Source organism: Triticum urartu, chromosome 1 (genome assembly GCF_003073215.2).
Source record: "Triticum urartu cultivar G1812 chromosome 1, Tu2.1, whole genome shotgun sequence".
NCBI lineage: Eukaryota > Viridiplantae > Streptophyta > Magnoliopsida > Poales > Poaceae > Triticum > Triticum urartu.
The window spans coordinates 541,860,627-541,932,715 of NC_053022.1; the positions used below are offsets into that span (position 1 = coordinate 541,860,627).

The 72,089-nt window shown below is 45.2% G+C and overlaps 3 protein-coding genes, 1 long non-coding RNA gene and 1 pseudogene across 6 annotated transcripts; 2 read left to right on the forward strand and 3 right to left on the reverse strand.

Moving 5' to 3' along the window:
• Positions 1–5,768: 5,768 nt before the first annotated feature.
• LOC125538410 (myb-related protein Zm38-like) lies at positions 5,769–7,272 on the reverse strand. The gene is made up of 2 exons (XM_048701671.1): positions 6,903–7,272; positions 5,769–6,813 (listed from the first exon to the last, which is right to left on the reverse strand). Exons 1-2 carry the CDS (start codon positions 7,036–7,038, stop codon positions 6,023–6,025), a joined length of 927 nt encoding a protein of 308 aa, XP_048557628.1. The 5' UTR covers positions 7,039–7,272; the 3' UTR covers positions 5,769–6,022.
• Positions 7,273–10,764: 3,492 nt separating this feature from the next.
• On the forward strand, positions 10,765–14,264 carry LOC125528099 (syntaxin-71). Its single transcript, XM_048692612.1, has 9 exons — positions 10,765–11,080; positions 11,179–11,307; positions 12,332–12,503; positions 13,065–13,150; positions 13,250–13,318; positions 13,389–13,433; positions 13,521–13,583; positions 13,679–13,755; positions 13,975–14,264. The coding sequence occupies exons 1-9, from the start codon at positions 10,925–10,927 to the stop codon at positions 13,988–13,990; spliced, it is 813 nt and encodes a 270-aa protein (XP_048548569.1). The 5' UTR covers positions 10,765–10,924; the 3' UTR covers positions 13,991–14,264.
• Positions 14,265–15,680: 1,416 nt separating this feature from the next.
• On the reverse strand, positions 15,681–20,006 carry LOC125528109. 3 transcript variants are annotated; one of them, XM_048692623.1, is made up of 9 exons: positions 19,916–20,006; positions 19,609–19,677; positions 19,326–19,437; positions 19,068–19,220; positions 18,097–18,216; positions 17,913–17,991; positions 17,094–17,180; positions 16,197–16,259; positions 15,681–16,044 (listed from the first exon to the last, which is right to left on the reverse strand). In XM_048692623.1, the coding sequence occupies exons 4-9, from the start codon at positions 19,121–19,123 to the stop codon at positions 15,967–15,969; spliced, it is 483 nt and encodes a 160-aa protein (XP_048548580.1). In that variant the 5' UTR covers positions 19,124–19,220; positions 19,326–19,437; positions 19,609–19,677; positions 19,916–20,006; the 3' UTR covers positions 15,681–15,966. The 3 variants fall into 3 exon arrangements, with proteins under 3 accessions (XP_048548580.1, XP_048548586.1, XP_048548592.1); XM_048692629.1 differs by lacking the exon at positions 19,326–19,437; XM_048692635.1 differs by lacking the exons at positions 19,326–19,437; positions 19,916–20,006 and having other exon boundaries at positions 19,609–19,909.
• Positions 20,007–25,393: 5,387 nt separating this feature from the next.
• On the forward strand, positions 25,394–31,941 carry LOC125528142. Its single transcript, XR_007292329.1, has 3 exons — positions 25,394–25,622; positions 25,773–25,862; positions 31,708–31,941. It is a non-coding gene; the product is annotated as an uncharacterized LOC125528142 (long non-coding RNA).
• Positions 26,570–30,922, reverse strand: LOC125528132 (annotated as a pseudogene).
• Positions 31,942–72,089: the final 40,148 nt, after the last annotated feature.

Here is a 72,089-nt window from a genome sequence, read left to right on the forward strand (position 1 = left end):
GGGAAGAGTGAGTGGAGTTTAATTACGCAATTGAGAATGAAGCTGCTACGAAAATTCTAGGCAAACTTGTCGCAGAAGAAGCCGATTAATCGACGAGTTATTCGAGTAGAGCAACAGCATGCAGTTTCTCCGTCGATGACATAACACTGGTCTGAGCCGGAGTTTTGAAACCAGTTAAGTCAGTTGTCCAAGTCGGCAATGACCTATGGGCGACCACCAACCAACATAACACATCTTCATCGATCTCTCTAATTTTATTTAGTCAAGTACATACCGTAACCAACTCTTTTTTTACCTATCGATGAATGATAATGCACATCCAGCGTATTCACACAAAAAACATATCGCTCACGACTCATGTACACATATATTTGCCTCAACTACGGCCCGACCACAGGCTGCCACCTACTGCCAGTGACACTCTGATAAAGTCCATGCATGCCATTTAGACATACGTATATATCTGAGCTCCAAAACAAGCGAAATGGTAGAAGTCAGCAACTCGTCGTTGATAGTGGTACAAAGGAAAACTTCGTTGATTACTATCTTGCTGAATAATCAGCCTACTCGATCGCTTTGTTAACTACCATTTGGCATGTTCCTGTTGGAGTTTCCCATGTTGACCACAGAGACCTGGACAAATATGTCTGGTGCACTGGTCCCCGTAAATGATATCTGGAAGTAACATATCACTCATGGTTTTACCTCGACTTTGGCAGACTTTTGGATTGAGCGAAACTGAAAGTATAAAATGTGAATGTGATGCATCTCTACTCCTTATTCTTTTTCGCTATTCTTTTTGATGAACTATGGGAAATGCCTATATGAGGGGCCCGACTGATGAAAAGTATCATACTAAAAACCTTTAAATATTAGGTTAATAAGAAAAATATATGTAAGAAAAATATGGATAATCTCTATTTTTCCGGGTGAATCAGTCTGTATTGACAAGTCATGCTAAGTCTGTAAAAGTATTCCATGACATGACATGCGACCACAATAATTCAATGGCATAACTCTCGAGCGATGCAACGACAAACAAAAAAAAATCCATAGGATGCCAGGAAATGCGTGATGCAACGAAAAACAAACTAAAAAGCTATAGAATGTAAGGAAATGTCCATGGATAACACGACACATGAACAAAAAAAAATATATTTTCTTACAAACAGTGCTGAAATGCCACCCACGGATTGCCCTTGATGTCATAACAAGTAGTGAAGGAAGCTTCCCCAAAACCGATGCTAGCTCTTAGTTTCCACACGGTCAATGTACGGCTCTGTAGTCAAAAGTCTTCAACTCCAATCACTTTACTACTGGAGATGACAATGGAGAATGGACACATGCATGCTTAACTAAATGGGCATGATTAGCACACTATCTGCTTGAAGATAGTATACAATGAGTAATCAAATCATAGGAGAGATTAGAGTGTTTACAAACCCTACAGAGAAGAGGATCTTGCAAAGGTTCCTTGCATCCACATGTACGCTAGTTCTCTCCCACAAGTCCTTGGAACGGGTAAACTAAGGAGATGGAAGCCTCTTGAGAGTGCACCGGTCCATATTCATGTCACTTGTGCGTATACATTGTGTATCGTAATGGCCGGCGTCACCAGACCGTATGCAGACATATATAGTCTGGTCGCTTTTGGTGCAGTATATGCATATTCTTGTCGAGGAGAACATATGAGGTTATCTGGTCATATCTACGAACTGCACATGCGCATAATGTTATTGTGTCGATCGATCAGCCAAATCAAACGGCAGCAACGGCGCTTGACTTGGCAGCCTCATGGTATCGTTGCGGTTTTATTGTTTTCTGAAGTAAAATTGAGCACATATATATAAATCCACACCTCAGTTGAGTATTCAAGTGTACATATATATGCTCGTACTCCCTACTATGACTAGTCTACTACTACTAGAGATGACAATGGACACATGCATGCTTAATTAACCGAATGTGATTAGCACACCATGTAATCCAAGATGGTACTGTGCACACCAATGATCAAAGGGACCAGGGATTTCAAATCATAATAGAAGAGATCAGAGTGTTACAAACATGACGGATGATAGGATCTTGCAAAGATTACTTGTGTCTACATGTAAACTAGCTAGTTCTCTCACGCGAGGCCTTGGAACGGGTCCAACTAAAGAGATACAGGCCTCTTGAGAGTGAACCAGTCCCAATGCATGTCGCTCGCTCGTGATGCGCATACATTACGCATCGTAATGGCTGGCGTCACCAGACCGTACATGGACATATATAGTCTCGTCGCTTTCGGTGTATATATGCATATTCTTATCGAGGATCAATATATGAGATGATCTGGTCATAACTAGGAAGGCGTAAACTGCACATGTAAATCATGTTATTGCCGGCAGTGATAGCCGTTCGACTTGGCCGTGTCATGGTATCATTGCGGTTTTATTATTTTCTGAAGTAAAATTAAGCACAGGTATATAAACTATACCTCAGTTTAGTATTCCTGCACATATACGTGTTCAGCACCTAAATTGAGTACATCTTTCTATCCATTCTATAATAACATAGTGATTCAGATGTGATCTCTCGATCTCTCATACACGCAAAGCAAACAACTTCAGAGAGCAAGTTCTGAATTACATGCACTACATACCGACGTGTTACATGGGAAAGAGAAAATCGTACTCCAGGTGAAACAAAATGAGTACTAGCAATTGCCACTGTATGGTCGGAACGACGCCCCTCAATTGTATGGTCGGATGGAGGCTAGATTGCAATGGGTGTCCGTCGGTCGACCGATGAGTGATTCTTCCTCAAAGAACTCGTGACGACACACGGCGGTGGCCACGTACCAAAACATGTACATGCAGGAGACCTTCGATCGGTGAATGGCACATCTACTATGGTAGATCCATCTCGTGGTCTCCGACCCAGCGAGTGATCCAAAGAGTAGTGCTGCTAGTAGCAAAATACGTTAGGCAGCGGAGGCTTTTGACTTTGTATGTGTTCCAAGGAGCTCGCTTTGAGGTTTGTTCGAGCGGTAGCTGGTTGTGGGACATCCCTTTGACCTGTATAAGTGTTGTCTGACAGTGACATTCTGTCTGAAACTATATAGGACTGGTCACGGTAGTTACCCTCATTGGCTGGACCGGTTAAGCAGACGGTTTCGGAAGCGGATTCTTCCTGTGGTGAGGAACCGAGACAGCAGGAAACGACAGCGCGTGGCACATGTGCTAGTTGCTTTCAATGTACTGTAGCATCTGATTGCGAAAGGTTACCATCCATTGCCGTTGTTAAGTACCAGTAGAGGCCTGGACAGTACTCCCTCCTTTTCCTTTTACTCTGCGTATAAGATTTGATCAAAATCTAACTTTGTTAAATTTGACTAAGTTTATAGAAAAAATTTATCAAGATTCACAGTATGAAATCAATATTGTTAGATGCATCATGAAATTGATGTCCACACTATATAGCTTTAGTATTATAGATGTTGATATTTTTTTTCTATAAAGTTGGTCAAACTTTATAAAGGATGACTTTGACCAAATCTTATATGCAGACTAAAAAAACGAAGGAAGTATCATCGTTGCTTGGGAAGCTAATGCTGCGTCCCATCAACTTCCTTTTAATTTCTGAGAGCGAAAAGGCACGGATTCTCAGCTCCAGACTCCAAAGTTGGTTTCCTTTAATTTTCCGACAGCTAAAGAACCAACATCGGGTAGTGCTGCGGCGACCTTTTGTTTGAACGGTCATTAACATGTAACAGTATATGAGGATCCAGAAAAAGATCATTAGCATGTAGTAACAGTATGTGATGATGCATCCCCGTACGTTATGTACACCAGCATTGATTCTTCGTCTTTGTAGGGAAAGAGAACCAACATTCCTCGTCTTTGTTGGGAAAGAGGACCAGCATTCTTCGTCTTCGTTAGGAAAGAGAGAGTGGTGTTTAATTGCGCAACTGATGATGAATCTGCTACGAAAACTCTAGGCAAAGGTGTCGCGGAAGGAGCTGAGATTATTTGAGGAGTTATTCGAGCAGAGCAACAACATACAGTTTTTCGGTGAGACGGAGTGTGCAACTTCTCGTTTTAAAACCAGTTAAATCAGTTGTCCAAGTCGGCAATGACCTATACATCTTTTTAATTTTATTCAGTCAAATATATACTATTGGCGATCAAACAAGTCCACTGTAACCAACTCTTTTTCTACATATCAATGCATGGTAAACATCCAGCGTATTCACACAAAAAAACATATCGCTCACGACTCATGTACACATATATTTGCCTCAACCACGGAACTACCCGACCACAAGCTGCCACCTACTGCTAGTGACGCTCTGATAAAGTCCATGCATGTCATGTAGACGTACGTACCCGAGCTCCAAAACAGGCAAAACGGTAGAAGTCAACAACTCGTCATTGATAGTGGTACAAAGGAAAGTTGCAACACTCAAGTTGCAAATCTACTTTCCCAAAAGAAAACTTCATTGATTACGATCTTGCTGAATTATCAGCTACTCGATCGCACAAGGAAACTTCATTGATCACTACCATTTGGCATGTTTTTGTTGGATTTACCCATGTTGACCAAAACGACCTGGACATCTATGTGTGGTGCACCGGTGCCAGTAATTCATAGTAAATCACCAACTAACTAGAAGTAACGTATAACTCATGGTTTTGCCTCGACTTCGACAGACTTTTGGATTGACTTGCGATACTGAAAGTATAAATGTGAATGGTGCATCTCTACTCCTTTTTTTCTTGTTGAGAAAAACGCATCGCTTTCTTTTTTTATGAACTATGGGAAATGCCTATATGAGGGGCCCTACTGGTGAAAAGTATCATACTGAAAACCTTTAAACGTTAGGTTAATATACCATATATAAGAAAAATACGGATAATCTCTATTTTTCCTTGTGAATCAGTCTGTATTGACAAGTCACACTAAGTCTGTAAAAGTATTCCATGACATGACATGCCACCACAATAATTCATTGGCATAACTCTCGATCGGGTGATACAACGACAAACAAATAAAAAAGCTATAGAATGCAAGGAAATGCATGAAGCAACGAAAAACATGCTAAAAAGGTATAGAATGCAAGGAAATGTCCACGGACAACACGACACATGAACCAAAAAAAATCCCTTTTCTTACCAACACTGCTGAAATGCCACCCACGGATTGCCCCCCATGATGTCATGACAAGTGTAGTAGTGAAGGAAGCTTCTCGGAAACCAATGCTAGCACTTAGTTTCCAGACGGTCAATGTACGGCTCTTTAGTCGCTGAGCTCAAAGTCTTCGACTCCAATCACTTTACTACTAGAGATGACAATGGAGACATACATGCTTAATAATTAAATTAGCATACTATGTGCTCCAAGATATAGTATACAATGAGTAATCAAATCACAAGAGAGATAAGAGTGTTTACAAACCCTACAGAGGAGAGGATCTTGCAAAGGTTCCTTGCATCCACATGTACGCTAGTTCTGAGGCCTTGGAAAGGGTCGACTAAGGAGATGCAGGTCTCATGTCACTCATGCGCATACATTGCGTATCATAATGCCGGCATCACCAGACCGTATGTAGACATATATAGTCTCGTCATTTTCGGTGTAGTATATGTGTATTCTTGTCGAGGAAACATACGAGGTGATTTGGTCATATCTAGGAAGGCGTAAACCGCACATGTACATCATGTTATTGTGTCGTCCGATCGGCCTAAGCAAACCGCATCCACTGCTGTTCGACTTGGCGGTCGATATATCTCATGGTATCATTGTGGTTTCATTATTTTCTGAAGTAAAATTGAGCACAGATATATAAATCCACACCTCAGTTGAGTACTCCAACAAGTACATGTATGTAATCCACACCTAAACTGAGTAAGTACATATTTCTATCTATTCTATAGCATAGTAATTCACATGTGATTGATCTCTCATGCACAACTCGGGGAGCAAGGTCTCAATTACGTGTGTGCTGACGAATCCAATGGAGCAAATCATGTCGTGAATCCTATGTGAACGTGTTGCAGAGGCCCTGCGGCGGCTTGGCGTGGGCGTGGGCGTGGTCGGCGGCCCACATCTCGGCCATGTTGGGGAAGTAGCACGCCCCGGGGAGCTCCATGGCGGCGGTGGCCTTGTTGTCCTGCAGCAGCTGTCCGCCGAACCCGCCGAGCAGCAGGTCGCCGTAGGCGCCGAGATCGGCGAGGAACGCGTCCTCCAGCGCCACGCCACCGACGTCACTCGCTGCAGGCATGGACGGCGCCCAGATGCCGGTGGCGGCGGGGACGTCTAGTGGCATGGGCGCGAGCACGGTCTGGGGCGACGAGTCTACGTGCACGAACCCCTGCATGGGGTGGTGCGGCTGGTACATGCCGGCGGGGGCGAAGCACATGTCGCCGCCTGATGAGGTGGTGTCGACGGAGGAGGAGCCGGACGCCGCCGGCGAGAGTGCGGCGGGCTGCAGGGTGGACGGCACGCATTGGCTCCAAGACCCGGCAGGACCTGACGGCGTCGCGGGCGCGGAGAAGGCCCCGAGGCCGGCGTGGTGGTGGTAGTGAGGGCCAGGCATGGGCATGGGCATGGGCATGACCTTCTTCTTGAGCTTGGTGTTCCAGTAGTTCTTGACGTCGTTGTCGGTGCGGCCGGGGAGCTTGGAGGCGATGATGGACCAGCGGCTGCCGATGGAGGCGTACAGGGAGCAGATGACGCGGTCCTCCTGCTCCGTGTAGCCGCCGTGCCGGATGTCCGGCCTCAGGTAGTTGAGCCACCGCAGGCGGCAGCTCTTGCCGCACCGGTTCAGCCCTGGAGCATCAAAGAAATCGATGAGCATGGGAACAGCGATCAGCCGCGTGCACCACCGTCGGCGTCCATACGAGCGTAGCACTACGTACCTGCTTTGTGCGGCAGGGCGATCCAGTTGCCGCCGACGCCATTAGCCCGGACGTAGCTCCGCAGCTGCTCGTCCTCCTCCGGCGACCACGGCCCCCGCTTCACTCTCGCCTTGTCGCAGCACGGCGCGCGCCCCATCTATCTACCTACTACACACGTCGCAGCACGGCGGCCGGAGAGAGTCGTCGATCGCCGTCCTCCAAGCTAGTTCCGACAGAGTCAATCAGCCAGTCTCGAACTCTCAATCACTCACACCACAGCGGCACAGCTAGCTAGCGACGGAACAGGCAGAATGTTTCCCTCATTAACTGGCAGACACTGTCTGCCTGTCTGTCTACCTCTGCCAATGCCAGCACAAGTAGAAACTGCAGCGACCGGGTGCAGATTCTTATAGCGGCCGCGCGGGGCCCGGCGGTACGGTACCGCGTCCTCCTCGCCGCCGTCGCCGTCGTATAGTTCAACGTCTCCAAGGTCGTCGTGTGATGGATGTTTTTCTAGCACCCCGTCGCCATCCGCGGCCCCTCTTGACCAAAAAGATCAACCTCGCCGTGGTTTCACACGACGGCTCACTCGGTCTCCAACCAACCGCGCGGTCAATAGTCAACACCTTTACTGCCTTTTATTACTTTTTTACCGCTAATTATTGCCGCTTGCCTTTGGAGCCAAGCACGTAGAAGAAGAAGCGCACAGCCTGACCGCGGGTAGGGTACGTAGGGCATTGCACTCCAAGTCTCCGATGACCCCTTTTCGGGGTTGATTCTTTCGTCGAGCGTGCGTCCAAACGCTAGCGATTCAGCGGAGACGAAGCCGGGCCTAAAGCGGCTCTCAAAGCAAGCTTTGCCAGGACGGAGACGACGACGACGGATCGGGCCAGGGCTGGCATGCCAACCGCTCGCGCACCCGGCCAGCTTTGCGCGCGCGCGCGTTCGTCAACCTCTCGACGTCGACGGCACGCCGCTTTGCCAGCGCGGCGCGCTCGTCGCGTTGCCGAGGTCGTATATTTCCGTAGGGGCATCGCGCGCGCACATGCATGATCGTGGTCACCACGGTTAGCTTGGCCGATGCATGCTTTCCGTTTCGTCATACGCACGGGTGGGTGGTGGGGTGGTCCTGCATGCCCAGGGCCAGCTCTTCTTCTCCTCATGCGAGAGCCGTGCATGCATGGATATGGATGGATGCATGGTGGGAACCGTGGAAGGGTCCGGTTGGTGCTCTGACTTCTGGCTCCAGTGTTTGGGACCTGATCGAATCCTGAGGTCGACTTGGCCAGCCTGGGGCAGAGCGGCGCCACTCCCATGTTCAGCAACCATGTTGACAACAAAGTTCAGAGTGTGGTGGTTAGGCATAGTATAAATACGGTTTCTCTTTCTCTGTGCTCTGAACATGGGTGCTCGTTATTCTTTGGAGATGACACTTGACGTGGAGTTTAGTTTTCTTGGCCGGTGGACGACGACAAGTCAAGTTTATTTTAGAGGGGACGACGACGAGTCAAGTTTTTCATACTGAGAAATCTCCAAAATCCAAGTGTATATAGAATCAACATTTTGACTTGGAAGGACAGTAAGTGAAGTTCTTTTTATTGGGAAGGGCGTGAAGTCAAGCTTTTCTTATTTGAAAACAGAGATGAAGTCAGGTGATCGATGGGGCAAGGTTCGTCGCACTAACAACTCACACGGAGGCACAGAAAACACATGGTTGCATATGACATCTTCAACCACACTGCGAACCTGTCTGGCATCAACCGCTAAACACCACTATCCAACCGAAGTAGCGGCGAAGCGAGCCTCAAGAATCTTAGGCTATTTTCCTCAACGGTTGTGGGGGCAGCTAACCCCACAGCCAACACATAGAATCGCCACTGAGCCGAAGAACTTCATGCCCATTCCTCCGCGGGGAATCGCATCATCAAAATATTGTCAAGGTCGATGACAATTAAGATGAAACCCCCCTCGTGGCCTTGTGCCATTCTTGGATCACCCATAGCAAACTGGGTTCTCGAAAGCACGTTGTGCTACCATAAGCAAGGTATTCAAATTAGATTTTCGAAAGGCTTTTGACTATGTGTCCTAGGAGGCCCTTGGTCATGAGCACGACACCAAAGGCTCCAAACGCATTGGCCCGGGTGGATTGTCAACCTAACACTTCGCCCTCTACGTTGTCCTCCTCCATGACCCCCCTTGAAGGTGGATCAGTTACGGGCTAAGGCAGGGGCTCCGCGCTACCTTATTTTCACCATGACGTCGAAGTCCTCCAACGCCTCATTATCATGATCAGTGCGTTGTGGCGTCTCGAGGATCTGTTGAACCCGCACATGTTGTACTTCGTCCTCCAATATATCGCCGACAAGTTGATAATCCTTCATGCTAACATTGCCTAGCCCGCCAAGTTAAAGGCCATCCTAGAGTCTTAAGCCACGAGCATTGACCTCACCTTAAAATTTGACAGCTGCACATGTCGTGCTTCGTCGTCCAATACACCATTGACATGTTGATAATCCTTCATGCTAACATTGCCTAGTTCATCAAGTTAAAGGCCTTCCTAGAGTCTTCCACTTCGAGCACTAGCCTCACCCTATATTTGGCAACTGCACATGTCGTGTTTCATCGTCCAATACACTACAGACATGTTGATAATCCTTCATGCTGATATTGCCTGGTTCACCAAGTTAAAGGCCCTCCTAGAGTGTTTCGCTGCGAGCACTGGCCTCACCCTAAAAATTGACAAATGTACATGTCGTGCTTTGTCGTCCAATACACGTTGACAAGTTGATAATCCTTCATGCTAACATTGCATAGTTCACCAAGTTAAAGGCCCTCCTAGGGTGTTTCGCTGCGAGCACTCACCTCACCTTAAAAATTGACAAGTGCACATGTCGTGCTTCGTCGTCCAATACACCGTTGACAAGTTGACAATCCTTCATGCTAATATTACCTGGTTCACCAAGTTAAAGGCCCTCCTAGAGTGTTTTCACTGCGAGCACTGGCCTCACCCTAAAAATTGACAAGTGCACATGTCGTGCTTCATTGTCCAATACACCGTTGACAAGTTGATAATCCTTCATGCTAATATTACCTGGTTCACCAAGTTAAAGGCCCTCCTAGAGTCTTTTGCTGGGAGCACTGGCCTCACCCTGAAATTTGACAGCTGTACATGTTGTGCTCCGTCCTTTGGTACACCGCCAACATGTTGATCATCCTGCATGCTAACATTGCCTAGATCACCAAGTTAAAGGCCCGCCTAGACTCTTTTGCCGCGAACACCAGCCCCGCCCTAAATTTTGACAACTACACATTCATCTCCATCAACACCGATGATGACAAAGCCCCGTTGTTAGCAGCTGAATTCAGCCGCCATATCACAACACGGTCTTTGTTTTCCTGTTACGTGAGTGAGTGGGCACCCCTTCATGCCTGCTCGCTCACTCCCTCCCATGATCAACAATCAAAACACGCAACTCAAAACATGCTCCTTACTCTCTGGAGATGAAACGTGAAATGGAATATGGTTTCCTTGGTAGGTAGTAGGTGACATGACATTAAATTTGCCTTAAGTAAAAAACAGAAGTCCCAGTTCTTATATAGAGAGAACACTCTGGCTTTCTTTTGATAGTGAGAACACTCTGACTTAGAAGGACACGAAGTAAACAATAAAAGAATTTAAATCGGGGAAAGACATGAAGTCAAGCCATGGCGGCTAACCCGTTCGTCACCGACTCACCGTGACAAACACAAAACTCGAAAGCAAAAAAAAAAAAAAGCCCAACACATGCTACCCACTCGGCCCAAACGGGCCGAGCCCAACCCAGACCGAGCCAGCCTAGCCTCCTAGGCCCGGCCGGCCACGGCCAGGCTGTGCGACCCACCCAGTCTCTGACCGACCACGGAAGGCTCCGTCTCCTCCCTTTCCCCGTCCAGTTCCGTCTTCCTCCCCAGCGGCCGGCAGCTAGGCGGTTGCTCTCCCCTCTCCCTTCCTCCGCAATCCTCCCCTCGATCTCGTCGGAGCGGGCGGAGATCGGGCCGCGGCGATGACGGTGATCGACATCCTCACGCGGGTGGACGCCATCTGCCAGAAGTACGACAAGTACGACGCCGAGAAGCTCAACGGCGCCAACGTCGCCGGCGAGGACCCCTTCGCCCGCCTCTACGGCTCCGTCGACGCCGAGATCTCCCAGTGCGTGGAGGTACCCCGCGCCTACTCTCGCTCCCCCCGCTCGTGCTCCACCGGGCGCGCGTTGCCCCGCGCGGCGATCTGAATCTGATAGGGTTGTTGCTGTTGCAGAAAGCGGAGGCGGCGAGGCAGGAGAAGAACCGGGCCACGGTCGTCGCGCTCAACGCCGAGATCCGCCGCGCCAAGGCCAAGCTCCTCGAGGAGGACCTGCCCAAGCTGCAGCGCCTCGCGCTCAAGAAGGTTCGTCCGATCATCTCTGCGCTGACCCGCTAGATCTGCTTCTTCTGTGGCCGCTAGGACTCGCTATCCATGTTGTTTACTGGCAGCAAAAGAGGCCAGCTTACCTTGAAGGAGACTGCCTAAATTTAGGGTGCGCGGTTGTTGAATGTCAACGGAAAAAATGAAGCAATTTCTGTGTCAGCGAGGTGATTTGCTGGATCACCTGGTGCAGTTTAGAACCGATGGGACTGGTATTTTTTGCAGAATTTGTGGGAAAGTATGTTTATGATTTTATAGGATTGGTAGGGTGTTGTTTATATGCTGATTATATAGATGGAATTCTAAGCATATGTTGGAGAAATTGAAGGTCTTGTATGTTGCAATGTACTTCCATTTAGTTGTTAGTATAGATGATGCCTAGACTTATTTACATCAATGCCCAGTTCTTTTGCATATGACCAGTATAAACAATATGGAGTCTCAACATTATCTTCTGCTGCTTGCCTTTTCTTTCAAATGCATAGCTATTTATTTGAACTAGACAAGCGTGCTATTGTTGATATCAAACAATTCTATCTATTGCTGCTGTTGTCTTGGGAGCTTAAGTACGCCTTACCTTGTCCCATCCTTTTTTTGTTCAACTTAGCATTTAAGTAACATTGAGTATTGACTTGATATGCATATTAGCTGCATATATTGAGTTTGGTAACATGCTTTCCTTGGTCATGCATATCTCTGCGCTAGTATATGAGAGGATATGCATGAGCAGTTGAGCACTGAGCAAACTATTTGGTCGTGGTTTTACTTTTACACTTGTTTTTTCTACTTTCAATTTCTTCTAGCACCTGCCTCCATATTATTCAATGTTTTGTTCTGCATAGTTTGGATAGCATGTACTTTGCCCATTTGATTTAATTAGTTTTTGATAAACAATCCATTTAGAATTTGGTAATATTAGTTCCGATGTTGTTCTGCATTGAGACGCAAAGTTTTTGTGTTTTCCTTAGAGAAAAAATCTGACTATTTTCTGCATTTGTTGTAACAGGTCAAAGGGCTCACAAAGGAGGAACTTGCTACCCGTAGTGATCTGGTTGCCGCCTTGCCTGATAGAATTCAATCAATACCGGATGGTAGTTCTAGTGCGACAAAGAAAAATGGAGGTTGGGGAGCCTCAGGATCCCGTCCTGGTGGAGGCGTCAAGTTCGACTCTACTTCTGGTTAGTGATAATTATTTATGGTATCACCTAAGTCATCGTTATGCATTGGCTTTGGAATGATCTGGCCAAGTTCCCTTTTCCCCTTGTGCATTGCATGTTCAGATCTACACTAAGCAGCTTCATTTTGCGTGCATTAGCTTAATTCATGATTTATCATGCTGCTGTAAAAAATAGTTCTCCTTTCTGAGGGATTCTAAAATTAAGCTTGTTGTTTTATATAAATGTTCATCTAGTTGCTGTGAGTGTATCCTCATCTTAAGGTTAACATTGTTCTGTGCCAAATTAGGCCAATTTCAATTTCCATGTGCACATGTTCCTTCATTGTTTTAGCACACAACTCTGCTTTCTATATTAGCATTAGATGGACAAAATATGTTGGCATTATAAATTTGAACTGAACATGCATTCCACCATGCATAAAGTTGGTTGAGCGATGTACATTGTGCCTGTTTCCTCATCATCTCTGGCATGGCCTGTTAGATGCCCTTCTTAAATTTACTCTTATCCTCCTGAGGGTCACGAGCTGAACCTTTTAGTTTTCTCTTGCCACGGCACACACAGATGGAAACTTTGATGATGAGTACTTTAAGGGGACTGAAGAATCAAATAAATTTCGTCAGGAATATGAGATGCGTAGAATGAAGCAGGTAAGGTTTTGATTCACCAATCTAATGTTTTTCTTCTGTTCGTTTTGTGCTTCCACTGGATACTAACCAGACCTTGTTTTTTGCAATGATATTCTGCAGGATGAAGGTTTGGATGTTATTGGTGAAGGGCTGGCAACTCTGAAGAACATGGCATCGGATATGAATGAGGTTGCGTCCTGTGCTTCTTTTCGAGTTATACGCTGATTATGTGTAACATACTAATTGTTGTGATCATCAGGAATTGGATAGGCAAGTTCCCTTGATGGATGAAATGGATGACAAGGTCAGTTCTTTGGCCGCTGTCATTTTTGATATTTCTTCTGACAGGCGTCTCGGCAATGCTTAATGTCTGATAAAACGATAAATGCAGGTGGATAGAGCCAATGCAGATCTGAAGAATACCAACGTGAGGCTAAAGCAGACCATTCTTCAGGTAAAAGTTCACTCTTCTCTCTGTACTTTCCTTGGCTGATGCTTTGGTAGATTGGTGAGCTCATGCATGCATGTTTCTCTTTGGATTGTTGTCAGATGAGATCCAGTCGCAACTTCTGCGTCGACATTATCCTGCTCTGTATCATACTTGGTATCGCTGCCTACCTTTACAAGTAAGTAACTTCCTTTGCCAAGCAACCACTCCAGTGGACATTCTCCTTCACTTTTTAACTAGCCTGAATTTGGACCAGCCGATGAATGAAAGATATAGTATTACCTCATATTTCTTTACTCGCTTGCTTGATGGTTACCACATCCATCTTGTTTAAATCACACTGCCCTGTTTGACCTTTCTAATGGTTTTGCTCCATGCTGTTTTTATTGTGTCGCAGTGTGCTTAAGAAGTGAGTGAGGTGCAACGGTGTGCTCATGTCGCGGTCGGTAGTGGTCTTGCATTGGATTCTCTACTTGTCATGTCCTGCTGTGATGGGTTTCAAACGTGTGCCACGAGTAATTCGGTTCGTCTCATCTGTGTAATATCATGGTGTTGTTAGATTATTATTATGCTTGTTGATGAAGCAGTGATGATTATATGTGTGTTGACCTGATGGATGTCTGATTGTATGTATATTCGGGAGTAAATTGCTTAGTGAGAGTACAAACGCCATTCTTTTGTTCTAAATCTGTCCATGTATATCTGTATTTCCTCAGGCCTTTCTTTGAGTGGCATAAATAACTCACGGGTCACAGTTAGCCCCTGCGTGTCGTGTTGGCTTGACCGGCATGGGTACAAATCCAAAGGCTAAACATGCATGCGTTTCTTCCAACATAAAAGTGTTACCTACATACGTGTGATTTTTGCATTATACTATGACAACAATGGCCTTGCGTTCTACGAGCAGAAGGCGAGGAATACAATGATCATGTTACACGAGTGCTGAAGTTCCTCTCTCTTTTTGTCGACCTTGTGATTCCCTAGCAGACTTAAGTTTTAATGATCAATTTTTTTTACGACCAATTCATCCAACACGGGCAGTTTTCCTTGAAAGTGGAGTTGTCAAAGATGATTTAAGCCTAAGATTAGAACTTAATTGCATTGGACAGAAAGGGTTTTAGGATTTTATGCTTAGTGGGAGCTGCCATTGCCAGAGTTGATGTGAGGTCTCACGCCTCGTTGATGTAGGCATGATGTAGCGTCAATGTAGATGCTCGGTGCGGGTAATACCCGCGTCCTTGAGAACACGGCCAATGTGGAAAATATTCTCCGACGTATGGTATATGATTTTAGGGTGAGTAACATATGGGACAGCTTCTTGTGCGACCCATATGTCACAAACCACAAATTCAGGTGATCAAGTCGAGGATCTCAACCTCACCAGCACTGCCCTGCCAAGTCACGGGCAACGAGACAGGAGATTATATTTCAATTCCCTATTTCTACAAGATTGAGCCAAATTTGTGTTAAGGCCTAAATATGTGAATTATTTTTTAAATAAAAGTGAATTATTTGGGGAGCAAAATTATTAATAAACCGTCCAGGATTAAGCAAAATTTCCTAAATGCACTTCCTCGTCTATCCATATCCATTCCGTATAGGAGGATTCACCACATCTTACACATCTCGCAGCTCAAACCGTTCACCCCTAATTACTCGCCGGTGTTCTCCGAGCTGCCCAAGATTACATGCAAGCGAAAAGAGTGACAAATAACCAATATAATATACCTATTTATTATAAAATTTGTTAAAGCTGGTGGATATTTCTAGGTCATTTAGAACAGAAATTGCTCTGCTCCTTGTTAATGGATATTATGCTAACATTGATCTGCTCGGATGGCACTTTTTTTTGAGGAACTGTTTGCTGTTCGGCTTGGATACAGATTGGTACAGTTACACACTAAGAAAGTGCAGCCTAATTTTACCAGGTTTTCTGATTCAAAGTTCGTTCGTCGTTCTTAATGCACAGTTTGCAAACTCCTCAGCAATGCTAATTAAGAAGCACATAGTTTGCTACTCTTGATCTAGATACATCCGTTGTTTGAGTGTCAACTAAGTCCGTCCGCACGGAGGGAGTAAGGAGAATTTCTGCGCATGAGATAGTGAGCCGCAGAATATATTTTATTAATAGCGAGTCTGAAAATGCAGTTCAGAGATTTGACAAAGAACAACATGCAACATCCAGAAATTCTACTACAATCTTGAGCATACTGGAAACCTAGCTAACAGCTTGGCCATTTTTCCAACCATTTGCCAAGGCAGAGCCAGCCCAGTATGCAGGGGGTGCTGATTCTTAAGAATGCAGTATCACTGTTAGTACAGGCTGAAAGTAAATTCAAACCAGTTGGAGTTGGACTGGCTGACTCTGCAGGGCTTCACCATGACAAACCTAGTTTGCTTCGGAATACTTGAACCCATACTTCTTAAAATACTCTCGAAATCCATACACGCTCTGGTCATAGTTGAACTGCATGCACACAAGGAAATAGCATCACATCAGCTCAACCTGGAAACTATGAACCGAACCTCTATACAGCATTAGACTTGACAAGCAAGTGACTAATGAATGAATTGCTCATGCATGAATATTTTCAAAGGATGCTTCAGGGCATTGCTTACAGGTAGGACTTTTGCGGAGTATTTCGTGATGCTCGGATCCACGATCTTACCTGGGTTAGCAGCCTGAAAAAATGCAGAGCATGCTATTACCAGGATAAAATTGACAATAAAAGCACATTCATGTGTAGGTGCAGATAACACGATGAGCAAGTAAATAAGGAAGAAAGAAAGAAAGGAATTGAAACCAAATTCATTCTGGGGAAACGGTGCAGATGCCTAGCCATGAAATAATAATGGGAACACATTAACCACGGCTACGCAAGTAATAACTAGAAACGGTACCGACGCCATTCACGCTCAACAAAGAACAAACCGACCATACTTGAGCAAGTTAGCAGAGCAGATCCTTCTCCAGTACGGAAATGAGATGCAAATGAGAACACTAATCCCTGGTCTGACAAAGAACACGACAAATCTCTAGATTTGAGCCACATAATACACACATTTCCTGAAAACCTAGTCTACTCTCCCCCAAAAGAAGATAAGTGCTTCTCTGGTATACCAGGAATTAAATTGCGCAAATATTGGAGCAGTATAGTGTTGTAATCGTGGATGCAAATCAGACCGCAATGCAATATGTGCTTCACTCTTCCACTCTTACGAGGACCATGAGGGCACATAATACAGAAACTGTTCTCGAAATTTCCCTCAAAGTAGGGCATATGACTTCCAATGCTAAAGGTAACATGCAGAAAGAAGTTGGACCCTTTAACGATTCTCCAGCCATTAGCACACCTAAGGATTAAGAAACTTATAATTCTTTAGCCACAAAGATTAAGAAAAGAAATATAAGATCAAGAATCAAGATTGTTGACAAAAATGTAAGTGGCACATAATTCAAAGTAAAGAAGTGGCAACATGTGTTAACCGATGTAAGGTAAAGTAAACAATCATAACCTGTTCTGGGTTGTAAAATACTTCAAGAAATGGATACTCAGTCTTTTGCCTCGTGAGGCAAAACCCAGGATACTTTGGGCATTCCACCTGACAACATAGAACAAAATAATAATTCCTATCAGTTCGAGACTAAAGGCAAACAGGATGGCAGCAGTCGCAATTTGTATAGATGGCAAGCAAGAAGCCACAAATTTGAAGCATAGTGTATCATGATATTACCCAAGTTAAAAGCATCCAAATGAGAAGGAAATCAAAAGTGACAAGTCTGATTTGACAGGCAGCCAAGTAAACTATCCTGTGACTAATTGATCGTATCTTTGTACTTCATAATATCTACAATTGACAAAATAATAAAAGTACAACTATTTTTTAGAAAAGACAAGTGCAACTATTCACACATCTAATCTTCCCATAGAGCTGCTTCTCTTGCAGGTGAAAGAAAAGGATAGAAAAGATCATCAAAGATGCATTCGCAAAACAAAGAGCTTCCACACATGTGCCTGAAGCTCAACAGAAGACTGAAATTGGTGAACTTCATAATGCATGCTGAATTAGATTAATCTTGCGATCATCGCCAAAGGTAGTATTATGTTAGGTGTCTACAAATTAAATCAGATAGGACTAACTTCAAGGTTTTGAATTTTAACATGCAGTTAAGACAGCAAACCAACCTTTACAATGTTCCATAATAGCAAGCCATGATAATTTGAACAGAAAAAGCAGAGTGCATTGAAGTTTTCAAAATAACTCATCATCTTATAAGTGACCCGAAAATACTTATGAGATATTTTTTGAGGCGTAATAAGAGTAGTGGCTTACCCGAACAAACTTTATATGAGGATAAAATGTAGCAGCAGCTTCCTCTAGTACTTTGTCAAGATGCTGTGTATAAGTGCACCTACAAAAGCAATTTCATTACTGTTGTAAGCATGTGCAAAGCTATTGACATAGGACAACTTAACTATTCTTGTGTTTCTGAACAAAAAACATGAGACTAACATACTTAATGGTAAAGGCCACAACTACAGGCCGTCCTTCATGTAATAGCTGCACAAACTGACGCTCTGATGTGAACGGTATGATTCTTGATGGCCCTAGATCCTTAGGATATCCAGTGTAGTACCTTCAACAACAAGATGATTCAAACATAATAAAATAGTGATACAGCCAAAAAACGGGAAATGAGTTAAATTCTACTATTTGTAAAGCTGGGAGAGCGAACAATGCCTGCCAGACAGTGTGCAAACAATGACTTCCGGAGTTAGTGCAATCAACAAGCTACAGGTTTTATAACCGTCTTTAGAGCAATGATATTCATAAACAAAAACTGCTTGCACGCACTGGTGAATAAAGTCTCAAGGGAAGGTTTAGTTCGTTCATGCTGAAGACAAAAACAGAATTAGAGAGATATACAAAGGATGTAATGAGTTTGTTGCACACATCGCACTACATACCCTACATATCCGAAGATATTCTATCCACATATGTTACATCTTTTCTATATCTCAGTAACAGGATTAATCCAAAGCTGTCTTGTCAATAATAAATTAATTATACACTAAGAGAATGCCTACAAGTGGCAATAGAATTCATCTTGCCTAATTGAAATAGTCACGAACCACCATCTAAGATTAAGATGACATGTTCAACTTCTTCAACAATCTAAATAGTGTAAATGCATGAGCACTAACATTTTACTATTAGTTTTGCACTCTTCAGCATACCATCTATCACCAGTTGTACTGGAATACTTGGCATGCTAAAGAGACCATGTATCACTTCCAAAATGGGATTAATGAGATGAATGACGCCACTTTCGCTGTACTCGGTCTATGCAAGCATGCTATTTTCCAAAATAAAAAGGGTCAAATCACCTGAAGTGGAATCTATATGTTCTGCTGAAAAACATACAGGCCAAGATGTATGGAAATAGAACTAAAAGGTAGGATTGAGGGATGTGGAGGTTTTCCTCACTTGGATGTCGACCGAAGCTGGGAAACCATCCGATCGAAAAATGACGCGCCGGCCATCTCCGAGGCACACACAGCGCGAGTGGGCGAGGCGTGGCTGGGAACGTAGGGGTCTCAGCAGTGGCGGAGCTACAAACAAATTGCTGGGCGGACCAAGCTAAAGAACAAAAAAAAAGATCAAATTTTGGATCATTGGCATTAATCAGTACACCCCGAAAAGAATTGTAAGTTTCTTAATCCTTATGTGTGACATATGTAATACGTGGTCTTCTCTTCCTTATTATAGCTCGAACAATGACTGCAATTGCAGCAAGTGTGACAAAAACAGCAGCTCCCCTAACCATCCTTTTTCTTTTGTTCATCTTCTTGACCATCTACAATTGATGCATGCTATCAAAATTATTACACATCACCACATATTGCAAAGATGTACTGGACAAGAGCAATTTGAACAAAAAGATGTACTAGACAGCAGCAATATGAGCCAAAAAAAAAGAAGTACTGGACAGCAGCATATACAAGGGGAGAGGAAGAGGGATTTGTACCTTGAAGAGAGATGGGTGTGCCGCCGCGCCGGAGTAGCACCTAGACCCCTGCCTTCTTCCCCTTGTATCCTGTAGATCGAGAGAGGATGAGATGAATAAGCCGTCCACGCAGATCCATGGAAGAGAGGGCTGGTGGCGCAGGAGAGGCAGCAAGAAAGGGAGGGAGGAAGAGGGCCGATGTGGAGCGAGGGAGAGGGTCGGCTGTGCAGCAGATGGAGCAAGGGAGGGGCCCGCGGCGCGCACGAGCTGAAGCTAGGGAGAGGGCCGGCGGCGCAGCAGAGAGGGAGGAAGAGGGCCGGCGGCGCACCTGAGTGGGAGGAAGGAGAAGATCCAGCGGCGCAGGAGAGGAGCAGCGATACGGGCGTGGGACCCGAAATAGGAGTATTCGTTTCAAAAATCACTCCCACCTTTATAGATGAGTAGTGCTACGCGAACGACGAAACAGTTATTGACTTTTCTTGCGAGTGAATATAGCTATTGACTAGTACAAACATCATTACTATACAAAAATAATTAGTACAAACATCATTCTTTTGTTCTATATCTCACATGTATATAAGTATTTAACAAAAAATTACCACAATTCGTGAAATTGTGTCTATAAACTACCACTTTACAAATTTGTACCGAAACTATCATTTTCTCACTAATCCTTGACTAAAAACTACCAAGTCTGAAAAGAGCCAATTCGACTCATTTAAATTTGATTATGACAGAGTTGGCCCACACGTCAGTGTCTATCTTCTTGCTCTTCCTATATCTCCCTAAAAAGGCAATCTAGTCCCTTTAAATTTCATAAAAAAAGCAATCGGATCCTTGTTAATTTCAAAAAAAAGCAATCGAGTCCCTTTACGTCGGTCGTGTTTGGAAGGGGCCATAGCACGCATCCGAGCTCATTCATGGCGCTCTCCGTGGTGGACATGGCCACCATCGTCGAGCAGCGCCTCGAGGCCCGTGCTCTAGCGCCGGCCGCGGCCAGCCACTGCTGATGTCCGCTCTTTCGCTGGCTGCGCTTTGCTCCTTGCTGCTGGTGCTCTCAGGCGGGCGACGACTGTTGCCTCCACTGTTGTGATAAATGACGTTGTCAGAGGTAGAATACAGCTATTGACTTTTCTTGCGAGTGAATATAGCTATTGACTAGTACAAACATCATTACCATGCAAAAACAATTAGTACAAACATCATTCTTTTGTTCTATACCTCACATGTATATGAGTATTTAACAAAAAATTACCACAAATTGTGAAACTGTGTCTATAAACTACCACTGTATAAATTTGTACCGAAAACTATCATTTTCTCAATAATCCTTGACTAAAAACTACCAGGTCTGAAAAGAGCCAATTCGACTCGTTTAAACTTGATTATGACAGAGTTGGCCCACACGTCAGTGTCTATCTTCTTGCTCCTCCTATATCTCCCTAAAAAGGCAATCTAGTCCCTTTAAATTTCATAAAAAAAGCAATTGGATCCTTGTTAATTTCAAAAAAAAGCAATCGAGTCCCTTTACGTCGGTCGTGTTTGGAAGCGGCCATGGCACGCATCCGAGCTCATTCATGGCGCTCTCCGTGGTGGACATGGCCACCGAGCAGCGCCTCGAGGCCCGTGCTCTAGTGCCGGCCGCGGCCAGCCACTGCTGATGTCCGCTCTTTCGTTGGCTGCGCTTTGCTCCTTGCTGCTGGTGCTCTCAGGCGGGCGACGACTGTTGCCTCCACTGTTGCGATAAATGACGTTGTCAGCGGTAGAATACAGCTATTGACTTTTCTTGCGAGTGAATATAGCTATTGACTAGTACAAACATCATTACCATGCAAAAACAATTAGTACAAACATCATTCTTTTGTTCTATACCTCACATGTATATGAGTATTTAACAAAAAATTACCACAATTCGTGAAATTGTGTCTATAAACTACCACTTTACAAATTTGTACCGAAAACTATCATTTTCTCACTAATCCTTGACTAAAAACTACCAAGTCTGAAAAGAGCCAATTCGACTCATTTAAACTTGATTATGACAGAGTTGGCCCACACGTCAGTGTCTATCTTCTTGGTCCTCCTATATCTCCCTAAAAAGGCAATCTAGTCCCTTTAAATTTCGTAAAAAAAGCAATCGGATCCTTGTTAATTTCAAAAAAAAGCAATCGAGTCCCTTTACGTCGGTCGTGTTTGGAAGCGGCCATAGCACGCATCCGAGCTCATTCATGGCGCTCTCCGTGGTGGACATGGCCACCATCGTCGAGTAGCGCCTCGAGGCCCGTGCTCTAGCGCCGGCCGTGGCCAGCCACTGCTGATGTCCGCTCTTTCGCTAGCTGCGCTTTGCTCCTTGCTGCTGGTGCTCTCAGGCGGGCGACGACTGTTGCCTCCACTGTTGCGATAAATGACGTTGTCAGAGGTAGAATACAGCTATTGACTTTTCTTGCGAGTGAATATAGCTATTAACTAGTACAAACATCATTACCATGCAAAAACAATTAGTACAAACATCATTCTTTTGTTCTATACCTCACATGTATATGAGTATTTAACAAAAAATTATCACAATTCGTGAAATTGTGTCTATAAACTACCACTTTACAAATTTGTACCGAAAACTATCATTTTCTCAATAATCCTTGACTAAAAACTACCAAGTCTGAAAAGAGCCAATTCGACTCGTTTAAACATGATTATGACAGAGTTGGCCCACACGTCAGTGTCTATCTTCTTGGTCCTCCTATATCTCCCTAAAAAGGCAATCTAGTCCCTTTAAATTTCGTAAAAAAAGCAATCAGATCCTTGTTAATTTCAAAAAAAAGCAATCGAGTCCCTTTACGTCGGTCGTGTTTGGAAGCGGCCATAGCACGCATCCGAGCTCATTCATGGCGCTCTCCGTGGTGGACATGGCCACCATCATCGAGCAGCGCCTCGAGGCCCGTGCTCTAGCGCCGGCCGCGGCCAGCCACTGCTGATGTCCGCTCTTTCGCTGGCTGCGCTTTGCTCCTTGCTGCTGGTGCTCTCAGGCTGGCGACGGCTGTTGCCTCCACTGTTGCGATAAATGACGTTGTCAGAGGTAGAATACAACTATTGACTTTTCTTGCGAGTGAATATAGCTATTGACTAGTACAAACATCATTACCATGCAAAAACAATTAGTACAAACATCATTCTTTTGTTCTATACCTCACATGTATATGAGTATTTAACAAAAAATTACCACAATTCGTGAAATTGTGTCTATAAACTACCACTTTACAAATTTGTACCGAAAACTATCATTTTCTCACTAATTCTTGACTAAAAACTACCAGGTCTGAAAAGAGCCAATTCGACTCGTTTAAACTTGATTATGACAGAGTTGGCCCACACGTCAGTGTCTATCTTCTTGGTCCTCCTATATCTCCCTAAAAAGGCAATCTAGTCCCTTTAAATTTCGTAAAAAAAGCAATCGGATCCTTGTTAATTTCAAAAAAAAAGCAATCGAGTCCCTTTACGTCGGTCGTGTTTGGAAGCGGCCATAGCACGCATCCGAGCTCATTCATGGCGCTCTCCGTGGTGGATATGGCCACCATCGTCGAGCAGCGCCTCGAGGCCCGTGCTCTAGCGCCGGCCGCGGCCAGCCACTGCTGATGTCCGCTCTTTCACTGGCTGCGCTTTGCTCCTTGCTGCTGGTGCTCTCAGGCGGGCGACGACTGTTGCCTCCACTGTTGCGATAAATGACGTTGTCAGAGGTAGAATACAGCTATTGACTTTTCTTGCGAGTGAATATAGCTATTGACTAGTACAAACATCATTACCATGCAAAAACAATTAGTACAAACATCATTCTTTTGTTCTATACCTCACATGTATATGAGTATTTAATAAACTACCACTTTACAAATTTGTACCGAAAACTATCATTTTCTCACTAATTCTTGACTAAAAACTACCAGGTCTGAAAAGAGCCAATTCGACTCGTTTAAACTTGATTATGACAGAGTTGGCCCACACGTCAGTGTCTATCTTCTTGGTCCTCCTACATCTCCTTAAAAAGGCAATCTAGTCCCTTTAAATTTCGTAAAAAAAGCAATCGGATCCTTGTTAATTTCAAAAAAAAAGCAATCGAGTCCCTTTACGTCAGTCGTGTTTGGAAGCGGCCATAGCACACATCCGAGCTCATTCATGGCGCTCTCCGTGGTGGATATGGCCACCATCGTCGAGCAGCGCCTCGAGGCCCGTGCTCTAGCGCCGGCCGCGGCCAGCCACTGCTGATGTCCGCTCTTTCACTGGCTGCGCTTTGCTCCTTGCTGCTGGTGCTCTCAGACGGGCGACGACTGTTGCCTCCACTGTTGCTCCTTGGGCGGGCGGAGCTAGCTAGCTTCCATGCACCGCGGGCAACTCATGGATGGACACAGCCAGAGCTAGCTAGCTCCTGTGCGTACCGCGGCTACCCGGAGCTAGTTAGCTCACGGACGCACCACGAGCTAAGCCACCGTCGATGCATGCCGCCGCTTGTTGTCGCTGCTACTTGCGGCCGCCGCTGTTATTTGCGTTCCTTGAGGCCTTTCTTTGATCGAGTGACATATAAAGAACTCATAGGACACAGTTATACCCCCTGCGTGTCGTGTTTGCTCGACCGGCATGGATACAGATCCAAAGACTAATCATGCGTTTCTTCCAACATAAAAGTGTTACCTACAACCGTGTCATTGTTGCATTATACTATGACTAGAACAATGCCTGTGCGTTGTGCGGGCAGAAGACGAGAAATTCCACGATCATGTTACATGAGCACTAATGTTCCTCTCATATCCCATCTTTTCATTGACCACTGTGCTTCATTCCATAGCAGACTTAAATTTAATGACCAAATGTTTTTCTATGACCAATTGATCCAACATGGGTAGTTTTGTTGCAAAGTAAAGTCATCGAAGATGATTTAAGCTTAAGATTAGAACTTAATTGCATTGGACAGAAAGGGTTTTAGGATCTTGTGCCCAGTGGGAGCTGCCATTGCCAATGCAACCTCCTCAATGTAGGCATGAAGTGGAGTCAAAAAAGATGCTCGATGCAGGTACTCGCGTCCTTCGGAACATGGCCGATGTGAAAAAATATTATCCGAGATAAGGTATATGATTTTGGGTGACTAACATGTGAGGCAGTTTGTTGTGCGGCACACATGTCACAAACCACAAATTCAGTTGATTAAGTTAGAGGATCTCAACCTCACCGGTACTGCCTGGAACCGGATCCTCTAACATTGAGAAGAAAAGTTAGAGAAGCTACAGTACCCTAACTTTCCTTCTTTCTATCCACATGATTAAGGTTAAAATGATTTAAATTAATTTCCAAATCGATGATCTACTGCGTATATTTATAGTAATTACATACAAACAAATTGATGGTGAAATAAAATTATTTTAAAATATTTATATCTACAGTAAATATCAACACTAAACAACCTCCTAACTATCTACTAACCGTCCCTAACTTTCCTTCTTCATTTTACACTAGACTAGCACTGTAGCACGGTGACTTTCCTTCGCTATGTTAGAGGATCCGGTTCCGTACTGCCTTGCCTAGTCACCGGCAGCTAGGTAGGAAATGGTTTTTCGAGGCCTATTTCTACTGGATTAAGCCAAAATTTTGTTATAAGAGCTAAATAGAAAATGTGAATTATTTCCTAAATATAAAAATTCATTTTTTTAGATAAGATAAAAATGAATTATTTGGGGAGCAAAGTTATGAATAAACCGCCCAATGGAGGAAAATGCACTTCCTCGTCTCATCCGTATGCACGCCGTGACGCCGCCACCGTCACACCACACACCATTCTCTCTCTCTTTCTCTTTCGGCCACGGGCGGCGGCTGCCGCCAGACGCGACTGCGCCGTCGCCGCGGCCTCCGGTTCCCCTTGCCATTGCTGGTTCTGCCCCTCCTTCGCGGCCCCAATCGAAATCGACAAGATCGCGCGGCACCAACGGAGAGGAAGGACAAGCCGCCGTCGGTGTCGTGTTTATCTGCTCGTCGTCGGCCACGGACTTTCCAAGGTAGGAGAAGATGGGGCACGTATTGTGCCTCCTCCAACTCCTTCCGATATGCTGATCTCAAGAGGAATAAGAGCACAGCAGGCATTACATTTTCCTGCTAATTTTTTTCCATGGGATATACGCCTAATATGTGTGCTTCTGTTTCTGCAGGTCTCGTGCCTCGATTTGATTTCCTACTACATGAGGAAGTGTACAGCCGTGATTGCTGCGTGTGTTTGCACATTTCCAATGGATTGATTGGTAGGTGCTAGTGCTCCTTTGCACATTACAATTTCTTTTTTCTGAACTGCTGTACTTCTGTTGTTAATTAGTTCCACGGTCAGGTTTTGATCTCAGGAATGAAAATTGGGTGACTGGATTTTATATGCACGTATCCTAACCTAGAAGCAGAGGAACTGAGGAACTTCTAGCACCTTAAACACCTTGCAGGTCACCCATGGAGGTGGCCAAATCACCAACTCCATTATTAACTTTCTGAACAATACTGGCTTTTCCACCAGCAAACAACACAAGCTACCAAATGCACGCCAACATACAGCTGAAACCAATTTCGATTCTTCCTGGGGTGCTAATGCCAACCCGGCAATCAGAAGATGCAGACAGATCGTGGATCGCACATGCTTAAATCTGCATAAACCTCTGCTTCAAGTACCTAAGGCAGGCATTAGTGCAACAGCTACTCAGCTGATCTGAAGCAACAGATGCCTGCATTACATTTACAGGTAACTGTATCTTCACACCCACCAATTCATCTTCGAGTTGCAGAACCCAATCAAAACATACTGAAATCACACTTTACATTAATAAGAAGTCAAATGTGTGCACAAACATTGCACTTATTACGTGAATACATATGATGTTCGATACAGAGGAAAGCCACACAAATTCAAATCCAAGCATAGATACGACCATGTATGCCCAGTCAGAGTCACAAGGCATCCATGTGGAGAAAGTAAACACACATACTTAGTTGTACAGCAGCAAGAAATTAACATACAAGCAGAACAGATTGCAATCCACACTAGCACATGCAAACCACACTATGGGATCAAAGGAGAAGAGGCCCTTCCAGCGTCGAACCTGTTTCTTTCCAGCAGAAAGAGAATCTTGCAGCATCATCATCGTCCTCTTGTTCATCTCCTTTTGCTCAGCCTTAAAGTTTCTGGCCCATAAATTTAAGGCTAAGCTTGTTTTTATGCTTTTTGATGCCCTCTCTCACCTCATCGGGGACTTGGCCACCGTTGAACTCAAGCTCCTTCAAACTGGGAAGTTTGTGGATACCAAAGAGGGACGTGAAAGATGACCAGACAATCTTCTCGAGCCTAGGAGCAGATCCACTGGTGAAGACGATCCTGGTGATGGCCGAGCAGTCAACAACAAGAAGGTTGAGCCATAAGAACTCATCTTTTAATGTAATCTCGTTCTGTATTCCACCAAAAGACTCGTTCAAGAGCACGAGACATCGTAGATTTGGTTTCTTGGCGAGTTTTTGTAGAGCGTCTTGCTCTAGCAATGTACCACGAAGAGTCAGCTTGGCTATTTGTGAGACATTGCCAAATGATGATAGTAGCCTTCCGCAGAAGCTGTCATTCAACTCAAGCTCTTTCAAGTTTGGAAGCCTGTCAACTCCAGAAATAGAACCTTTGCTGAAAGACAAAACCATCTTCTCGAGCTCACATGCTGCTCCATGCTCAAAAGTGATAGTCAAGTCTGAGTCCTCAACAAGAAGGTACTTGAGGCATCTGAATTCACCCTTCTTGAAGTTGAGCACGGGCTCGATGCATGTAATATGCTGGAGCCTGACACACCGTAACTTTGGCAGCTCAGCAAGGACTTTCAGATCATCTTGGCTCAGCAGGGTGCTCCTAAGAGTTACCTTGGCAAGTTTGTTGTTGTCACCTTTTATGAACAATGGATTTAGACTGATTCCCCTGATGCTTAGACTCTCAAGCATCTTGGGTTGGTTTTCTAAGAGAGAGCCAATGCCATTTGGTAACTCTGCACTGGAAGGAGTACCCTCGCATGGTGTGGCTACCAGCACACTAGCAGTGATTGTCAGAGAACGGAGGGACTCATGGAGGTCATGATTGTCTGAAGCAAATTCCTGAGGTGGCTATCCTTATCATCAATAACCACACCTAGCTTCCTCAGCTGCCATAGCTTTCCAATATCTTTTAAATCATGACTATGCTTGGCCTGGACATTAGATAGGACCTCCATGTTTACCATTTTGCCAATCCTACGAGGAACCCGACCACTAGAGCCAAACTTGCTTGCATTCAGATCAATGTGACCAGCAAGCAGACGCTTCAGCTTCAATAGCAGGATATTTGCTGTTGCATGTGGAGGCACATTGGTTTCTCGGATATCCAATACCTCTAGCTCACGGAGGTTGTTGATTTCACTAGGTAGCTCGGTAATATCTGTTCTCCTGAGGCTTAGATACTTGAGAAGTAACATCTTGTTGCAGATGTCCTTGAAGTACTGCCGGTTCTTCCCAAAGCACTGACAACCTTCTAGATCGAGCACCTTGAGCAGGGATACTCGAGATGATTCAGAGAGCCCCTGGAAGAATTTATCAATTCTATCAGAGCCACGGAGCTGGAGATCGTTGAAAATGGAGAAGTGGCGAGCCAAGTGATGTGACAGCCGTGTCTCCACGATGTGTTGTTTTCTGGCGATGGTGGTAATGAATCCATGAAAAAGATCACCTACGACACAGCTCTTGACATTTCCTGCAGCACCAATATCAGCAGGATCAATGAGGCACCGGTCAATGAGTGTGTCAAAACATCGGTTGGCCTGACGCACAGAACTGAGCCAATCTTCATTGGATGTCAGCCCTTCTGCAATCCACCGTCCAATCAAGGTTGACCGCCTGATCTTGTGTCCCATAGAGAAGATAGCTAGGTACAGTAGGCAGGACTTGTATTCTTTAGGCAGATCGTTGTAAGAGAACTTGAACATCACCTTAGTGATGCTGTTGAATGATTTTGGCAAAGCCTGCAAGGTGCTGTGCAGCTTGAGTAACTCCTCATTGCTCCTGTTGGGGTTAGCATACAAAGCATGAGTGAAGATCTTCATGCAGAATTCATGTGGCTCACACTCGGACAAGATATCATGAAAAATTTGGGGGTTGTAGTTGTCTTTATTCTTCTGCTGGCTAGTAAGCTGGAGCACTGTATCATGGTAGAGGCCAGCAAGAGAATAGTCTATAGCTATAGGTTCCCACCGTGGATAGCAATATTCTCTAGCCAGATGGACGTCATTTGTGGTGGTGACCATCATTAAATCGGCGCTGCAGTTTAGCAGGCTCAAAGCATTTCTGGTACCCTCCCATGTGGAAATATCCATCAGCTCATCAACTCTGAGGATAAACAGGGGACATTCATAACAATTCCTGTCCGAAATATATTCCAAGTTATGTTTAATCTCGTCCACGAGACCTTTGATCTTGAGCTGCTCTTTGAACTCCTGCTTTAATTTCTCCATCATCTGACCGAATTTTTCAGAAACAGTTTCTGGGTTTTGATCCGGAACACTACCAGATTCAGCTGTCCCTTCACTCTTGTCATACTCGCCTTTCTGCAGCTCCTGTAAGGTGCCTTCCTTTGCATTGTGGATCATTGTTTGATTTGATCCTCACCCAATTCAGCAGTTGTGGTCTTTGTAGCTTGCTTGTCCGCTGTTGTGGTCTTTGTAGCTTGCTTGTCCGACCATGTGTCTTGAGCCTGCAGGGGCTTGCTGCTGGAGCAGCCCTTGGAGAACAGCTTCCACAGGATGTGTGCATATTGTACCTCATCGAGGTGAATCCATGTCGTCTGCTGACTTCCCATTTCCCCTCCTCCTCCTCCGACCCCCTCCTCCATATGCTCCTTAAGCTTCTTGACGATGATGTTATTGTTGATGTTGTCCCAGTCTGGTAACATTTGCATGTCATTGTTCGTCCCTTGGTCTTGTTGAGAAGCAGCAACAGCTGCCTGGAGCAGCAGCTGAAGGAGTACGTCTAGGTGCAGCTGGTGAAACTCACCCTGCAGCTGTGGTAGTTTGTCGCCCCTCTGTAGTCGACCTTGAATATCACTTTTGATTTTGTCAAGCTTTTCATAAATCTTCATCTTTTTGATCTTCTCCTTGATTTTGAGAAGAGCAAGTGCCCTCTTCTTTTCACTGTGAATTTGATTGTAAATTTGGAATCTTCTTACATGAATATCCAAAGGGTCAAGATACTTCTTCCCCACTCTGCCTTTTGTGCTTTGCCTGAGCTCGTGCAGAATGTAGAAGAGAACTTCCTTGAGTTGTAGCCGCGTAAACTTTGGGTGCACGGCCGGGATGTCAACCAAGACAAAGCGATCGTAGCCGTTCTCCACCGGCAAAACCGAGGGATGAGAGTCAAGGTCTGAATCCGACGAAAAAACCAAATATTCTTGTATGAGAGCCAGAAGGTCCTGATAAGTGTTCGGTGCCACAAGGACGACGGACAAAGTCTCGCCGGCTTCTGTAGGAGTTTCATCTACCCAATCACGTAGCTTTGCCTTGACGTAGTCGTCCAATGTGCGAGGCTCAATGAAGGCTCTCCGACGGCTAGAATGATTGCCGGTCGTGAGTGCCCCCACGAGTTGATCGTCAACGTCTTCTTCACTGTCGTCGTCCCCAGCAGCATAGCCACCAGGTGCAGCAGTCCCCGTGGACAACGATGCCGCCGCCGCTAGCCCATCCGTCGGAGGTGATTGCCCCTCCCCTGACTTGGCTGGGACCTCCACGCCGTACCTCAACCGCCGCTCGCCAACGTCACGTGCCCGTTCCTTGAGCTGGCGCAGCTGCTCGGCCGCGCGGTGCCGTGCAGCCAGCTTGTGCAGTAACCAGGTTACCCACCAGAGGTAGCCTCGGAGGCCGCCTCTCGCACGGTGGATATCGGGGTTCCTCCGATACAGATAGAGGTCGATGCAGTTGTTGCAGTCTTGGGCGAGCAGCCGCACCTGGTTCATCCAGGTGCGCACCTGATCGTCATGCTCGCCACCGGAGGGGGCCGACCTGGCCAGGTGCGCCAGGAAGCTCTTCATGCTCTCCATCTCTTCCTTGATAAACTGCACGTCGTCCCGGACGCCACCCAGTAGCAGCGCCTCGCTGCGGATGACGACCAGAAGTGAGCTCACGGCGCCCGTCGCGAGCTCAGCCATGGCTCCGTCTCCTTACGCCGGCCGGGTGCCTGGCTGGTGGTTTGTATTCTGGTTGAATTGTTCTCGCCGGGGGAGTCTAGGGCTAGCTGAGCTGGGTGGTGACTATGACGCACACATGGGAGTACCTCTCCAGAATGTTTGATATTTTCTCATGGGAGAACCACAAAATATCTTGACTTGCCGAACGGCGTCGTCAAGGGCGTTCACATGCTGTGCACTCACACACTGGTTGGTTGCGTTTACTGCCTCAACTGTCCAAGGTACCCCATGCACTAGATGCCGGAAATGCTGTCGGTGGATAGAGAAATTGATGGGGTATGCAATGATCCGGGATCGGCTCATGATGATCAAAGCTGTATAGTTGAGTAGGGTCGGTAGATGGAGAAATAGATGGCGGTGTGCAATGATCTGGGATCCGGCTCATGACGATCAAATGCTAGTAGTACGGATGCCGGTGGATAGAGTGACTGATGAGTGTGCCACCACTACATGACCTTTGTTTAAACTTACTCCGTTCCAAAATACTACCTCCATATCAAAATATTAGATGTTTTTGTAGACTTTTTAGCCTACGAAAACGTCTTATATTTTGGTATAGAGGTAGTAGACGTTATGAGTTCAAATTTAAACTAAAACCACACCACTCATTTTGAAACGAAGGGTTTAATTACTCACTCTTTTCTTTTTATTCCGCATATCAAGTTTGTCTTAAGTCAAAATTTATAAACTTCAACCAGATTTATATTAAAAATATCAACATCTACATTATCAAATATATGGAATATGAAAATATATTCCATCATAAATCTATATTGATTTGGTATTGTGAATTTTGATATTTTTTCTATATAAACAAGTTTAACTTAAGACAAAGCTAATACCGTGTGGCGTGTTTTGTCTGTGACCAGGCAACCCACTCTTGAAGACAATTGCAATCAAGATCATCCGTGCGTGTGGCATGTTTTGTCTGAGACAAAGCCAATTCCGTTGGCGCTGTAGCACATGAAGGTTCGCCATGGCAACTGGTGTTGTTAAAAAATGTTCCGCCAGGGTAAGTGGCACCCCCCATTGCCGCGCCTATCATGTACTCTCTTCGTTCCTAAATATAAGTCTTTTTAGACATTTTAAATAGACTACAACATACGGATGTATGTAGACATATTTTAGAGTGTAGATTTATTCATTTTGCTTCGTATGTAGTCATTTGTTGGAATCTCTAAAAAGACTTATATTTGAAAACGGAGGGAGTACGTGTCATTGTGCTCTGCTGGCATATCACGTACATATGGCGATGCGTGGACCCGGTGAGATGTGCCAATGATATGGCGGCCTAATTGTCAGATGACACGCCGATCTTGACAGGCGGCATCTCCGGTTTATGCGCCGGTACGGTGGCTGGTGCCTGCTTTAGAACGCACCAAACTATGGGACTTGAAATTACTGCAGTTGGGAAATTTTCAAACGAATAATTTCAATGAAATCTTTCCTAACATGTACAGCTGAAACCAAAATCAAAATAAAATTTGACGTGTTTTCAGAACGAACAAGATACGGAAAAGAGAAGGGGAAGTTAGGGATTCTCGAGAAGGGAGGAGCTGTGGTGGCCCCCGTCCGGAGACAAAAGAGCTTGTAGCTTTGGTCATCTCTAATAGAACAGATCATGTATAATAGTGCTGCTGCCTAAAGATTATTTTTAGGGCATTTGGGCCTAAAAATGGTGCTTCAACAGCTGCCCTATCTCTATACTGTGCTGTAATTTTTTTGCGAACCCCAAATGTTCCCAATGTTTTTCCTCTTGTGCTGCAAATTTGCAGCGGTGTCGCAAAACAAATCCCGCAGCACGCGTAGCCCAATTGCCAGCCAGAAACTTCAGGCATGCGACCGCCGCCAGCTCAATCTCGGTTGCCAACATCACTGCCGCCGGTCTGCCCCTTACTCCGCCACTCGACCCCTCAGCTCCAGACCATGATGGCCGCAGGAGTGCTGCTACTGGCCGGTGAGGTCAGGTAGCAGCTGTCGTTGCTGACCACACAACCAAGCCAAGCCGCCGCTGCTTCGGGCGGCGTCAACGGAGCAGCATTGCCCTTTTTGCCGCAAGCTCGACCTTCATGGCGTCAACGAGGCCCTCCCAAGGCCATTTCGACCCGGCGTAGTGATCACCTCGGCTCCGACGAGCAGCCGACCGGTTTACTCCTCGCGCACTAGGTGTTTGAGGAATTGCCTATCACTTCTCGCTTTTTGTTGTGCACAAAGGAGTAGATTGTAATGGAAATTATTGTATTGTAGGTGAGTTCATTTGAATCCTCTTCATGGGATGATTCCTCGTTCGAAGAGAACTATGACATGAACAAACAAGAGGATATTGCTTTGATCTTAATACAACAACAAGAGGCTGAAGCATGGTGGTTTCATTCTTGGCCATGAGGAGGATGATGCAAGATGGTCACAATAGATTGATGCTCAACTATTTTGCTCCAAATTTGGTGTATCCACAGTGAGACTTTAGACGCCGGTTTAGGATGTCTTGGGATTTGTTCCTTCACATTGCCAACTTCTTCGAGTAGAGGAGGATTGCGCCAGAGATCTTGGACATAGCACTATCCAGATGGTGATTGCTGCATTACGCATGATGGCATATGGTATTCCGGCGTATTTTATTGATGATAAATTGGCAGTAGGAGAGAGCACTTCAATCTTGTTTGTCAAGAAATTTTTAAAGACGGTGGTTGAAGTGTTCAGGCCAGAGTGTTTGAGAGCACACAATCCTCAAGACACTCAGAGAGTTTTGGAGATGAACAAAGCTTGTTGGTTTCTAGGTATGCTTGGCTCAATTGATTGCATGCACTGGAGGTGGAAGAGCTGTCGTACAACATGGCATGGGCCATTCAAAGGATAGAAAGAAGGATGCCAACATCATTCTTGAAGTCGCGGTCGATCAGGTCTTGACACTTATGTCGTTCGGAGGGTGGTCGACGCTTAAGGCCTTCACGACTGGTTTCTTGGAGTCTGCAATCGCCCCGTCAGGAAGTTGAGGTGGGTCTCGACCTCCTCCGACCCTAGCTCGTCCCTGGACACCCGTGTCGGGTCTTCAGGCCCCATGTACTTGTACATCGGGGACGACCGGGCCTGAAGAGGAAGGGCCCCGTGCTCCACCCACGTCCTGATAATATGACCGCCCATCACGCCTCCTTTCTTCAGGCGGGCAGCGACCTCAGCTAGCATCTTGGCCTTCGGTGATAGCTTCGTCATTGGAGCCGCCTTTCTTCAGGCAGCCAGTGGCCTCAGCTAGCATCTTGCCCTTTGGTGATAGCTTGGTCACTGGAGCCTAGGACCGCAATGCAGGCAGGGCATTCACGAAGGCAGGTAGGGCGTTTTCGAGCCTGCTCACGTAAAAACCATGACTTGTGCCACTCCTGAACAAATTTCGGGAGGTCCGTGGCGAAGAACTTGGAGTTCGGGAGGAGTTGCAGGATGGCTTCCCCAAGGTCGCAGATGGCGCCCCCATTTATCTGGACGTAGACCAGAAAGAAATACCAGAACAACTCAAAATGAGGAGCTGTTCCGTGGAAGCCCTCGCAGAAGTGATGAAGTTGGTGATATGAAGAACTTCGTTGGGCGGAATGTGGTGCAGCTAGCAGCCATAGAAGCGCAACAACTCACGAACGAAGCAATGGAGGGGAAACCCGAGCCCCCTCCCAAAATACTCTAGGTAGAGGACGTGTTCACTAGACGGAGCCTCGCCATTTGAAAGGCGGTGCTTCAGATCCACTGGCATCAATCTCTCATCCACGAAGACTTGGAGCTCTTCGGACGAGTCCATGGAGGGGAACCACTTTCCCGTGGTCTTGGGGGCTTCCCGCGGCTGCTTCTCGCCACCTTTTGAGGTGGCCCTCTTCCACTTCCAGTTCGCCCCAGCGGTTCGTGGAACCTGGCTGGAGGCCCGAGCAATCTTCTCGCTCCTGGTCTTGGCCATGTCGACGACAAGGATGGAGTCGACAAGAGTTGTGTAGGTGAGCGGCAGGGGAGTTGCGACGGCGGCACATGCTTGAAGACTAAAGGTGGAGAGGCACAAGTGTTGGAAATATGCCCTAGAGGCAATAATAAATTAGTTATTATTATATTTCCTTGTTCATAATAATCGTTTATTATCCATGCTAGAATTGTATTGATAGGAAACTCAGATACATGTGTGGATACATAGACAACACCATGTCCCTAGTAAGCCTCTAGTTGACTAGCTCGTTGATCAATAGATGGTTACGATTTCCTAACCATGGACATTGGATGTCATTGATAACGGGATCACATCATTAGGAGAATGATGTGATGGACAAGACCCAATCCTAAGCCTAGCACAAGATCGTGTAGTTCGTATGCTAAAGCTTTTCTAATGTCAAGTATCATTTCCTTAGACCATGAGATTGTGCAGCTCCCGGATCGTAGGAATGCTTTGGGTGTACCAAACGTCACAACATAACTGGGTGGCTATAAAGGTGCACTGCGGGTATCTCCAAAAGTGTCTGTTGGGTTGGCACGAATCGAGACTGGGATTTGTCACTCCGTGTAAACGGAGAGGTATCTCTGGGCCCACTTGGTAGGACATCATCATAATATGCACAATGTGACCAAGGAGTTGATCACGGGATGATGTGTTACGGAACGAGTAAAGAGACTTGCCGGTAACGAGATTGAACAAGGTATCGGGATACCGACGATCGAATCTCGGGCAAGTATCATACCGATAGACAAAGGGAATTGTATACGGGATTGATTGAATCCTTGACATCATGGTTCATCCGATGAGATCATCGTGGAACATGTGGGAGCCAACATGGGTATCCAGATCCCGCTGTTGGTTATTGGCCGGAGAGTTGTCTCGGTCATGTCTACATGGTTCCCGAACCCGTAGGGTCTACACACTTAAGGTTCGATGACGCTAGGGTTATAGGGAAAGTATGTACGTGGTTACCGAATGTTGTTCGGAGTCCCGGATGAGATCCCGGACGTCACGAGGAGTTCTGGAATGGTTCGGAGGTAAAGATTTATATATGGGAAGTCCCGTTTCAGTCACCAGAAAAGTTTCGGGTGCTATCGGTAACGTACCGGGACCACCGGGAGGGTCCCGAGGGTCCACCAGGTGGGGCCACCAGCCCCAGAAGGCTGCGTGGGCCAAGTGTGGGAGGGGACCAGCCCCAGGTAGGCTGGTGCGCCTCCCCCACCAAGGCCCAAGGCGCGTGGAGAGTGGGAGGGGGCAAACCCTAGGTCCAGATGGGCCTTAAGGCCCACCCTAGGGCGCCCCCCTCTCTCCCCCCCTTGGCCGCAACCCTAGATGGGTTTTGGGGCTGCCGCCACCCCTAAGGAGGGAACCCTAGATGGGGGCGCAGCCCCTCCCCTTCCCCTATATATACTTGAGGTACTGGGGGTTGCCCAACATATGATTTGATCTCTCTCTTGGTGCAGCACTACCCCTCTCCCTCCTCGTCTCTCGTAGTGCTTGGCGAAGCCCTGCTGGAGTACCGCGCTCCTCCACCATCACCACGCCGTTGTGCTGCTACTGGACGGAGTCTTCCCCAACCTCTCTCTCTCTCCTTGCTGGATCAAGGCGCGGGAGACGTCACTGGGCTGTACATGTGTTGAAAGCGGAGGCGTCGTTGTTCGGTGCTTAGATCAGAATCGACCGTGATCTAAATCGCTGCGTGTACGACTCCACCAACCGCGTTCTTGCAACGCTTCCGCTTAGCGATCTACAAGGGTATGTAGATGCACTCCCCTTCCCCTCGTTGCTAGATTACTCCATAGATTGATCTTGGTGATGCGTAGAAAATTTTAAATTTCTGCTACGATCCCCAACAGTGGCATCATGAGCTAGGTCTATGCGTAGTTTCTATGCACGAGTAGAACACAAGTTGTTGTGGGCGTCGATTTTGTCAATTTACTTGCCGTTACTAGTCTTATCTTCATTCGACGGCATCATGGGATGAAGCGGCTCGGACCGACCTTACACGTACTCTTACGTGAGACAGGTTCCACCGACTGACATGCACTAGTTGCATAAGGTGGCTAGCGGGTGTCTGTCTCTCCCACTTTAGTCGGATCGGATTCGATGAAAAGGGTCCTTATGAAGGGTAAATAGAAATTGGCATATCACGTTGTGGTTTTGGCGTAGGTAAGAAACGTCCTTGCTAAGAAACCTATAGCAGCCACGTAAAAATTTGCAACAACAATTAGAAGATGTCTAACTTGTTTTTGCAGCATATGCCGTGTGATGTGATATGGCCAAAAGGATGTGATGAATGATATATGTGATGTATGAGATTGATCATGTTCTTGTAATAGGAATCATGACTTGCATGTCGATGAGTATGACAACCGGCAGGAGCCATAGGAGTTGTCTTAATTTATTTATGACCTGCGTGTCAACATAAACGTCATGTAATTACTTTACTTTATTGCTAAACCGTTAGCCATAGTAGTATAAGTAATAGATGAAGAGACAACTTCATGAAGACACGATGATGGAGATCATGATGATGGAGATCATGGTGTCATGCCGGTGACGATTATGATCATGGCGCCCCGAAGATGGAGATCAAAAGGAGCAAAATGATATTGGCCATATCATGTCACTATTTGATTACATGTGATGTTTATCATGTTTTACATCTTATTTGCTTAGAATGAAGATAGATTAAATAAGATGATCCCTCGCAATAATTTCAAGAAAGTGTTCCCCCTAACTGTGCACCGTTGCGAAGGTTCGTTGTTCCGAAGCACCACGTGATGATCGGGTGTGATAGGTTCTAACGTTCGCATACAATGGGTGTAAGCCAGATTTACACACGCAATACACTTAGGTTAACTTGACGAGCCTAGCATGTACAGACATGGCCTCGGAACACGGAAGACCGAAAGGTCGAACATGAGTCGTATAGTGGATACGATCAACATGAAGATGTTCATCGATGATGACTAGTCCGTCTCATGTGATGATCGGACACAGCTTAGTTGACTCGGATCATGTATCACTTAGATGACTAGAGGGATGTCTATCTAAGTGGAAGTTCATTGAATAATTTGATTAGATGAACTTAATTATCATGAACCTAGTCAAAAGGTCTTTGCAAATTATGTCGTAGCTCACGCTTTGGATCTACTGTTTTAGATATGTTCCTAGAGAAAATTTAGTTGAGAGTTGACAGTAGCAATTATGCGGACTGGGTCCGTGAACTGAGGATTGTCCTCATTGCTGCACAGAAGGGCTATGTCCTTAATGCACCGCTCAGTGTGTTGAACCTCGAGCATCGTCTGTAGATGTTGGGAAACATCTGACATACATGTTTTGATGACTACGTGATAGTTCAGTACATAATACTAACGGTTTAGAATTGTGGCACCAAAGACGTTTTTGAAACGTCGCAGAACATATGAGATGTTCCAAAGACTGAAATTGGAATTTCAGACTAGTGCCCACGTCAAGAGGTATGAGACCTCTGACAAGTTTCTTAAGCCTGCAAACTAAGGGAGAAAAGCTCAATCATTGAGCATGTGCTCAGATTGTCTGAGTACTACAATCGCTTGAATCGAGTGGGAGTTAATCTTCCAGATGAGATAGTGATAGTTCTCCATGGTCACTGCCACCAAGCTATTAGAGCTTAGTGATGAACTATAACATATCAGGGATAGACATGATGATCCTTGAGAAATTCGCAATGTTTGACACCATGAAAGTAGAAATCAAGTAGGAGCATCAATTGTTGATGGTTAGTAAAACCACTAGTTTCAAGAGGGGCAAGGTAAAGAAGGGATACTTCATGAGACGGCAAATCAGTTGCTGCTCTAGTAAAGAATCCCAAGGTTGAACCAAACCCAAGACTAAGTGCTTCTATAATGAGGGGAACGGTCACTGAAGCAGAACTACCCTAGATACTTGGTAGATGAGAAGGCTGGCAAGGTTGACAGAAGTATTTTGAATATACATTATTGTGTACTTTACTAGTACTCCTAGTAGCACCAAGGTAATAAATACCGGTTCGGTTGCTAAGTGTTAGTTGAAGGAAATATGCCCTAGAGGCAATAATAAAGTTATTATTTATTTCCTTATTTCATGATAAATGTTTATTATTCATGCTAGAATTGTATTAACCGGAAACATAATACATTAATACATGTGTGAATACATAGACAAACAAAGTGTCACTAGTATGCCTCTACTTGACTAGCTCGTAATCAAAGATGGTTATGTTCCTAACCATAGACAAAGAGTTTTATTTGATTAACGAGGTCACATCATTAGTGAATGATCTGATTTACATGACCCATTCCATTAGCTAGCACCCGATCGTTTAGTATGTTGCTATTGCTCTTCATGACTTATACATGTTCCTATGACTATGAGATTATGCAACTCCCGTTTGCCGGAGGAACACTTTGTACTTTGTGTGCAACCAAACGTCACAACGTAAATGGGTGATTATAAAGGTGCTCTACAGGTGTCTCCAAAGGTAGATGTTGGGTTGGCGTATTTCGAGATTAGGATTTGTCACTCCGATTGTCGGAGAGGTATCTCTGGGCCCTCTCGGTAATGCACATCACATAAGCCTTGCAAGCATTGCAACTAATGAGTTAGTTGCGAGATGATGTATTACGGAACGAGTAAAGAGACTTGCCGGTAACGAGATTGAACTAGGTATTGGATACCGACGATCGAATCTCGGGCAAGTAACATACCGATGACAAAGGGAACAACGTATGTTGTTATGCGGTCTGACCGATAAAGATCTTCGTAGAATATGTAGGAGCCAATATGGGCATCCAGGTCCCGCTATTGGTTATTGACCGGAGACGTGTCTCGGTCATGTCTACATTGTTCTCGAACCGTAGGGTCCGCACGCTTAAGGTTTCGATGATCGTTATATTATGAGTTTATGAGTTTTGATGTACCGAAGGAGTTCGGAGTCCCGGATGAGATCGGGAACATGACGAGGAGTCTCGAAATGGTCGAGACGTAAAAATCGATATATTGGACGACTATATTCGGACATCAAAAAGTTTCCGAGTGATCCGAGTATTTTTCGGAGTACCGGAGAGTTACGGGAATTCGCCGGGAAGTATATGGGCCTTATTGGGCTTTAGGGGAAAGAGATAGGAGAGGTTGGGCGCCCCCCCAAGGCCTAGTCCGAATTGGACTAGGGGGAAGGGCTGCGCCCCCTCCTTCCTTCTCTCCTCTTTTCCCTTGCCTTGACTCCTACTCCTAATACATGGAAGGACTCCTAGTTAGACTAGGAAAAGGGGAATCCTATTCCCGGTGGGAGTAGGACTCCCCTAGGGCGCGCCATAGAGAGGGCCGGCCCTCCCCTCCTCCACTCCTTTATATACGGGGGCAGGGGGCACCCCATAGACACACAAGTTGATCTTCGTGATCGTTCCTTAGCCGTGTGCGGTGCCCCCTTCCACCATATTCCACCTCGGTCATATTGTAGCGGTGCTTAGGCGAAGCCCTGCGACGGTAGAACATCAAGATCGTCACCACACCGTCGTGCTGACGGAACTCCTCCCCGAAGCTTTGCTGGATCGGAGCCCGGGGAGCGTCGTCGAGCTGAACGTGTGCCAAGAACTCGGAGGTGCCGGAGTAATGGTGCTTGGATCGGTCGGATCGTGAAGACGTACGACTACTTCCTCTACGTTGTGTCAACGCTTCCGTTGTCGATCTACAAGGGTACGTAGATCACACTCTCCCCTCTCGTTGCTATGCATCACCATGATCCTGCGTGTGCGTAGGAAATTTTTTGAAATTACTACGAAACCCAACAGTGGCATCCGAGCCTAGGTTTTATGGTTTGATGTTATATGCACGAGTAGAACACAAGTGAGTTGTGGGCGATATAAGTCATACTGCCTACCAGCATGTCATACTTTGGTTCGGCGGTATTGTTGGATGAAGCGGCCCGGACCAACATTACGCGTACGCTTACGCGAGACCGGTTCTCCCAACGTGCTTTGCACAGAGGTGGCTTGCGGGTGACAGTTTCTCCAACTTTAGTTGAACCGAGTGTGGCTACGCTCGGTCCTTGCGAAGGTTAAAACGGCATCAACTTGACAAACTATCGTTGTGGTTTTGATGCGTAGGTGAGATTGGTTCTTACTTAAGCCCGTAGCAGCCACGTAAAACTTGCAACAATAAAGTAGAGGACGTCTAACTTGTTTTTGCAGGGCATGCTGTGATGTGATATGGTCAAGGCATGATGCTGAATTTTATTGTATGAGATGATCATGTTTTGTAACCGAGTTATCGGCAACCGGCAGGAGCCATATGGTTGTTGCTTTATTGTATGCAATGCAATCGCGATGTAATGCTTTACTTTATCACTAAACGATAGCGATAGTCGTGGAAGCATAAGCTTGGCGAGACGACAACGATGCTACGATGGAGATCAAGGTGTCACGCCGGTGACGATGGTGATCACGACGGTGCTTCGGAGATGGAGATCACAAGCACAAGATGATGATGGCCATATCATATCACTTATATTGATTGCATGTGATGTTTATCCTTTTATGCATCTTATCTTGCTTTGATTGACGGTAGCATTATAAGATGATCTCTCACTAATTATCAAGAAGTGTTCTCCCTGAGTATGCACCGTTGCGAAAGTTCTTCGTGCTGAGACACCACGTGATGATCGGGTGTGATAGGCTCTACGTTCAAATACAACGGGTGCAAAACAGTTGCACACGCGGAATACTCAGGTTATACTTGACGAGCTAAGCATATACAGATATGGCCTGAAACACGGAGACCGAAAGGTCGAGCGTGAATCATATAGTAGATATGATCAACATAACGATGTTCACCAATGAAACTACTCCATCTCACGTGATGATCGGACATGGTTTAGTTGATTTGGATCACGTGATCACTTAAAGGATTAGAGGGATGTCTATCTAAGTGGGAGTTCTTAAGTAATATGATTAATTGAACTTTAATTTATCATGAACTTAGTCCTGGTAGTATTTTGCAAATTATGTTGTAGATCAGTAGCTCGCGTTGTTGCTTCCCTGTGTTTATTTTGATATGTTCCTAGAGAAAATTGTGTTGAAAGATGTTAGTAGCAATGATGCGGATTGGATCCGTGATCTGAGGTTTATCCTCATTGCTGCACAGAAGAATTATGTCCTTGATGCACCGCTAGGTGACAGACCTATTGCAGGAGCAGATGCAGACGTTATGAACGTTTGGCTAGCTCAATATGATGACTACTTGATAGTTTGCACCATGCTTAACGGCTTAGAATCGGGACTTCAAAGACGTTTGGAACGTCATGGACCATATGAGATGTTCCAGGAGTTGAAGTTAATATTCCAAGCAAATAACCGAGTTGAGAGATATGAAGTCTCCAACAAGTTATATAGCTAAAAGATGGAGGAGAATCACTCAACTAGTGAGCATGTGCCCAGATTGTCTGAGTACTACAATCGCTTGAATCAAGTGGGAGTTAATCTTCCAGATAAGATAGTGATTGACAGAATTCTCTAGTCACCATCACCAAGTTAGTAGAACTTCATGATGAACTATAATATGCAAGGGATAACGAAAACAACTCCCAAGCTCTTCGCAATGCGGAAATCAACGAAGGTAGAAATCAAGAAAAACATCAAGTGTTGATGGTAACAAGACCACTAGTTTCAAGAAAAGGGCAAAGGGAAGAAGGGGAACTTCAAGAAGAACAGCAAGCAAGTTGCTGCTCAAGTGAAGAAGCCCAAGTCTGGTCCTAAGCCTAAGACTAAGTGCTCCTACTGCAAAGGGACTGGTCACTGGAAGCGGAACTACCCCAAGTGATTGGCAGATAAGAAGGATGGCAAAGTGAACATAAGTATATTTGATATACATGTTATTGATGTGTACTTTACTAGTGTTTATAGCAACCCCTCAGTATTTGATACTAGTTCAGTTGCTAAGATTAGTAACTTGAAACGGGAGTTGCAGAATAAACAGAGACTAGTTAAGGGTGAAGTGACGATGTGTGTTGGAAGTGGTTCCAAGATTGATATGATCATCATCGCACACTCCCTATACTTTCGGGATTAGTGTTGAACCTGAATAAGTGTTATTTGGTGTTTGCGTTGAGCATGAATATGATTTGATCATGTTTATTGTAATACGGTTATTCATTTAAGTAAGAGAATAAATTGTTGTTCTGTTTACATGAATAAAACCTTATATGGTCATACACCCAATGAAAATAGTTCGTTGGATCTCGATCGTAGTGATACACATAATCATAATATTGAAACCAAAAGATGCAAAGTTAATAATGATAGTGCAACTTATTTGTGGCACTGCCGTTTAGGTCATATTGGTGTAAAGCGCATGAAGAAACTCCATGCTGATGGGATTTTGGAATCACTTGATTATGAATCACTTGATGCTTGCGAACCATGCCTCATGGGCAAGATGACTAAGACTCCGTTCTCCGGAGCGAGCAACTGACTTATTGAAAATAATACATACTGATGTATGCGGTCCGATGAGTGTTAAGGCTCACGGCAAGTATCGTTATTTTCTGAACTTCACAGATGATTTGAGCAGATATGGGTATATCCACTTGATGAAACATAAGTCTGAAACATTTGAAAAGTTCAAAGAATTTTAGAGTGAAGTAGAAAATCATCGTGACGAGAAAATAAAAAGTTTCTACGATATGATCGCAGAGGTAAAATATTTGAGTTACGAGTTTGGCCTTCAATTAAAATAATGTGAAATAGTTTCACTACTCACGCCACCTGGAACACCATAGTGTAATGGTGTGTCCGAACGTCATAACCGTACTTTATTAGATATAGTGCGATCTATGATGTCTCTTACCGATCTACCACTATCGTTTTGGGATTATGCATTAGAGACAGCTGCATTCACGTTAAATAGGGCACCATCTAAATCCATTGAGACGACACCGTATGAACTATGGTTTGGCAAGAAACCTAAGCTGTCGTTTCTTAAAGTTTGAGGTTGCAATGCTTATGTGAAAAAGTTTCAACCTGATAAGCTCAAACTCAAATCGGAGAAGTGCGTCTTCATAGGATACCCAAAGGAAACTGTTGGGTACACCTTCTATCACAGATCCGAAGGCAAATTCGTTGCCAATAATAGATCCTTTCCAGAGAAGGAGTTTCTCTCGAAAGAAGTGAGTGGGAGGAAAGTAGAAAACTTGATAAGGTAATTGTACCTTCTCCCTTATTGGAAAGTAGTTCATCTCAAAAATCTGTTTTTGTGACTACTACACCAATTAGTGAGGAAGCTAATGATGATGATCATGTAACTTCAGATCAAGTTACTACTGAATCTCGTAGGTAAACCAGAGTGAGATCCGCACCAGAGTGGTACGGTAATCCTGTTTTGGAGGTCATGTTACTTGACTATGACGAACCTACGAACTATGAGGAAGCGATGATGAGCCCAGATTCCGCAAAATGGTTTGAGGCCATGAAGTCTGAGATATGATCCATGTATGAGAACAAAGTTTGGACTTTGGTTGACTTGCCCGATGATCGGCAAGCAATTGAGAATAAATGGATCTTCAAGAGGAAGACGGACGCTGATAGTAGTGTTACTATCTACAAAGCTAGAATTGTCGCAAAAGGTTTTTTCGACAAGTTCAAGGTGTTGATTACGATGAGAGCTTCTCACTCGTATCTATGCTTGAGTCTGTCCGAATCATGTTAGTAATTGCCGCATTTTATGAAATCTGGCAAAAGGATAAACAAAACTGCATTCCTTAATGGATTTATTAAAGAAGAGTTGTATATGATGCAACCAGAAGGTTTTGTCAATCCGAAAGATGCTAACAAAATGTGCAAGCTCCAGCAATCCATCTGTGAACTGGTGCAAGCATCTCGGAGTTGGAATATACACTTTGATGAGTTGAAGCCTATATACAGACTTGCGGTGAAGCCTGTATTTACAAGAAAGTGAGTGGGAGCACTACAACATTTCTGATAAGTATATGTGAATGACATATTGTTGATCGGAAATAATGTAGAATTATTCTGTAAAGAATAAAGGAGTGTTTGAAAGGAGTTTCTCAAAGAAAGACTTCGGTGAAGCTGCTTACATATTGAGCTTCAAGATCTATAGAGATAGATCAAGACGCTTGATAAGTTTTTTCAATGAGTACATACCTTGACAAGATTTTGAAGTAGTTCAAAATGGAGCAGTCAAAGAAAGAGTTCTTGCCTGTATTACAAGGTGTGAAGTTGAGTAAGACTCAAAGCCCGACCACGGCAGAAGATAGAAAGAGAATGAAAGTCATTCCCTGTGCCTTGGCCATAGGTTCTATAAAGTATGTCATGCTGTGTACCAGATCTATTGTATACCCTGCACTGATTTGGCAAGGGAGTACAATAGTGATCTAGGAGTAGATCACTGGACAACGGTCAGAATTATCCTTAGTGAAATAAGGATATGTCTCTCGATTATGGACGTGACAAAAGGTTCGTCGTAAAAGGATTACGTCGATGCAAGTTTTTGACACTGATCCAGATGATTCTAAGTCTCAATATGGATACATATTGAAAGTGGGAGCAATTAGCTAGAGTAGCTCCGTGCAGAGCATTGTAGACATAGAATTTTGCAAAATACATACGGATCTGAATTTGGCAGGCCCGTTGACTAAATTTTTCTCACAAGCAAAACATGATCACTCTTTGGGTGTTAATCACATAGCGGTGTGAACTAGATTATTGAATCTAGTAAACCCTTTGGGTGTTAGTCACATGGAGATGTGAACCAATCACATAAAGATGTGAACTATTGGTGTTAATCACATAGCGATGTGAACTAGATTATTGACTCTAGTGCAAGTGGGAGACTGAAGGAAATATGCCCTAGAGGCAATAATAAAGTTATTATTTATTTACTTATTTCATGATAAATGTTTATTATTCATGCTAGAATTGTATTAACCGGAAACATAATACATGTGTGAATACATAGACAAACAGAGTGTCACTAGTATGCCTCTACTTGACTAGCTCGTTAATCAAAGATGGTTATGTTTCCTAACCATGGACAAAAGAGTTGTTATTTGATTAACGGGATCACATCATTAGATGAATGATCTGATTGACATGACCCATTCCATTAGCTTAGCACCCGAATCGTTTAGTATGTTGCTATTGCTTTCTTCATGACTTATACATGTTCCTATGACTATGAGATTATGCAACTCCCGTTTGCCGGAGGAACACTTTGTGTGCTACCAAACGTCACAACGTAAATGGGTGATTATAAAGGAGCTCTACAGGTGTCTCCAATGGTAGATGTTGGGTTGGCGTATTTCGAGAATAGGATTTGTCACTCCGATTGTCGGAGAGGTATCTCTGGGCCCTCTCGGTAATGCACATCACATAAGCCTTGCAAGCATTGCAACTAATGAGTTAGTTGCGAGATGATGTATTACGGAACGAGTAAAGAGACTTGCCGGTAACGAGATTGAACTAGGTATTGGATACCGACGATCGAATCTCGGGCAAGTAACATACCGATGACAAAGGGAACAACGTATGTTGTTATGCGGTCCGACCGATAAAGATCTTCGTAGAATATGTAGGAGCCAATATGGGCATCCAGGTCCCGCTATTGGTTATTGACCGGAGACGTGTCTCGGTCATGTCTACATTGTTCTCGAACCGTAGGGTCCGCACGCTTAAGGTTTCGATGACGGTTATATTATGAGTTTATGAGTTTTGATGTACCGAAGGAGTTCGGAGTCCCGGATGAGATCGGGGACATGACGAGGAGTCTCGAAATGGTCGAGATGTAAAAATCGATATATTGGACGACTATATTCGGACATCGGAAAGTTTCCGAGTGATCCGAGTATTTTTCGGAGTACCGGAGAGTTACGGGAATTCGCCGGAAAGTATATGGGCCTTATTGGGCTTTAGGGGAAAGAGATAGGAGAGGTTGGGCGCCCCCCCAAGGCCTAGTCCGAATTGGACTAGGGGGAAGGGCTGCACCCCCTCCTTCCTTCTCTCCTCTTTTCCCTTGCCTTGACTCCTACTCCTAATACATGGAAGGACTCCTAGTTAGACTAGGAAAAGGGGAATCCTACTCCCGGTGGGAGTAGGACTCCCCTAGGGTGCGCCATAGAGAGGGCTGGCCCTCCCCTCCTCCACTCCTTTATATACGGGGGCAGGGGGCACCCCATAGACACACAAGTTGATCTTCGTGATCGTTCCTTAGCCGTGTGCAGTGCCCCCTTCCACCATATTCCACCTCGGTCATATTGTAGCGGTGCTTAGGCGAAGCCCTGCGACGGTAGAACATCAAGATCGTCACCACGCCGTCGTGCTGACGGAACTCCTCCCCGAAGCTTTGCTGGATCGGAGCCCGGGGAGCGTCATCGAGCTGAACGTGTGCCAAGAACTCGAAGGTGCCGGAGTAACGGTGCTTGGATCGGTCGGATCGTGAAGACGTACGACTACTTCCTCTATGTTGTGTCAACGCTTCCGTTGTCGATCTACAAGGGTACGTAGATCACACTCTCCCCTCTCGTTGCTATGCATCACCATGATCCTGCGTGTGCGTAGGAAATTTTTTGAAATTACTACGAAACCCAACATTAGTAACTCGAAATAAAAGGCTACGGAGACTAGCTAAAGGTGAGCTGACGATATGTTGGAAGTGTTTCCAAGGTTGATGTGATCAAACATCGCACGCTCCCTCTACCATCAAGATTGGTGATAAACCTAAATAATTGTTATTTGGTGTTTGCGTTGAGCATAGACATGATTGGATTATGTTTATCGCCATACGGTTATTCATTTAAGGATAATAATGGTTACTCTGTTTATTTGAATAATACCTTCAATGGTCTTGCACCTAAAATGAATGGTTTATTGAATCTCGATCGTAGTGATACACATGTTCATGCCAAAAGATATAAGATAGTAATGATAGTACCACGTACTTGTGGCACTGCCATTTGAGTCATGTTGGTGTAAAACGCATGAAGAAGCTCCACGTTGATGGATCTTTGGACTCACTCGTTTTTGAAAAGATCGAGACATGCGAACCATGTCTATTGGTAGATATGCATGAAGAAACTCCATACAGATGGATCGTTTGGACTCACTTGATTTTGGATCACTTGAGACATGCAAATCATACCACATGGGCAAGATGACTGAAAGGCCTTGTTCTCAGTAAGCTGGAACAAGAAAGCAACTTGTTGGAAGTAATACATTTTGATGTGTGCAGTCCAATGAGTGCTGAGGCACACAGTGGATATCGTTATGTTCTTACTTCATAGATGATTTGAGTAGATGCTAAGTATATTTACTTGATGAAACACAAGTCTGAATTATTGAAAAGTTCAAGTAATTTCAGAGTGAAGTTGAAGATCGTCGTGACAAGATGATGAAATGTCTATGATATGATCATAGAGATGAATATCTGAGTTACGAGTTTGGCACATAATTAAGACATTGTGGAAATTGTTTCACAACTAATACCGCCTGGACCACCATAGTGTGATGGTGTGTCCGAACATCACAACTGCACCCTATTGGATATGGTGCATACCATGATGTCTCTTATCGAATTACCACTATCGTTTATGGGTTAGGCATTAGAGACAACCGCACTCACTTTAAATAGGGCACCACACAATTCCGTTGAGATGACACCGTATGAACTATGGTTTAGAGAAACCTAAGCTGTCGTTTCTTAAAAGTTTGGGGCTGCGATGCTTATGTGAAAAAGTTTTAGGCTGATAAGCTCGAACCCAAATCGGATAAATGCATCTTCATAGAATACCCAAAAACAGTTGGGTATACCTCCTATTTCAGATCCGGAAGCAAAAGTGATTGTTTCTAGAAACGGGTCCTTTCTCGAGGAAAAGTTTCTCTCGAAAGAATTGAGTGGGAGGATGGTGGAGACTTGATAAGGTTATTGAACCGTCACTTCAACTAGTGTGTAGCAGGGCAAAGGAAGTTGTTCCTGTGGCACCTACACCAATTGAAGTGGAAGCTTATGATAGTAATCATGAAACTTCGGATCAAGTCATTACCAAACCTCATAGGTTGACAAGGATGTGTACTACTTCAAAGTGGTACATAATCCTATCTTGGAAGTCATGTTGCTAGACAACAATGAACCTACGAGCTATGGAGAAGCGATGGTGGGCCCGGATTCGTCGAATGGCTCGAGGCCATAAAAATCCGAGAGAGAGTCCATGTATGAAACAAAGTATAGACTTTGAAAGAACTACTTGATGGTCGTAAGGCTATTGGGTGCAGATGGATTTTAAAAGGAAAACAGACAATGATGGTAAGTGTCACCATTAAGAAAGCTCGACTTGTCGTTAAGATGTTTCCCGACAAGTTCAAGGAGTTGACTACGATGAGACTTTCTCACTCGTAGCGATGCTAAGAGTCTGTTGGAATTATGTTAGCAGTTACTGCATTATTTATGAAATCTTGCAGATAGGATGTCAAAACATTGTTTCCTCGACATTTTTCTTGAGGAAAGGTTGTATGTGATACAACCAGAAGGTTTTTGTCAATCCTGAAAGATGCTGACAAGTATGCAAAGCTCCAGCAATCCTTCTAAGGACTGGAGTAAACATCTCGGAGTTGGAATGTACGCTTTGATGAGATGATCAAAGATTTTGGGTTTATACAAAGTTTATGAGAAACTTGTATTTCCAAAGAAGTGAGTGGGAGCACTATGGAATTTCTGATGAGTATATGTTGTTGATCAGAAATGATGTAGAGTTTCTGGAAAGCACATAGGGTTATTTGAAAAGTGTTTTTCAATGGAAAACCTGGATTAAGCTACTTGAACATTGAGCATCAAGATCTATAAGGATAGATCAAAATTGCTTAATAGTACTTTCAAACGAACACATACCATGACAAAATTTTGAAGGAGTTCAAAAATAGGTCGGCAAAGAAGGAGTTCTTGGCTGTGTTATAAGGTATGAGTATTGAGTAAAACTCAAGACCTGACCGCGGCAGAATAGAGAGAAAGGACGAAGGTCGTTCCCTATGCTTTAGACGTAGGCTCTAAAGTATGCTATGTTGTGTACCGCACCTGAAGTGTGCCAAGCCATGAGTCAGTCAAGGGGTACAAGTGTGATCTAGGAATGGATCACATGACAACGGTCAAGGTTATCCTTAGTAACTAGTGGACTAAGGAATTTTTCGATTATGGAGGTGGTAAAAGAGTTCGTCGTAAAGGGTTACGCCGATGCAATCTTTGACACTAATCTGGATGATTCTGAGTAGTAAACCGGATTCATATAGTAGAACAGTTATTTGGAATAGCTCCAAATAGAGCGTGATAGCTACATCTACAAGATGACTTAGAGAATTGTAAAGCACACACGGATCCGAAAGGTTCAGACACATTGACTATAACATCTCTCACAAGCATAACATGATCAAACCCAGAACTCATTGAGTGTTAATCACATGGTAATGTGAACTAGATTATTGACTCTCGTAAACTCTTTGGGTGTTAGTCACATGGGGATGTGACCTTGAGTGTTAATCACATAGCGATGTGAACTGGATTATTGACTCTAGTGCAAGTGGGAGACTGTTGGAAATATGCCCTAGAGGCAATAATAAATTAGTTATTATTATATTTCCTTGTTCATAATAATCGTTTATTATCCATGCTAGAATTGTATTGATAGGAAACTCAGATACATGTGTGGATACATAGACAAAACCATGTCCCTAGTAAGCCTCTAGTTGACTAGCTCGTTGATCAATAGATGGTTACGGTTTCCTAACAATGGACATTGGATGTCGTTGATAACGGGATCACATCATTAGGAGAATGATGTGATGGACAAGACCCAATCCTAAGCCTAGCACAAGATCGTGTAGTTCGTATGCTAAAGCTTTTCTAATGTCAAGTATCATTTCCTTAGACCATGAGATTGTGCAGCTCCCGGATACCGTAGGAATACTCTGAGTGTACCAAACGTCACAACGTAACTGGGTGGCTATAAAGGTGCACTGCGGGTATCTCCGAAAGTGTTTGTTGGGTTGGCACGAATCGAGACTGGGATTTGTCACTCCGTGTAAACGGAGAGGTATCTCTGGGCCCACTCGGTAGGACATCATCATAATGTGCACAATGTGACCAAGGAGTTGATCACGGGATGATGTGTTACGGAATGAGTAAAGAGACTTGCCGGTAACGAGATTGAACAAGGTATCGGGATACCGACGATCGAATCTCGGGCAAGTATCATACCGATAGACAAAGGGAATTGTATACGGGATTGATTGAATCCTTGACATCATGGTTCATCCGATGAGATCATCGTGGAACATGTGCGAGCCAACATGGGTATCCAGATCCCGCTGTTGGTTATTGGCCGGAGATTTGTCTTGGTCATGTCTACATGGTTCCCGAACCCGTAGGGTCTACACACTTAAGGTTCGATGACACTAGGGTTATAGGGAAAGTATGTACGTGGTTACCGAATGTTGTTCAGCGTCCCGGATGAGATCCCGGACGTCACGAGGAGTTCCGGAATGGTCCAGAGGTAAATATTTATATATGGGAAGTCCCGTTTCGGTCACCGAAAAAGTTTCGGGTGCTATCGGTAACGTACCGGGACCACCGGGAGAGTCCCGGGGGTCCACCAGGTGGGGCCACCAGCCCCAGAAGGCTGCGTAGGCCAAGTGTGGGAGAGAACCAGCCCCAGGTAGGCTGGTGCGCCCCCCACCAAGGCCCAAGGCGCGTGGAGAGTGGGAGGGGGCAAACCCTAGGTCCAGATGGGCCTTAAGGCCCACCCTAGGGCGCCCCCCTCTCTCCCCCCTTGGCCGCAACCCTAGATGGGTTTTGGGGCTGCCGCCACCCCTAAGGAGGGAACCCTAGATGGGGGCGCAGCCCCTCCCCTTCCCCTATATATACTTGAGGTACTGGGGGTTGCCCAACATATGATTTGATCTCTCTCTTGGCGCAGCCCTACCCCTCTCCCTCCTCGTCTCTCGTAGTGCTTGGCGAAGCCCTGCTGGAGTACCGCGCTCCTCCACCATCACCACACCATTGTGCTGCTGCTGGACGGAGTCTTCCCCAACCTCTTTCTCTCTCCTTGCTGGATCAAGGCGCGGGAGACGTCACCGGGCTGTACGTGTCTTGAACGCGGAGGCGCCGTTGTTTGGTGCTTAGATCGGAATCGGCCGCGATCTGAATCGCTGCATGTACGACTCCACCAACTGCGTTCTTGCAACGCTTCCACTTAGCGATCTACAAGGGTATGTAGATGCACTCCCCTTCCCCTCGTTGCTAGATTACTCCATAGATTGATCTTGGTGATGCGTAGAAAATTTTAAATTTCTACTACGATCCCCAACAAGAAGTGGGTGAAAGCGGAAGAAGGAGAAAACCCTCCACTTTTCACCTCCTTATAGCCAGCTCAAAACCAAAGTGCTGGACCTCGCGACACAACATGTGCCTCATGTCTCCTATTTTTTCCCATTTTGCGAGGTGCGGGCGTGCGGATTCCAGAGCCATCGTCATCATGTTTCATAATTGATGGGGTCAACTCAAACGATTTCCCAGAAGACACCGATTCGATCGGGTGGACCATGTCAACAACTATCAAAGCCTTGGGAGGTCAGCTGGCAAAATCCTGATAAGGGGCTACCAGCCACAGAGGCCTCGAACTGGGCTCCCTGAAGGAAAAACCACAAGGACAAGCACTGCAAAGGAAGGAGCACGCCAGAGGTCTCGAAGACCCACTTATGCGACCTCCGCCATGCTCGGGGGCTACTGACGGTGTCATACACCGGGGGTGGCTCACCGAGGTTCGGTGGCAGAAGGCCTCCTAGAGGGCCCACAAGGTTCGGTGGCAGAGGGAGCCCAAATAAGAAGATAAGCACCATGCGACAACTTAACCTCCAAGTTGGTGTGGCGGCAACCCTATATCACATCTCCCTCTGTAAAACCCTAGCCTCCACCGAGTATGTAAGGAGATGCTAGGGAGCTCTCATTCCCATCTACTCCTATAGAAACAACTCTCGGTAGCAATCTCTGTTGGGAACGTAGTAATTTCAAAAAAATTCCTACGCACACGCAAGATCATGGTGATGCATAGCAACAAGAGGGGAGAGTGTCGTCCACGTACCCTCATAGACCATTTAGCAGAAGCGTTATGACAACGCAGTTGATGTAGTCGTGCGTCTTCACGATCGATCGATCCTCAGTACCGAACGTACGGCACCTCCGCGTTTAGCACACGTTCAGCTCGGTGACGTCCCGCGAACTCACGATCTAGTAGAGCTCGGGGAAGAGTTTCGTCAGCATGACGGAGTGGTGACGATGTTGATGAAGCTACCGCAGCAGGGCTTCGCCTAAACACCACTACAGTATGACCGAGGTGGATTATGGTGGAGGGGGGCACCGCACACGGCTGGAGAGATCTCTACGATCAACTTGTGTGTCTAGAGGTGCCCCTGCCCCCGTATATAAAGGAGCAAGGGGGGAGAGGCGGCCGGCCAGGAGGAGGCACGCCAGGAGGAGTCCTACTCCCACCGGGAGTAGGACTCCCTCCTTTCCTAGTTGGAGTAGGACAAGGGGGAAGGAGGAGGGAGAGAGGAAGGAAAGGGGGGCGTCGCCCCCCTTGTCCAATTCGGACTAGAGGGAGAGGGGGCGCTCGGCCTGCCCTGGCCGCCCCTCCTCTTCTCCACTAAGGCCCATCTTGGCCCATTAAACCCCCCCCCCCCCCGGGGGGGCCCGGTAACCCCCGGTACTCTGGTAAAATCCCGATTTCACCCGGAACACTTCCGATATCCAAATATAGGATTCCAATATATAAATCTTTATGTCTCGACCATTTCGAGACTCCTCGTCATGCCCGTGATCACATCCGGGACTCCGAACTACCTTCGGTACATCAAAACATATAAACTCATAAAACCGATTGTCATAGAACTTTAAGCGTGCGGACCCTACGGGTTCGAGAACTATATAGACATGACCGAGACACGTCTCCGGTCACCAATAGTGGAACCTGGATGCTCATATTGGTTCCTACATATTCTACGAAGATCTTTATTGGTCAAACCGCACAACACTATACGTTGTTCTCTTTGTCATCGGTATGTTACTTGCCCGAGATTTGATCGTCGGTATCCCAATACCTAGTTCAATCTATTTACCGGCGAGTCCCTTCACTCGTTCCGTAATACATCATCTCGTAACTAACTCATTAGTTATCATGCTTGCAAGGCTTATAGTGATGTGTATTACCGAGAGGGCCCAGAGATACCTCTCCGGCAATCGGAGTGACAAATCCTAATCTTGATCTATGCCAACTCAACAAGTACCATTGGAGACACCTGTAGAGCACCTTTATAATCACCCAGTTACGTTGTGACGTTTGATAGCACACAAAGTGTTCCTCCGGTATTCGAGAGTTGCATAATCTCATAGTCATAAGAACATGTATGAGTCATGAAGAAAGCAATAGCAGTAAACAAATGATCAAGTACTAAGCTAACGGAATGGGTCAAGTCAATCACATCATTCTCCTAATGATGTGATCTCATTGATCAAATAACAACTCATGTCTATGGTTAGGAAACTTAACCATCTTTGATCAATGAGCTAGTCAAGTAGAGGCATACTAGTGACACTATGCTTGTCTATGTATTCACACATGTATTATGTTTCCGGTTAATACAATTCTAGCATGAATAATAAACATTTATCATGAAATAAGGAAATAAATAATAACTTTATTATTGCCTCTAGGGCATATTTCCTTTAGTCTCTCACTTGCACTAGAGTCAATAATCTAGATTACACAGTAATGATTTTAACACCCATGGAGCCTTGGTGTTGATCTTGTTTTGCTCGTGGAAGAGGCTTAGTCAACGGGTCTGCAACATTCAGATCCGTATGTATCTTGCAAATCTCCATGTCTCCCACCTGGACTTGATCCCGGATGGAGTTGAAGCGTCTCTTGATGTGCTTGGTTCTCTTGTGAAATCTGGATTCCTTTGCCAAGGCAATTGCACCAGCATTGTCACAAAATATTTTCATTGGACCCGATGCACTAGGTATGACACCTAGATCGGATATGAACTCCTTCATCCAGACTCCTTCATTCGCTGCTTCCGAAGCAACAATGTACTCCGCTTCACATGTAGATCCTGCCACGACGCTCTGTTTAGAACTGCTCCAACTGACAGCTCCACCGTTTAATATAAACACGTATCCGGTTTGCGATTTAGAATCGTCTGGATCAGTTTCAAAGCTTGCATCAACGTAACCATTTACGATGAGCTCTTTGTCACCTCCATAAACTAGAAACATATCCTTCGCCCTTTTCAGGTACTTCAGGATGTTCTTGACCGCTGTCCAGTGATCCACTCCTGGATTACTTTGGTACCTCCCTGCTAGGCTTAAAGCAAGGCACACATCAGGTCTGGTACACAACATTGCATACATGATAGAGCCTATGGCTGAAGCATAGGGAACACTTTTCATTTTCTCTCTATCTTCTGCAGTGGTCGGACATTGAGTCTTACTCAACTTCACACCTTGTAACACAGGCAAGAACCCTTTCTTAGCTTGATCCATTTTGAACTTCTTCAAAACTTTATCAAGGTATGTGCTTTGTGAAAGTCCAATTAAGCGTCTCGATCTATCTCGATAGATCTTGATGCCCAATATATAAGCAGCTTCACCGAGGTCTTTCATTGAAAAACTCTTATTCAAGTATCCTTTTATGCTATCCAGAAATTCTATATCATTTCCAATCAGCAATATGTCATTCACATATAATATTTAGAAATGCTACTGAGCTCCCACTCACTTTCTTGTAAACACAGGCTTCTCCAAAAGTCTGTATAAAACCATATGCTTTGATCACACTATCAAAACGTTTATTCCAACTCCGAGAGGCTTGCACCAGTCCATAAATGGATCGCTGGAGCTTGCACACTTTGTTAGCTCCCTTTGGATCGATAAAACCTTCAGGTTGCATCATATACAACTCTTCTTCCAGAAATCCATTTAGGAATGCAGTCTTTACATCCATTTGCCAAATTTCATAATCATAAAACGCGGCAATTGCTAACATGATTCAGACGGACTTAAGCATCGCTACGGGTGAGAAGGTCTCATCGTAGTCAACTCCTTGAACTTGTCGGAAACCTTTCGCAACAAGTCGAGTTTTGTAGACAGTAACATTACCGTCAGCATCTGTCTTCTTCTTAAAGATCCATTTATTCTCGATGGCTTGCTGATCATCGGGCAAGTCAACCAAAGTCCACACTTTGTTCTCATACATGGATCCCATATCAGATTTCATGGCTTCAAGCCATTTTGCGGAATCTGGGCTCATCATCGCTTCCTCATAGTTCGTAGGTTCGTCATGGTCAAGTAACATGACCTCCAGAACTGGATTACCGTACCACTCTGGTGCGGATCTTGCTCTACTTGACCTACGAGGTTCGGTAGTAACTTGATCTGAAGTTTCATGATCATCATCATTAGCTTCCTCACTAATTGGTGTAGATGTCACAGGAACCGGTTTCTGTGGTGAACTACTTTCCAATAAGGGAGTAGGTACAGTTACCTCATCAAGTTCTACTTTCCTCCCACTCACTTCTTTCGAGAGAAACTCCTTCTCTAGAAAGGATCCATTCTTATCAACGAATATCTTGCCTTCAGATCTGTGATAGAAGGTGTACCCAATAATTTCCTTTGGATATCCTATGAAGACACATTTCTCCAATTTGGGTTCGAGCTTATCAGGTTGAAGCTTTTTCACATAAGCATCGCAACCCCAAACTTTAAGAAACGACAACTTTGGTTTCTTACCAAACCATAGTTCATAAGGCGCTGTCTCAACGGATTTTGATGGTGCCCTATTTAACGTGAATGCAGTCGTATCTAAAGAATAACCCCAAAACGATAGCGGTAAATCAGTAAGAGACATCATAGATCACACCATATCTAGTAATTTACGATTACGATGTTCGGACACACCATTACGTTGTGGTGTTCCGGGTGGCGTGAGTTGCGAAACTATTCCGCATTGTTTCAAATGTAGGCCAAACTCGTAACTCAAATATTCTCCTCCACGATCAGATCACAGAAACTTTATTTTCTTGTTATGATGATTTTCCACTTCACTCTGAAATTCTTTGAACTTTCAAATGTTTCAGACTTATGTTTCATTAAGTAGATATACCCATATCTTCTCAAATCATCTGTGAAGGTGAGAAAATAATGATACCCGCCGCGAGCCTCAATATTCATCGGACCACACACATCAGTATGTATGATTTCCAATAAATCTGTCGCTCGCTCCATAGTTCCAGAGAACGGCGTTTTAGTCATCTTGCCCATAAGGCATGGTTCGTAAGTACCAAGTGATTCATAATCAAGTGATTCCAAAAGTCCATCAGTATGGAGTTTCTTCATGCGCTTTATACCAATATGACCCAAACGGCAGTGCCACAAATAAGTTGCACTATCATTATCAACTCTGCATCTTTTGGCTTCAACATTATGAATATGTGTATCACTACTATCGAGATTCAACAAGAATAGACCACTCTTTAAGGGTGCATGACCATAAAAGATATTACTCATATAAATAGAACAACCATTATTCTCAGATTTAAATGAATAACCATCTCGCATCAAACAAGATACAGATATAATGTTCATGCTTAATGCTGGCACCAAATAATTATTATTTAGGTCTAAAACTAATCCTGAAGGTAGATGTAGAGGTAGCGTGCCGACGGTGATCACATCGACTTTGGAACCATTTACCACGCGCATCGTCACCTCGTCCTTAGCCAGTCTTCGCTTAATCCGTAGTCCTTGTTTCGAGTTGCAAATATTAGCAACAAAACCAATATCAAATACCCATGTGGTACTGCGAGCTCTGGTGAGGTACACATCAATAACATGTATATCACATATACCTTTGTTCACCTTTCCATCCTTCTTATCCACCAAATACTTGGGGCAGTTCCGCTTCCAGTGACCAGTCTGTTTGCAGTATAAGCACTCAGTCTCAGGCTTAGGTCCAGACTTGTGTTTCTTCTCCTGAGCAGCAACTTGTTTGCTGTTCTTCTTGAAGTTCCCCTTCTTCTTCCCTTTTCCCTTTTTCTTGAAACTGGTGGTCTTATTAACCATCAACACTTGATGCTCCTTCTTGATTTCTACCTCCGCAGCCTTTAGCATCGCGAAGAGCTCGGGAATAGTCTTATTCATCCCTTGCATATTATAGTTCATCATGAAGCTTTTGTAGCTTGGTGGCAGTGATTGAAGAACTCTGTCAATGACACTATCAACAGGAAGATTAACTCCTAGTTGAGTCAAGTGATTATGATACCCGGACATTTTGAGTATATGCTCACTGACAGAACTATTCTCCTCTATCTTGCAGCTATAGAACTTATTGGAGACTTCATATCTCTCAATCCGGGCATTTGCTTGAAATATTAACTTCAACTCCTAGAACATCTCATATGCTCCATGACGTTCAAAGCGTCGTTGAAGTCCTGGTTCTAAGCCGTAAAGCATGGCACACTGAACTATCGAGTAGTCATCAGCTTTACTCTGCCAAACGTTCTTAACGTTGTCAGCAGCATCTGCAGCAGGCCTGGCACCCAGCGGTGCTTCAAGGACGTAATTCTTCTGTGCAGCAATGAGGATAATCCTCAAGTTACGGACCCAGTCAGTGTAATTGCTACCATCATTGTAACGCCCTCGATGCGACTATATCTCCCACGTGTCGAAGCACGACTTAGAGGCATAACTGCATTGAAAGCAATGTCGCAAGTGAGGTAATCTTCACACAACCCATGTAATACATAAGGGAAAGAGTTACATAGTTGGCTTACAATCGCCACTTCACACAATACATGAGATAAAGCATTAGATCATCCATATACAATCAAGGTCTGACTACGGAACCAAAATAAAAGAAGACTACCCCAAATGCTACACAAATCCCCGATCGACCCCAACTGGGCTCCACTACTGATCAACTAGAACGAAACAACACAAAGGACAAGATCTTCATCGAGCTCCTCCTTGAGCTTGGTTGCGTCACCTGCTCGGTACATCGGCACCTGCAAATTGGTTTTGGAAGTATCTATGAGTCACGGGGACTCAGCAATCTCGCACCCTCGCGATCAAGACTATTTAAGCTTATAGGTAGGGTAAAAGGTATGAGGTGGAGCTACAGCAAGCGACTAGCATATATGGTGGCTACCTTACGCAAAAGAGAGCGAGAAGAGGAGGCAAAGCACGGTCGAGAAACTATGATCAAGAAGTGATCCTAGAACAACCTACGTCAAGCATAACTCCAACACCGTGTTCACTTCCCGGACCCCGCCGAGAAGAGACCATCACGGCTACACACGCGGTTGATGTATTTTAATTAAGGTAAACTTCAGGTTTTCTACAACCAGACATTAACAAATTCCCATCTGCCCATAACCGCGGGCACGACTTTCGAAAGTTCAAATCCCTACAGGGGTGTCCCAACTTAGCCCATCACAAGCTCTCATGGTCAATGAAGGATATTCCTTCTCCCAAGACAATTCGATCAGACTCGACATCCCGGTTACAAGACATCCTCGACAATGGTAAAACAAGTCCAACAAAGCCGCCCGAATGTGCCGACAAATCCCGATAGGAGCTGCACATATCTCATTCTCAGGGCACACTCAGATAGGTCAAGCTACGAGTAAAACCAGCCCTCGAGTTTCCCCGAGGTGGCCCCGCAGGCTGCCCGGTTCGGACCAACACTTAGAGAAGCACTGGCCCGGGGGGTTAAAATAAAGATGACCCTTGAGAGAGCGACTCCCAAGGAAAAAGTTGGTGGTGGTGAGGCAAATGGTAAAACCAAGGTTGGGCCTTGCTAGAGGAGTTTTATTCAAAGCGAACTGTCAAGGGGTTCCCATTATAACCCAACCGTGTAAGGAACGCAAAATCCGGAAACATAACACCGATATGACGGAAACTAGGGCGGCAAGAGTGGAACAAAACACTAGGCATAAGGCCGAGCCTTCCACCTTTTACCAAGTATATAGATGCATTAATTAAATAAGATATATTGTGATATCCCAACAAAATATCCATGTTCCAACAAGGAACAAACTCCAATCTTCACCTGCTACTTAACAATGCTATAAGAGGGGCTGAGCAAAGCGGTAACATAGCCAAACAACGGTTTGCTAGGACAAGGTGGGTTAGAGGCTTGGCTTAACAATATGGGAGGCATGATAAGCAAGTGGTAGGTATCGCAGCATAGGCATAGCAAAAGAGCGAGCAACTAGCAAGCAAAGATAGAAGTGATTTCGAGGGTATGGTCATCTTGCCTGAGATCCCGTAAGGAAGAAGAACGAGTCCATGAAGAAGATAAACGGATGTAGTCGAATGATTCCTCACAAAACGACGTTATCGGAACCAACCCGAAGAAGCAACACCGGAAAGAAGCAAACAATCATGGTAAACAACCATCACATGAACATGGCATGATATGCGGGATGCGGTATGTGATGTATATGCATGATTTGGAAAAGAATGATTGGACCTAGCCTCAACTTGGAAATCCAAGAGTGCCACTGGAAAGGTGAGGTGATTTCGGTCGAAATCGATATAAAGATCACCGGAATCGGATCCACGGTTTGGAAATGGCAAGCAAAACAAATATGGCACCGGTCTGCGATAAACAACAAGTAGCATTATAAATGCAACAAGAACAACATGCTACAACACTCCAACATGACAACAAAATACATGGCAGGGATCCACTCATCATGCTTGACAAAAGATGAACACTGAGCTACGGCTAATTAACTCAATAGCAGGTTCAAACAAGCATGGCAAAAGTGCAAAAGATAACAGGTTCCAGACTTAGTGAAATTAACAGCAGGTCAGGAATTTATCATCAGGAAGCAAAGTTCAGGGCACGATAACTAAATGCTATAGGAACATATCATGGCAAAGAAAGTCATGGCATGAAGCTACTCGAAGCAAATAGCAAAAGTCCCTTACTGACCATGAGCCAAAAGGGATCAGAAAATACAATTGCAAGCATGTGAACATAGCAAAAACATAAACAGATTCAAACTTAGTGAAAAACTGGAACATGGCAAAACAGATAACGAGTAGGCATGTTTACGAGCTCGATGCACTCACTACGAGGCATTGCATGAAAAACTAAGCATACACCCAGCAAATAGACATGACATAGAAGCTAGACATGGCAAGAACAACAATATAGCATGCACGGATCAACAACAACAAGCTCAGCAAAATCGCTAAACATGTTAACAATCTGCCAGGAACATTTATCGCAAAAGTAGAGCTCGATTGACTCAAGCTAGGATGCTCCATAAATGCAAACAAAGACATGGATGGATAGAGCACCACAATATGTACAAAACATCCTTACTGATCATGCTCAAAAGAGGCACGGATCACTAGGAAACAACATGAACATATGACATAAAAATAATGACAGGGCAAGGACTTAGTGAAATTCGAAGTCCTTGAAATCAGCATCATTGAGTAGGCTACTTTGCATGCTTGTGCTAGTCACCACAAAGATCACAAAAATACATGGCATATACCCCTGTAAAGATGGCATGGCATTCTACAAAACACATCTAGAGGTCAGGATCATAGCATGCACTCATTAATCATGGAAAAAATGACAAAAGTGCATTAGCTGAAACAGATCTGAAATAATCATCACATAGCCCTCTTCCAACAGCATTTCGGGCAACAAGATGAGCTCAAATGAAAATGATGCAATGAGATGAAATGATGTGCTCGTTGAGACGAACATTTTGATATGCTACACGCACGAATCGGAGCCACGATGATGAAGTTATGCCATGATGAAAAATGCCAAAAATTACGGGGATTAGGGCAAAAGTCAACCCTGGATCTAGATCTGCACGCTTCCCGAGGACGAACTCGAGCTCGCCGGAGTACTTGCCGGAACAGTGGCGGTGCTCGCTGGAGGGGGCGGATCCGGCCGGAGGCGAGGGTCAACGAGGCCGGAGGCGGCGATGGCGGTGCGCCGGCGAGGGAGACAGGAAGGCGGGCGGCGGTGCTCCGGGCATGGCGGCGGCTATGCGGAGCCCCGCCGGCGAGGCGGCGGCGCGTGGAGACGTGCGGTGCCGGCGATGCGGAGCCACGCCGGCGAGGCGACGGCGCGTGGAGACGTGCGGCGCCGGCGAGCGTCGTGGTGGCGGTCGGCGGCGGGGATGGACGGCGGCACGGGGCGCCTGAGGCGGCGGGGACGACCAGGCGGCGGGCGCGGCGCACCGGGCCGGGGGGGCCTGATCTAGGCCTCCCGGGCCCGCGCGGGAGAGGCGGCGGGTACGGCCAGGTGGCGGCGCCTGAGTGGAGGAGGAAGGCGGCGGTGACGACGTGGCAGCCTCTGATAGGCCGGAGTGAGGTGGCGGTGGCGGCGGACATGTCCGGCGCCGCAGGATGAAATGTCCAGCGACGGCGGGGAAGGTTAGGGTAGGGTTTGTACCGCGAATTTTGGAGGGGATCACATATATATAGGTAAAGGGAGCTAGGAGACTCCAAATTGAGCACGGGGTTCGGCCACGCGATCGTGATCGAACGACCAAGATGATGGAGGAGGTTTAGGTGGGTTTTGGGACACTTTGGAGGGGTGTTGGGCTGCAACACACATGAGGCCTTTACGGTTCCTTGATTAACCGTTGGAGTATCAAACGAAGTCCAAATGGCACGAAACTTGACAGGCGGTCTACCGGTAGTAAACCAAGGCCGCATGACAAGTCTCAGTCCCATCCGGGAACGTTTAATACCCGCACACGAAAAGAGGTAGAAAGGGACACCGGAGGACATATGAGCGCCAGAATGCAAAACGGACAACGGGGAAAATGCTCGGATGCACGAGACGAACATGAATGCAAATGAAATGCACATGATGACATGATATGACATGCATGATACGCAAGCAATGACAAGGCAACAACAGCAAATAACTGGAGGACACCTGGCACATCGGTCTCAGGGCGTTACAACACTCCACCACTACGAGAGGATCTTGTCCCGAGATCTAGAATGGCACCGGAGGGAAAACGGAAGAGAAGTAGAAGAGGTAAAACTAAGTTGCTTCTTTGACAAACGAGCGAAACCAAAGAACCTTGAAAAGGTTAAGCCATTTCGAGAAAAGAATACAACAAAGATGAACGAAGTTGAAAGCACTCCGTTAAGGAAGAGGAATAAGAAAGAACAACTTCGGGCAGCACTCCGATTGGAAAGAAAAGAAATTGAATAAGAACTTGATAAGATGAGAAGATACTTGATGAAATCACAACACTCTGCCTCCGGACTATTGAATGAATGGAACAAGGGGTAAGAAAGATCTCAGACAACACTCCGGTTGAAAAGAGGGCAAAACTTGATAAGATGAGAGAACTTGAATGGAGGACACGACACTCCGGATTGCAAGATGAAGAATGCATGAGCTCCTCTGAAAAGAATCTCGATGAACACTTCGAGAAGGAATTAAATCCTTGGTGAACCATCATGTAGAACCTCCATGAAGAACTCCGGTAAAAGAATGATCAGACGACAGGAAAGAGAAATTGAAAACACAAGGTGAATCCTTGTAATGATTTAGATGAATCTCCATGGTGATATAATTACGAGAGCTTGGAACTCTTGGAAAAGAAAAGATAAAGCATCTCGAACCGAGAATGTGATATGATGAACCACTCCGGAAAGCAGGAAATTAGATCACTTGGATGAAACACGAATAAGAATTACGTTATGTGTGTCCTTCAGCAATTTAGATTGATGACAAGCAACGGATTTGGCATACTACTTATTCTCATAGAAGGATTAAAAGAGATATAGCGCAAACTTGAGGAAGGTCTTCAACGAACCACCGGTAGGATGAAACAACGAATGAATTAATGTGATAACCATGAAAGAGAATCTTGAACGAACCACCGGTAGAATTTGGAAGGCATGAATGAATAAATTGATATGATAAACGAAGGAAGAAAAATCTTGGAAGAACCACCGTAAGAATTGGAAAACGAACAAAGTAACAGGATGAATCACCGGTAAGAATTAGCAAAAGAACGAAGATACATGAGAGAGTTTAGATCCATGAGAACGACGAGATTACGAGCTGATAAGAGAATACTTGAATGATGCACCGGTAAGATTTGGAGAACGAGAGCTGAAAGCTGAATAAGAATAATCCCGAAGTGATGGCCTCCAGAGAATCAAACTGAAAAGACTCTTGAATAGCTCTGGATGGGTGAAAAGAATTCTCATAATCAAAACAATTATGAGCGGATGGCGGTAAGCTAGCATCGTGAATCTTCAAGAGAACGGATAAGGATTAGAGAGGAACTCTTGTTCGGTCTTCAAATGTTGAGAATGACGACGAGAAACATCACCATGAGTTGATGAGGCACTCCGGAATGAAGAATAGAAAAGTTGAGCCAACGATGAAAAGAATTTGAAAGATCTTGGAGAAATACATATGACTGATGATGAATCATTCTTACGTCAAACTTTAGAAAAGAATTTGAGAAGCTCCGGAGAAATAAGAAGAGTCAGGTAAGATCCTGGGAAAAGACCTGTGGGTTAGTGCCCACTCAAAAGATACACCGTAGAACGATTTAAAAGAGAGGTTGCACTGGTTAAATTAAATGACTTGAATGAGATAACATCCTCGAAAGAGCTTGAACGAATGTAGAGTGGAAACACGAATCTTCGAGATATCTTGAGCACTCCGGAATAATTGAATAGAGAGAAATGGATGATTAAGAGGTGCATCGGCATGAGAAGACATTTGAAACGAGGAAAAGGATATGATCAACAAAGATTGAATTGAAACCACCGGAGAAGAAAAAGAACGAATAATGATAACTTGAAGCTCCGTTAGTATCTTCTTGAGAATCATCGGAAAGAACATTGACAAAAAAAACTGGAGAGACTTCGCATCAATAAGATGGATACTTGATTAAGAAATCTTAGTCCTCGAAGAAAGAGGGTGGGAGGGTGGGAAAATAAAGGAAACTTGAAACGGATGAAGCAAACACCGTTGAGAAGAACTGATAAACAATCTTGCGAATGTTGAAGTGATCGGATCCACTTGAAGAGAAACACACCGGTTGAAAAGAAATTTAGATGACAATCTCGATGATCAAGAAGGATTTGTATTCATATAGAAATATGAGAACACCGCTTATGCAAGGTATGGAATCAACATTTGACTTCGAAGCAACTCGAATACCACAACTCAAAACAACACAAAGGATTGGCTTGCAGAATAAGCCGGAACAAACATATGATAGAGATTTCGTCCAAAGTTTTCGTGGTGGGGCCTACACAAGGCAGTGCACATGACATACGAAGCGTCCCCGAGTCAGCATAGCCAAGGACTCTTTAAGACACAACGAGACCATTGTAAAACCAACCGTGGATAGGCGGACCACTAGACGTCGAACCCCAATTTCATATCATACATCTGTCGGAGAGATATCCTAGGAGCTATTTGAATTCCCACTTATAAACTCCCAAAACTTTCCCGGTTATGCAATCAGGTGTTGCGGATACAGGGGAAGCATAATATCTCACCCAAAACTAGCAAATCCTACATCCAGCTGTATCCATCCTTCAACACATAACCAAGAAACCTTCGGAAATCGTTTACCTCAACCTTCGAAAAGCATCCGTTATACGAGTTATGGCAATACTCCCGAACTCCCACCCAAGTACTAGGTGGCGTCGAGGTTATCTCACCAACAACTGCATAAAAGAGATTTTCGATGTCGGTGAAACTCAGGTATTCCAGAATCTCAATGATAAAATTCTGACGACAACACCTCGTAGATCAACTCCCCGGGACACTGCCACAACCCCTAAATGTCAGGAGGCACCAAGAACAATGTTCTCGTCACAAAACCATCGGAACGATTCCAAGATACCCGCGTGATCCTAAAAAAAATTAGTGAAATTTGAGAAGAGAAGAGTCAAAACTCTACGCCAGGATGCCTCACTAGAGCGACGAAGGGACTGAGGAGTAAAAAGAATCCTACTCTCCGATAAATATAAACCTATAAGACTCAAAACATTTTTCTAGACTCAACAACGCCAGCGATTCGATCAAGCATGGGGCTCCTAAAGTCGGGGAAGGCTATGGTTACCAACTTGTAACGCCCTCGATGCGGCTATATCTCCCACATGTCGAAGCACGACTTAGAGGCATAACCGCATTGAAAGCAATGTCGCAAGTGAGGTAATCTTCACACAACCCATGTAATACATAAGGGAAAGAGTTACATAGTTGGCTTACAATCGCCACTTCACACAATACATGAGATAAAGCATTACATCATCCAGATACAATTAAGGTCTGACTACAGAACCAAAATAAAAGAAGACTACCCCAAATGCTAGACAGATCCCCGATCGACCCCAACTGGGCTCCACTACTAATCAACTAGAACGAAACAACACAAAGGACAAGATCTTCATCGAGCTCCTCCTTGAGCTTGGTTGCATCACCTGCTCGGTACATTGGCACTTGAAACTGGTTTTGGAAGTATCTATGAGTCACGGGGACTCAGCAATCTCGCACCCTCGCGATCAAGACTATTTAAGCTTATATGTAGGGTAAAAGGTATGAGGTGGAGCTACAGCAAGCGACTAGCATATATGGTGGCTACCTTACGCAAAAGAGAGCGAGAAGAGGAGGCAAAGCACGGTCGAGAAACTATGATCAAGAAGTGATCCTAGAACAACCTACGTCAAGCATAACTCCAACACCGTGTTCACTTCCCGGACCCCGCCAAGAAGAGACCATCACGGCTACACACGCGGTTGATGTATTTTAATTAAGGTAAACTTCAGGTTTTCTACAACCGGACATTAACAAATTCCCATCTGCCCATAACCGCGGGCACGGCTTTCAAAAGTTCAAATCCCTGCATGAGTGTCCCAACTTATCCCATCACAAGCTCTCACGGTCAACGAAGGATATTCCTTCTCCCAAGACAATCCGATCAGACTCGGCATCCCGGTTACAAGACATCCTCGACAATGGTAAAACAAGTCAGCAAAGCCGCCCGAATGTGCCAACAAATCCCGATAGGAGCTGCACATATCTCGTTCTCAGGGCACACTCAGATAGGTCAAGCTACGAGTAAAACCAGCCCTCGAGTTTCCCCGAGGTGGCCCCGCAGGCTGCCCGGTTCGGACCAACACTTGGAGAAGCACTAGCCCGGGGGGGTTAAAATAAAGATGACCCTCGAGAGAGCGACTCCCAAGGGAAAAGTAGGTGGTGGTGAGGCAAATGGTAAAACCAAGGTTGGGCCTTGCTAGAGGAGTTTTATTCAAAGCGAACTGTCAAGGGGTTCCCATTATAACCCAACCGTGTAAGGAACGCAAAATCCGGGAACATAACACCGATATGACGGAAACTAGGCGGCAAGAGTGGAACAAAACACTAGGCATAAGGCCGAGCCTTCCATCCTTTACCAAGTATATAGATGCATTAATTAAGTAAGAGATATTGTGATATCCCAACAAAATATCCATGTTCCAACAAGGAACAAACTCCAATCTTCACCTGCAACTAACAACGCTATAAGAGGGGCTGAGCAAAGCGGTAACATAGCCAAACAACGGTTTGCTAGGACAAGGTGGGTTAGAGGCTTGGCTTGACAATATGGGAGGCATGATAAGCAAGTGGTAGGTATCGCAGCATAGGCATAGCAAAAGAGCGAGCAACTAGCAAGCAAAGATAGAAGTGATTCCGAGGGCATGATCATCTTGCCTGAGATCCCGCAAGGAAGAAGAACGAGTCCATGAAGAAGATAAACGGACGTAGTCGAACGAATCCTCACAACATGACGTTATCGGAACCAACCCGAAGAAGCAACACCGGAAAGAAGCAAACAATCATGGTAAACAACCATCACATGAACATGGCATGATATGCGGGATGCGGTATGTGATGTATATGCATGATTTGGAAAGGAATGATTGGATCTGGCCTCAACTTGGAAATCCAAGAGTGCCACTGGAAAGGTGGGGTGATTTCGGTCGAAATCGATATAAAGATCACCGGAATCGGATCCACGGTTTGGAAATGGCAAGCAAAACAAATATGGCACCGGTCTGCGATAAACAGCAAATAGCCTTCTAAATGCAACAAAAACAACATGCTACAACACTCCAACAGGACAACAAAATACATGGCAGGGATCCACTCATCATTCTTGACAAATGATGAATACTGAGCTACGGCTAATTAACTCAATAGCAGGTTCAAACAAGCATGGCAAAAGTGCAAAAGATAACAGGTTCCAGACTTAGTGAAATTAACAGCATGTCAGGAATTTATCATCAGGAAGCAAAGTTCAGGGCACGATAACTACATGCTACAGGAACATATCATGGCAAAGCAAGGCATGGCATGAAGCTACTCAAAGCAAATAACAAAAGTCCCTTAGTGACCATGAGCCAAAAGGGATCAGAAAATACAATTGCAAGCATGTGAATATAGCAAAAACATAAACAGATTCGGACTTAGTGAAAAACTGGAACATGGCAAAACAGATAACGAGTACGCATGTTTACGAGCTCGATGCACGCACTACGAGGCATTACATGGCAAACTAAGCATACACCCAGCAAATAGACATGGCATAGAAGCTAGACATGGCAAGAACAACAATATAGCATGCACGGATCAACAACAACAAGCTCGGCAAAATCGCTAAACATGTTAACAATCTGCCAGGAACATTTATAGCAAAAGTAGAGCTTGATTGACTCAAGCTAGGGTGCTCCATAAATGCAAACAAAGACATGGATGGATAGAGCACCACAATATCTACAAAACATCCTTGCTGATCATGCTCAAAAGAGGCACAGATCACTAGGAAACAACATGAACATATGGCATAAAAATAATGACAGGGCAAGGACTTAGTGAAATTCTAAGTCCCTCAAAATCAGCATCATTGAGTAAGCTACTTTGCATGCTTGTGCTAGTCACCACAAAGTTCACAAAAATACATGGCATACACCCCCGTAAAGATGGCATGGCATTCTACAAAATAAATGTAGAGCTCAGGATCATAGCATGCACACATTAATCATGGAAAAAATGACAAAAGTGCATTAGCTGAAACAGATCTGAAATAATCATCACAAAGCCCTCTTCCGACAGCATTTCGGGCAACAAGATGAGCTCAAATGAAAATGACGCAATGAGATGAAATGATGTGCTCGTCGAGACGAACATTTTGATATGCTACATGCACGAATCGGAGCCACGATGATGAAGTTATGCCATGATGAAAAATGCCAAAAATTACAGGGATTAGGGAAAAAGTCAACCCTCGAGATTTTGGATCCAGATCTACACGCTTCCCGAGGACAAACTCGAGCTTGCCGAAGTACTTGCCGGAACAGTGGCGGTGCTCGCCGGAGGGGGCGGATCCGGCCGGAGGCGAGGGTCGACGAGGCCGGAGGCGGCGATGGCGGTGCGCCGGCGAGGGAGACGGGAAGGCGGGCGGCGATGCGGAGCCGCGCCGGCGAGGCGGCGGTGCGTGGAGACGTGCGGCGCCGGCGAGCGTCGTGGCGGCGGTCGGCGGCGGGGATCGACGGCGGCGCGGGGCGCCCGAGGCGGCGGGGACGACCAGGCGGCGGGCGCGGCGCACCGGGCCGGGGGGGGGGCGGATCTGGGCCTCCCGGGCCCGCGCGGAAGAGGCGGCGGGTACGGCCAGGTGGCGGCGCCTGAGTGGAGGAGGGAGGCGGTGGTGACGACGTGGCAGCCTCTGATAGGCCGGAGTGAGGTGGCGGTGGCGGCGGACATGTCCGCCGCCGCGGGATGAAATGTCCGGCGGCGGCGGGGAAGGTTAGGGTAGGGTTTGTACCGCAAATTTTGGAGGGGATCACATATATATAGGTAGAGGGAGCTAGGAGACTTCAAATTGAGCACGGTTTTCGGCCACGCGATCGTGATCGAACGACCGAGATGATGGAGGAGATTTAGGTGGGTTTTGGGCCACTTTGGAGGGGTGTTGGGCTGCAACACACACGAGGCCTTTACGGTTCCTCGGTTAACCGTTGGAGTATCAAACGAAGTCCAAATGGCACGAAACATGACAAGCGGTCTACCGGTAGTAAACCAAGGCCGCATGACCAGCCTCGGTCCCATCCAGGAACGTTTAATACCCACACACGAAAAGAGGTAGAAAGGGACACCAGAGGACATAGGAGCGCCGGAATGCAAAATGGACAACGTGGAAAATGCTCGGATGCACGAGACAAACATGAATGCAAATGAAATGCACATGATGACATGATATGACATGCATGACACGCAAGAAATGACAAGGCAACAACAGCGAATAACTGGAGGACACCTGGCACATCGGTCTCGGGGCGTTACAACCATCTTTCAACTTTGCTTTCTCAAGGAACACATTAAAATTTAACGGAACAACAGCACAGGCCATCTATCTACAACAACATAGATAAGCAAAAAATACTATCAGGTACTAAGTTCATGATAAATTTAAGTTCAATTAATCATATTACTAAAGAACTCCCACTTAGATAGACATCCCTCTAATCATCTAAGTGATCACGTGATCCATATCAACCAAACCATAACTGATCATCACGTGAAATGGAATAGTTTTCAATGGTGAACATCACTATGTTGATCATATCTACTATATGATTCACGCTCGACCTTTCGGTCTCAGTGTTCCGAGGCCATATCTGCATATGCTAGGATCGTCAAGTTTAACCCGAGTATTCTGCGTGTGCAAAACTGGCTTGCACCCGTTGTAGATGGACGTAGAGCTTATCACACCCGATCATCACGTGGTGTCTCGGCACGATGAACTTTGGTAACGGTGCATACTCAGGGAGAACACTTTTATCTTGAAATTTAGTGAGAGATCATCTTATAATGCTACCGTCAAACAAAGCAGAATAAGATGCATAAAGGATAAACATCACATGCAATCAATATAAGTGATATGATATGGCCATCATCATCTTGTGCTTGTGATCTCCATCTCCGAAGCACCGTCATGATCACCATCGTCACCGGCGTGACACCTTGATCTCCATCGTAGCATCGTTGTCGTCTCGCCAACTATTGCTTCTATGACTATCGCTACCGCTTAGTGATAAAGTAAAGCAATTACATGGCGATTTCATTGCATACAATAAAGCGACAACCATATGGCTCCTCCCAGTTGCCGATAACTCCGTTACAAAACATGATCATCTCATACAATAAATATAGCATCATGTCTTGACCATATCACATCACAACATGCCCTGCAAAAACAAGTTAGACATCCTCTACTTTGTTGTTGCAAGTTTTACGTGGCTGCTACGGGCTGAGCAAGAACCGTTCTTACTTACGCATCAAAACCACAATGATAGTTCGTCAAGTTGGTGCTGTTTTAACCTTCTCAAGGACCGGGCGTAGCCACACTCGGTTCACCTAAACTTGGAGAAACTGACACCCGCCAGCCACCTGTGTGCAAAGCACGTCGGTAGAACCAGTCTCGCGTAAGCGTACGCGTAATGTCGGTCCGGGCCGCTTCATCCAACAATACCGCCGAACCAAAGTATGGCATGCTGGTAAGCAGTATGACTTGTATCGCCCACATCTCACTTGTGTTCTACTCGTGCATATAACATCAACGCATAAAACCAGGCTCGGATGCCACTGTTGGGGAACGTAGTAATTTCAAAATAAAATCCTACGCACACGCAGGATCATGGTGATGCATAGAAACGAGAGGGGAGAGTGTCGTCCACGTACCCTCGTAGACCGTTTAGCGGAAGCGTTATGACAACGCGGTTGATGTAGTCGTACGTCTTCACGATCGACCGATCCTCAGTACCAAACGTACGGCACCTCCGCGTTCAGCACATGTTCAGCTCGGTGACGTCCCGCGAACTCACGATCCAGTAGAGCTCGGGGAAGAGTTTCGTCAGCACGACGGCGTGATGACGATATTGATGAAGCTACCGCAGCAGGGCTTCGCCTAAACACCGCTACAGTATGACCGAGGTGGATTATGGTGGAGGGGGGCACCACACACGGCTGGAGAGATCTCTATGATCAACTTGTGTGTCTAGAAGTGCCCCATGCCCCCGTATATAAAGGAGCAAGGGGGAGAGGCGGCCGGCCGGGAGGAGGCGTGCCAGGAGGAGTCCTACTCCCACCGG

Excerpts from the sequence above, each read along its gene's own strand:
- LOC125528109 (XM_048692629.1), bottom strand. The coding sequence starts at position 19,123 with ATGGCCGGCGCGTCATTTTTCGATCGGATGGTTTCCCAGCTTCGGTCG. Across the intron at positions 18,217-19,067 it reads CAGCTTCGGTCGACATCCAA|GTACTACACTGGATATCCTA; the intron begins GTGAGGAAAACC and ends TTGTTGTTGAAG. Across the intron at positions 17,992-18,096 it reads GTTGTGGCCTTTACCATTAA|GTGCACTTATACACAGCATC; the intron begins GTATGTTAGTCT and ends TTGCTTTTGTAG.
- LOC125538410 (XM_048701671.1), bottom strand. The coding sequence starts at position 7,038 with ATGGGGCGCGCGCCGTGCTGCGACAAGGCGAGAGTGAAGCGGGGGCCG. Across the intron at positions 6,814-6,902 it reads CGCCCTGCCGCACAAAGCAG|GGCTGAACCGGTGCGGCAAG; the intron begins GTACGTAGTGCT and ends TTGATGCTCCAG.
- LOC125528099 (XM_048692612.1), top strand. The coding sequence starts at position 10,925 with ATGACGGTGATCGACATCCTCACGCGGGTGGACGCCATCTGCCAGAAG. Across the intron at positions 11,081-11,178 it reads AGATCTCCCAGTGCGTGGAG|AAAGCGGAGGCGGCGAGGCA; the intron begins GTACCCCGCGCC and ends TTGCTGTTGCAG. Across the intron at positions 13,584-13,678 it reads TAAAGCAGACCATTCTTCAG|ATGAGATCCAGTCGCAACTT; the intron begins GTAAAAGTTCAC and ends GATTGTTGTCAG.